Source organism: Papaver somniferum, chromosome 5, assembly GCF_003573695.1.
Source record: "Papaver somniferum cultivar HN1 chromosome 5, ASM357369v1, whole genome shotgun sequence".
NCBI lineage: Eukaryota > Viridiplantae > Streptophyta > Magnoliopsida > Ranunculales > Papaveraceae > Papaver > Papaver somniferum.
The window spans coordinates 38,594,565-38,666,653 of record NC_039362.1 but is presented as its reverse complement, the minus strand read 5'-3'; the positions used below and the strand labels follow the sequence as shown (position 1 = coordinate 38,666,653).

At 36.4% G+C, this 72,089-nt stretch overlaps 2 protein-coding genes and 3 long non-coding RNA genes across 17 annotated transcripts in view; 1 reads left to right on the top strand and 4 right to left on the bottom strand.

Moving 5' to 3' along the window:
• Positions 1-2,896, bottom strand: part of LOC113281414 — a 4,591-nt gene extending 1,695 nt beyond the window's left edge. The window contains exons 1-6 of one of the 4 annotated variants that reach the window (XR_003326136.1): positions 2,850-2,896; positions 2,561-2,742; positions 2,386-2,456; positions 1,977-2,048; positions 815-1,760; positions 257-583 (exon numbers count right to left, since the gene is read on the bottom strand). This is a non-coding gene — a long non-coding RNA (uncharacterized LOC113281414). Of the gene's footprint in view, positions 584-814; positions 1,761-1,976; positions 2,049-2,385; positions 2,457-2,560; positions 2,743-2,849 lie in introns of all 4 variants that reach the window. The other 3 variants (XR_003326137.1, XR_003326134.1, XR_003326135.1) reach the window with 3 other exon arrangements.
• An 11,332-nt stretch (positions 2,897-14,228) lies between these two features.
• Positions 14,229-15,259, bottom strand: LOC113277375. The gene is made up of 3 exons (XR_003324882.1): positions 15,047-15,259; positions 14,439-14,536; positions 14,229-14,322 (listed from the first exon to the last, which is right to left on the bottom strand). It is a non-coding gene; the product is annotated as an uncharacterized LOC113277375 (long non-coding RNA).
• Positions 15,260-30,146: 14,887 nt separating this feature from the next.
• Positions 30,147-39,421, bottom strand: LOC113281412. Of its 10 annotated transcripts, none has more exons than XR_003326130.1 (10): positions 39,166-39,421; positions 38,072-39,042; positions 37,252-37,326; positions 36,843-36,898; positions 34,738-36,732; positions 34,109-34,623; positions 33,948-34,000; positions 33,788-33,842; positions 32,087-33,437; positions 30,147-31,216 (listed from the first exon to the last, which is right to left on the bottom strand). It is a non-coding gene; the product is annotated as an uncharacterized LOC113281412 (long non-coding RNA). The 10 variants fall into 10 exon arrangements; XR_003326131.1 differs by having other exon boundaries at positions 32,850-33,437; positions 39,166-39,420; XR_003326128.1 differs by lacking the exon at positions 32,087-33,437 and adding an exon at positions 31,546-31,729 and having other exon boundaries at positions 39,166-39,419.
• A 562-nt stretch (positions 39,422-39,983) lies between these two features.
• On the bottom strand, positions 39,984-40,547 carry LOC113278960 (auxin-responsive protein SAUR36-like). Its single transcript, XM_026527679.1, has one exon. The coding sequence runs from the start codon at positions 40,545-40,547 to the stop codon at positions 39,984-39,986; it is 564 nt and encodes a 187-aa protein (XP_026383464.1).
• A 15,648-nt stretch (positions 40,548-56,195) lies between these two features.
• On the top strand, positions 56,196-56,945 carry LOC113278959. The gene has a single exon (XM_026527678.1). It carries the CDS (start codon positions 56,196-56,198, stop codon positions 56,943-56,945), a length of 750 nt encoding a protein of 249 aa, XP_026383463.1.
• The last annotated feature ends 15,144 nt before the right edge of the window (positions 56,946-72,089 follow it).

Below are 72,089 nucleotides of genomic sequence, written 5' to 3'. Positions count from 1 at the left end.
CATGTATTTAAATACCCAAAAATCCTCTTTTCAAACAACCCAGGAAACCATATTAACAGCTCAGCAGTCAGCATGGAATCTGAATTCTGAAAAACTCAGCAACTGCGAAGTCCTATATCTAAGAACATGTATCTTTATTAGAAATGGTGAAGTTTATGAGTAAACCTATTTAATCAATTTTACTTTTGTCTTAAGCAAAGAACAGGAATGTTAAACTACGTGGGAAATAAATGGGAACCTTTTAGGCAGTACGAACCTTCAGGATCATTATTGCTCATCTTCTCTATGCATCACATTATTCATCTACTCCACGCCTTGCATAACTGGGAACTACCAATAAAGCTAATCAGGTGTTTAGTGAGAGACAGTTAAACTTTATTACTGTGGTGAAAATACTGAGCAGGCAATGTAAAATTAACACCCAAGTAAATCATGTCAAAAGGAAAAACTATTTAGGAGTAAAAAAGGCAACCATGACAAAAGACTCAAACATTAACTTGAAGGGCAATGGGATGGCGTGCCAATCTATGTCCCCCCTGGTCTCAGAAGTATGGATCTTGAAATGACTCGCTTTGCTTCTGTCCTACGACATAATTAATGAGAGAAATTATACGAAAGAACTATTATCACACGCCTAAGAATACCTAAACTTGTTCTAGACAAAAACCTAAAGACACTTAAATTCGTTCTAGACATATATTCAATTTGTTATGCAAAATGATTTGACATAGCAGCACAGTAAAACACACCTAATACTTTCAAAATTTACACAATGAACAGTTCAGAAATCAAACAAAAAGAAGTGGACCAATACCTGGAATATATTCCATTGTCCCCAGTAATTCTCATTCGTTTTATGTTCAGACACGCTAACCCAGTTGACAAAAGCAACCTCTCAGTTCTGATATCTCCAAGGCCATCTTTTTTGTAGGTTCATCAAGAAGAACTTGTAAAAAATTCTTATCACTATCTACTTTGAAGAAGAATTTCAGTTACATGCAGAACTCACAGATTTGAAGAAGACGGAGACGTCAAGTGAATTCTTGAAGATGGTCACAGCTTCGAAACAGAAGTCATTTTAAATGAGAAATGTTAACCCGTTAATGTATTACTTGGATCAACCACGACCTGAGAATTCTCAAAGGCAGAAGGCATTGCAGATGAGTTAAGAGGAGTGAGAGTGGAAGCTGTGGAGCTATAACTGTTCTAGGCTGAAGATGAAAGATCATTAACACCAAAGCATATAGGAAAGAATGGCTTTGCTTGAGTGAAAACAGAGCAGAGTTTACCTTTTTTGAAAACTGAGAATAAATTCATTCACTCCTAGGTTTCTCAAAAGTGATTTTTTTCTTCTGTTTTTGAGCCTTTGATCCTAGTGACTGGAGTCGTTAAGGCATGGGATTGGAGAGTAGTTTTAGTTAGGTTATCGACGACGCAATTGCCCAAAATCCATAAAGGTGTGAAATTTCAAGGTAATTTTGATATATGCTAGCCTAAACTCTCAACCAAAACCAATACTATTATAAAAGTTTTTTGAGTACATAAAATCAATGGGATTTAATGGATTCAGTAAAGTTATTAAATCTTAACCTATGGCATTTATTCAAACACCTTATCAGCATATAATATAAGCTATACAAATTTCATAACATAATTAACAACAAAAATTAGACTTACCCATAGGTGCCTCCTCCAATCTGCCAGAATTTCTCGAAACAATCTACACTTCAAGAACCCCCACTCAAATCTCCAAGCATCACCTTTACACCAAAAAGCTTGATGTGAATCATGTGATTCATAAAGAAAAGTGTGATATTTTATATGTGATATCCACTAAGAATCTGCTCTGTGCCACTCAACAGCGTGTCAACAACAACAACATAATGCAGTGACTTAGAGAGTATGTAAATGACCAATTTTTCAATATTTGTCGAATTCATGCTTACCGAAGAAGGTTGACACTTTAAGAGTCTTACCAATGTCAGAGAGGGATGATTTTGGGTACAACAACTACTGCGTCATAAATAGCTGGAACAAAGCTGCATATTCTGAGTATAGATGCAATAGAGCACTGTCAATAAAGTATTAAGATATACAGTTTGGGAGAAGATATCTAAACAAATATAAAAGACGTCTTTGTATTACAAAATTCTGTTTCAACATCGATAAAACTAACACGGCGGTTCTAATTCTTGCTTAATGCCAGAAGCATAGTAACTGCAGATTACTCGACTAAGGTTCTCCTAATTTAGTTAACATTAACAATAATGGAGGCGGTGTTCAGTACCAATAGTTAATAGTAGATCACGTTAAGAACAATGGGTAGAATTATGGTTGCCTTAGGAACAACAGAAAGATAAACAAACAAATAATCAAATTGAGTACCTGCAAACCCACTACCCACTTCTGATTTCAACCAATGAACCAAAAGCATTTTCTTCTTTAACTATAAAACCCTACAAAATAACTTTGTTTTAGAAAATCAACGTTTCGTGTTACATTGATAATGGAGCTTTGCTAATGGCATAAAATGAATCTATATTTCTATACATGATGTTACCTCGTTTCGAACTGGTTTGAGAATTGAAATCTTTGTAGGTTTAATCTGAGAACTGTAATTAGAGAATTACACCCATATTTAAAAGTGGTAATCCAAAATGGCAGACAAAGTAACAAATCCAGAGAAGAATGAAATTGCAACATTGATAGGGGTATCAGGTAGTACTAATCTTTTAGTTGCGCCTGCATAACAAAAAAGGGAACAACAAGAACACGATTGTCAAGCGATTTCCCATAAGCACCTATAATATTACAGAACTTACTCCTGAAACATCAGAGGAAGAACTTACTGTTCAATAATGAACCACCTGGTGTACCTCATTAACCACGTGGATCGGTGTGGTTTCTATAACGGTTAAGATACATATATAGGTGTTGTCCGTGGATTTTCAATTAAGGCTAAAATTGTAATAGCCAAAACTATGCGCTAACATCCTGCAAAGGATAAAGCAACTGATAAAGTGGAGAATACTTCTTCACTATAAACTTATAGCATTACCAATTAATGCATGACCAGCCTTGTATTTCTTGTACTGCTCCGTGCGTGATAGACGCATTTATGTGTCTATTTTGTTCTCAATTCTCTGTAATGTTAGTACACGATTTTGTGCTTATTGTGTTATTTTGTGTATTTGTAGGTATTTTTGGGAAATAAAGCTCGATGGACCAAAATGTGGAATTCTACTCGCAAAAAGAAATAAATGAAGTGGGCTAGGCCCAAGAAGAAACATGAAGAATTATTGGGTCAATCATTCGGTTATGGGAGTGTATTAAGCATGGAAGTGTGTCATATCATGTGTAGAAGTGTGGAGACCATGTGCAAGATACTAATAATTAAAGGATATTTGAAGATATGTGGTTTAATGAAGAAAATAAGAAAAATAAAGAAGGAAATCAAGATATTATTCTTTATGGTTGGAATTAATTAAAAATAATATATTTTTCCAAATAAAGAATATTCTGACTGCAATATTTGATACATCGCTCATTTTTATTGGAGGATTTTGCATTGTCCTGACACATGGTGTCACTCCATTAGCCGGAAAATAAAAAATGACATCACTTCATGTAGAAAATTATGGAAGGGTTTCAGAATCCCCACTATAAAAGGAGTCGTATGGAATCATCTCGGGGGGTTCTTGGTGGGGGGAGAGATTGAGAAAAATAGTGAGAGTATTATTTCATATTTCTTATAATCGAGCAATATTAGTGAGTGGGAATCAATAAATTTTGTATCCTTTTCACGTTGAATCAATAAATATGATGCTACCTAATTTTTTTTATAACATTCATTTACAACATGAGGAGCTAAACCTCATCACTGGGATGACGGAGGAAGCCAATTCTCAACACTATGGTAATTTTATTATATTCTTTTTAAGACTTTTTCCTTAATATAATTTGAACTATGATTTTAAATTAATTAGTTGTGATTTAGTTTGATGGGTTACGCTTAGCTTAGGTGTTTTGATAACTCATGCTTACCATTTACAATTAATGTTTTATAAAATCTACCTTGGCAAAGATTTAGAGTCAATGTTATCATTTTTGGAGTTATAATTGTCTAAGAATTAATATTGAACCATAGTATATGAGTTTGGTGGAATCCCGATTCTCAGTAACCTCTCAATATTGTCATCATCCTTTGTTTTATTTGCTATATCAATTTTATATTTCAAGTCTAAAATCAACTTCACAAGTCCGAGAATCAAACCTTTTCTTACCACTGTAAAAACTACATCAGTTTTTGGCGCCGCCGACGCGGACTTGTCTTTAGGCTAGAGTTTTTAGATTTTTTTTTCTTTTTTAGGTTTTTATTTGTTTTATTTTATTTGTTCTTATTTACGTTTTTGGGTTTTTGTCTTTTCCTTACAGAATTTGGAATTGGAGCGAAAGAATATTTTGCCAAAGCTTTTGGTGAATACTTAAAGACTTGGAGTAAAAGGCAAAGCGAAAGGAGCGAAATAAGAAGATTTTTTTATTTAATAAAAAAAAGAGAAAAAAAAAGAGAGACATTTTTATTTTTTTTAGATATTATTATTATTTATTTATTTTTAGACTTTTCTTTTTCTTTTGCACTTTATTTTTTTTGGACTTTGGACTTGGACTCTGGACATTTTTTTTTAAACCCTACGGAAGGGTAGTATAAATATTAAACTGTTTGTAGAGAAGGACGGCGATTGCGATATCTCCTCGGCCCCTCGGGTTTGTACATGACATAGGAGTCGTGGCCCGAGTCGACTTCAACGGTTCATCCCCCGTCTGGAACGGGAGGTTAGTTTGTCGAAACACTCGCGAATCCCCTATCAGCGAGTTATTGTCTTCCTTCGTGTGAATATATGTCGAGGAACTGAATACGGCTGCTTTAATTTCCTAGTAAAGGGAAAGGACTGGCCATACAAGATAAGGGTTCGGATTTCATCACCATTCTCTTCTTGCCCGCCTTAGGAAAACGATACCAAACGCGAACCTAAGCTTAAAATACTGACTAGAACGATACCCATAGGGTAACGAGCTTAATAGGAAAGACGTTCGAAAAATATTGGTTACTCTTTTAAGCATACTTCGAAGTTCATGATGGTTTCTGTGAGTTGAATGCGTGATTGCGCCGCCTTGTAATGCGGTGAGGCCTTGGGTATCAAAGCTCCACGCAGCTTCCCTCGCCTCTATTCAACTTAATTTTACTCGGATTGATTCCAGAGGGGTTTGCTTAAATTGTAACGAATTCCCTTTCGAAGTATTAGAAGTTGGTCTAGAAACAATCTAAGTGGAGCCATCATGCTTTTTGTTTGCTAGAAATCAGTAGGTTTGTTGTGGTGAAGTCAGCCTTGTTTGTGTTTGCATAGAACTTCCCTTCCTTTTAGGACTTTTCTTTTTCTTTTGTTTTTCTAGTGTATGCCAGAGGTTATTAGAGAGCGGGCTTGGAAAAGAAACACTCTAGGTCGTTTGATTAGTGATAAACCTACTAGTTCTTCTTGTGAAGGCGGGGAGCTCGAAGACTCTTCTTTTGAGAACCCCGTTTTTGGAAACTTCAGTTTTGAGAATTTGTCTCTCTGTGAAGAAAGTATCCCCAGTACTTCAGTTGTGCCAGCAATGACAACTTTGAAAGATTACATGTTCCCAATTAGGACCAATCGAGCTTCGTGCATTAAATTGCCAGCCAATACGGATAATTTCGAGATAAAACCTAGTATTCTTCAGATGATCCCTATATTCTTAGGAAAAGATGATGAGAACCCTTATTTTCATATTAGGGACTTTGAGGAAATTTGTTGGACAGTTAGAATAAAAGACCTTACTGATGAAGTTTTGAAACTTAAGATGTTCCCCTTTTCCTTGAGAGATAAAGCCAAGACCTGGTTGAACAACCTACCATCTGAATCCATTGAAACATGGCAGGAATTTATTGCTGCTTTCTATATGAAATTCTACACTAAGCATATGCAGCTGTTAGGCATAAAATTAGTGCTAGTGTGCAACAAGAGGGAGAGACTCTTTATAGGTTTTTAGAGAGATTCAATGATCTCTTATCCCATTGTCCTCGCCATGGATTTGATAAGATGAAAATTGTAGAAATTATTTATGAGGGTTTAGACTATTCGACCAAAGCCATGGTCGAGTTTATGTGCGCTGGTGAGTTCACTAGTAAAAATGATGATGATGCTTTTACCTTCTTAGGAGTTGTCGCTGAAAAATCCCAACAGTGGGAGTCTTGTGTTGAACCCCCTAAAAGACGCTTGGTCAATAGAAGTAGCACCAATGTAGTAGATACAAGCTTCGGGTCAGATGCTAAGTTTGCTGCTTTGTCTAGAAGGTTAGAAGCTTTGGAATTGAATCAGCCTAAACATAGGTCTCTTGTTGAAACTGATGATAGGATTAGAGCCTCTCAAGTCTCTAGTCGTGGAGTAGAACCCAATAACTCGTTTTGGGAAGGTCATGTTAGTGAAGAGTAAGCCCATGCTGTCTATAACAATGCTAGGTTCAAGAACTGTCATAAGTTTGACCCATACTCAGAGACCTACAACCCTAGTTGGAGAAACCATTCTAATTTTTCTTGGTCCAAGGGCCAGAATCAAGGTCAGCCTAGTAATACTCATCCTCCCCCAGGTTTTGGTTATACTCAGAACCCTTCAGGTCAAACCCAGTTTCAGAACACTTCTGAGAAAAAGATCTCTACCTTAGAAGAAACTCTTACTATGTTAGTAAAGAACCATGATATGTTATCAGCTAACCACCTTAGCTTTCAACAAGAAACCATGCAGAACCATAAGGATAATTCCCAGACTCTTGCTAAATTAGAACTTCAAGTCGGCCAAATAGCTAAGTATTTAAGTGAGAGAGAAGAAGGTAAGTTTCCTAGTCAAACTCAAGCCAATCTTATGGGGGTCCATCAAGTATCTTTAGTTGGTGAGGAATCATCAAACCATGTGAACTCGATAAAAATCCTCAGGAGCGGTAAAACAGTATACAATAAGGTAGCCATGCCTAGTGAACATACTGTAGTTCCACCCTCTACTTCCCAAGAGGAACCCATAACTGAGGAAACTGAAACAATTTCTAAGGAGTCCCAAGAAATTCCTGATAGGACTATCTTTGTGCCTAGAGCCCCATATCCTCAGTTGTTAACCCCAACAAAGAAGGAGTCAACTTTCAACGAGATAATGGAAATATTTAAGCAGGTGAACATCAACATTCCTTTATTAGAAGCAATTAGGCAGATGCCTGCTTATGCCAAGTTCCTTAAAGATCTTTGTACAAGAAAGCGTAAGCTTAATGTTCATAAGAAAGCCTTTTTAGCTGGTCAAGTAAGTTCAATTCTTCTAAACCAAACACCCCCTAAGTATAAGGACCCTGGATGCCCTACCATATCTTGTGCAATTGGTAACCACACTGTCGATAAGGCATTACTTGACTTAGGAGCTAGTGTTAACTTACTCCCGTATCATGTATACACCCAGCTAGGTCTTGGTAAGTTGAAACCGACCAAAATGACACTACAATTAGCTGATAGGTCTGTCAAAGTCCCTCGTGGTGTCATAGAGGATGTTCTGATTGAGGTTGATAAGTTTATTTATCCAGTGGATTTTGTTGTTTTAGACACCCAGCCAGTTCAGGACCCAAGTGCTCAAATCCCGGTGATTTTAGGTCGCCCATTTTTAGCCACAGCTAACGCTGTCATCAACTGTAGAACCGGACTTATGAACATATCCTTTGGTAATATGACCACTGAACTAAATGTCTTTAATGTTACTAGACAACCTTCTGAGAATGATGAATTAGAAGAAGTGAATATGATTAGCACTTTAGTTCAGGATTTAGTTCAGGATAATTGGCATGATACTCTATTGGGAGATTCTTTAGATGAATTTGAGGAAACCATTCTCTTAGACCAGATGTGTGATCAATCTTTAGAAGAAGCCCTTGAGTATTTTAAAGACTCTACGGACCCTGAAATTCAGGCAATAGTGTTAGGTCTTTCTGAGAGTAATGATAACCATAAGATTGGGGGTGGAGAATTGGAAGAATCTCTTGAGTATTTTAAGGACTCTGAAGATCCGGAAATTCAAGCAATAGTTAGAGGTTTGTCTGTGAGTAGTGAAAACCCTATGTTTGGGGGTAGTGATGGTTCTTATGATTGTCACGTATCCCTAATTAGAGTCCCTAACTTGGGACTCGAGCTTTGTGCATCTGAGATATCACTTGAGTCTATTTAGACTCCGCAACCCGATCCACCTGATACTGTCCAGGAGGTAACTCAGGTATTAGAGACCCATTTTTCGGATGAATATTTATCAAGATACACATAAGAAGCTCAATTATGCTACCCAGATAAACCCAGTTGTCTTGACAGAAACCTTAGACGAGGATGTGCTCCTTCTTTTCATTTTTCTGAACCAGTGTTGTTGTCTCATATTTGTGTTAGCTCTATTTGGTCTTGTGGACCCACAATTGTTTCGACTATTGGTATACGACTTTGGGAGGTGGCAATACTTTTTGAGGTATTTGATGTCTAGCTAGAGATTTTAAATTTAGCATTTACTGGGAGGCATCCGCGCTCATGCAACACGGTAAAATATTTCCTTAACTCTTTTGCTTCAGGTGGTAACAGTTTCTCCTTGTTCATGTTTTTAATTTTATCTTTAGAACATTTAGGACAATGTTAGATTTAAGTTTGGGGGTATGGGAGAAACTTTTTAGTTGCAGTAAAGAAAAAAAAAAAAACTCCAGAGCCTAGAAATTTATGTTTATTAAGGGTGGCACTAACCAGTCTAAGTGGATGGAAGCATTTTGGTTGTAGGAGTTGAGGAACCAATCTGATTAGATGGAAACATCTAAAGAGTCTATTCATAAATGCACAGAGCTCAGGTGTTAGAATTAAAAAAAAAACATGGTAGTTTCGTCATATCTCGTTGAATCCTAATCCTTATGTTTTTATTTTTTAAGTGGTTTGGTGGGGCACATGATTCAAGTTGTTACTTTTGCTAGGGTGAAATAGGGTGATTGAGATACAAAAAAAAAAAAAAAAAAGACCAGACCATCAGACCAACAGGAATAAATTCAATAAAGTCGACCACTGGTGCCCTTGTATATGCCAGTTGTGTTGACTTAGAGTTAGACTTATCGACCACTAGTCCCCTTGTCTATGCCAGTTGTGTTGATATTAGTCAGACCGTATCTCAGTCCATTAGGATAGGTCCATCTTGGCAGAGGCCTTAAGACAGATATGGGAAACACCGTTCACTTTAAACCATCTTTTTTTTTATCCATCTTCTTAATCTTTCCATGTGATTGGTTGACTCCGGTTATGATGTCCAGAAACTATATGAGTAGAGCTCTGTCACTTTATATGAATTTTAGTATGCTTGAGTGCCAACTCGTGTACAACAATTGGAATTTCGCATCAGGATACTTCCTCCTGTAGTCAGTGATTGTATGCCAACCAAGGAGATTCTTTAGTGCCTTCCAAGGTTCTGCGTAGATAGCTAGGGTCTGGAGTAATGGTTTTGTGGGTACATCTTTGGTAAACCCTCCCGAGATTAACTCGGTTTTATTTATTTATTTTTAGTTTTGCTCGAGGACTAGCAAATAATAAGTTTGGGGGTATTTGATAGACGCATTTATGTGTCTATTTTGTTCTCAATTCCCTGTAATGTTAGTACTCGATTTTGTGCTTATTGTGCTATTTTGTGAATTTGTAGGTATTTTTGGGAAATAAAGCTCGATGGACCAAAATGTGGAATTCTACTCGCAAAAAGAAATAAATGAAGTGGGCTAGGCCCAAGAAGAAACATGAAGAATTATTGGGTCAATCATTTGGTTATGCGAGTGTATTAAGCATGGAAGTGTGTCATATCTTGTGTAGAAGTGTGGAGACCATGTGCAAGATACTAATAATTAAAGGATATTTGAAGATATGTGGTTTAATGAAGAAAATAAGAAAAATAAAGAAGGAAATCAAGATATTATTCTTTATGGTTGGAATTAATTAAAAATAATATATTTTACCAAATAAAGAATATTATGACTGCAATATTTGACACGTGGCTCATTTTTATTGGAGGATTTTGCATTGTCCTGACACATGGCGTCACTCCATTATCCGGAAAATAAAAACTGACATCACTTCATGTAGAAAATTATGGAAGGATTTCAGAATCCCCACTATAAAAGGAGTCGTATGGAATCATCTCGGGAGGTTCTTGGTGGGGGGAGTGATTGAGAAAAATAGTGAGAGTATTATTTCATATTTCTTGTAATCGAGCAATATTAGTGAGTGTGAATCAATAAATTTTGTATCCTTTTCACGTTGAATCAATAAATATGATGCTACCTATTTTTTTTATAACATTCATTTACAACATGAGGAGCTAAACCTCATCACTGGGATGACGGAGGAAGCCAATTCTCAACACTATGGTAATTTTATTATATTCTTTTTAAGACTTTTGCCTTAATATAATTTGAACTATGATTTTAAATTAATTAGTTGTGATTTAGTTTGATGGGTTACGCTTAGCTTAGGTGTTTTGATAACTCATGCTTACCATTTACAATTAATGTTTTATAAAATCTACCTTGGCAAAGATTTAGAGTCAACATTATCATTTTTGGAGTTATAATTGTCTAAGAATTAATATTGAACCATAGTATATGAGTTTGGTGGAATCCCGATTCTCAGTAACCTCTCAATATTGTCATCATCCTTTGTTTTATTTGCTATATCAATTTTATATTTTAAGTCTAAAATCAACTTCACAAGTCCTAGAATCAAACCCTTTTCTTACCACTGTAAAAACTACATCAGTGCGGCATGACGACTGAGTGATCGCTCTCAGCAGAGCAACACGAATCTCCAAGCATTAAATAAGGAGGCATGTACGAAATACCCGTACAGGCTATAACTCTCGGAGTGTTATACTAGCCCGATAGAGCATCTGGACTGTCCGTATCAGTCTCAGAAACGATCACGACCATCCAACTTCACCAGCATGATTGGATGGCTTAGATCGAATCCATAACCCTCAAGCAGGTATTGGAATGTTCAACACCAGACCAGTGCGGACCCGCATGGTCGGCCTCCCCAAAAGGGTAGCATGGCTTGCCAATTCGTCCAGCCAAAGCAGCGTGGACGATAAACCCTAAATTAGGGTTTGCAGCACATTACATGTGTCGCAAATCAGTCTCAACCATCCATCTTCGCAGGCATAGATGGAGGGTGTAGGTGTAGATGTAGATTCAAAGGGCCCAGAGCATGTCAATACAAACACCGTGGGCCCGCCTACATACATGACCGATCGGTCAGGACCAAATATGGATGGTCGTCCCAATTCGTGCTCCCAAACAAGGCATGACGCACGGCTGGCAAAACCCTAATTAGGGATTTCGATCACGAGCGTCCATTTTCACCTGATCGAACGAAGGGTCTAGAAGTCGATTAAGCAGGTCCAGTGAGTATCAACACGATCACCGTGGGCCCACATATCTCCACACCCGATCGGCCAAGGAATATCATGCATGGTCGTCTCGATTTGCACGCCCAAACTAGGCGTGGTCACACCTCCCAATTGCAAACTAATCTCGACCACTCAATTTTGCCGGACAAATTGAGTGGCTCAGTTCACGTTTCTATGGGGTATTAAGGTATGAACGTGTACACCAGCCCGCCGTCTGTATACCAGACTAATCGGCCAAGACCTACCAAGCATGGTCGTCTCGAAACGCGCGCCCGAAGTTGGCATGACGCGCAGCTTTTGCAGCATCGGATTTCTGTCGCAAATTGATCTCAACCACTCAATTTCGCCGGAAAAATTGAGTGGCTTAGATCACACTTTCACGAGACAATGAGGTATGGGCGCCTACACCGGCATGCCGTCTACACGCATGCATGATTGGCCCGACCAAAATTGCGTCCCAAGCTTGGTTTCGACCAAGCTGAAGAGTGATGCTTGCGCACCTCTTCATAAACCCTAATTCCACTAACGGTCGCAGATGAGTGTCTCAAAGATCATCTCGTCCGTTCAACTTCACCTGCTTGGTTATACAACCCTGGTCAGGAGTTAACTGGTCAATGAGGTGTTGTGGTGATTACCATCCGCCACTCTACCACACCAAGTGATCGGTCAAGTCAGGATTTACCTGTACAGCCCCAAACGATCACTTGAAGATGGCTAGACACGCATCTATTTTAAGACGCTTAATCGTGACTAACTCCATTAAACCTTAAAACAACGATGCTTCATACATGATGAATATATTCGATGCATTACATGCATAGAATTCATGTGATATTTTACAAGTATCAAATTCCAAATAACTTAGTTATTTAACCTAATATTACATGTCACCTTCTGTGGGTCCCACGATCCACACACTCGAGACATCAATCATGTCACAAACTAGGGGATACATACTGGGGTATTGGTCTGGCAATTTACAGCGTGCAGCGCACAACGCGCCATCACAAGAACGTGTCAGGAAGTCATGGACGGTTAGTGATGATGGGAGAAGTGGGCAAGACTGATCGTGTAACACTAACACCCGCAACTCCACTACTCCATCACTTATTTTCTTCACTTCCCACGAGATACGTGAGTAAGGCTCAATGACTTGTATAAATAGGTTCTCCTCCCTATTTCGACAACACAAGACAACGGAAGCAAGTGTTGATAAAACCGTATTCAAGCACCGGAACTGATAACTTACATTCTGCAAGCCAGTTCAGCTTTCTGATACAAGTCATACATAGCCAACACCTTCACAATCTCAACACATTCTTCGCTTCCCTCCCTAAGATCAACCCCATCTGCTTCACTTTGTGACCGAAGCAAGTATGGAACGGCCATTTCTTGGTTTAGGCCAGAATTGTACAGATTGATTTCTCGAATCACAAAGCACTCCCGTACAGTGTATTTGTTTAGGGTTTAGATTCATTCCTCATCCACACACCGCAAATTACCAAATTCGGCAGGAATAGTTTTCACCCATAAACAATAGGAGTGCTATATAAAATTAATTAACAACCGTCATAGAAATCAAATCTCTAAAGATTAATGTGGTTCCTCTGAGAGATACTTGCTCCACCTGGATCTAGAAACAACACTAATGTCAACTCATAAATGGTTAGTAATTTAAATCTGGCAAGTAATAAGAACAACACTCAATGTAAGACTAACTGATTAAGAGTATAGATACTGGTTCGTCACTTGATATTTATTGATACGAAGAAAGAGAATATGTTGATCAATTAATTGCATGTCTGAATCAATTTTCACACAATAACAAACTGAAGCTATCGAACTCAAGCTTATGCTAGCAACAAAGAGAAAACCAATGCCATCAGGTGACAGAGTTATCTTATAATTCTAGCCAAAATGATTGACAAACAATAATCCTAGCAAAAATAGAATTATCTAGTTCCTTGCACTTAGTCGAAGCATAGAGTTATCATGTTGTTAGTACGAACCTAAGCAGATTAAACCATAATGAAAGCATAAGGAAAATAGAGAAAGGGGGATAGATTGAAAAATTTTCAACTTAATCATAGAAAGAGGTCATTGCAAATTTTTCTATGCAGTCTTTATATTAAAGATGTGTTGTATATTATGACTGTCTAAAACTTCACGAAAGATCTATTTTAGCCTACAAAGGAACTACTTTACAGGTTTAAAGAGACGCGAACCTTGGATTTGCAAAACTGAATCTTGTCAAATTGTCAGCTCAAGTAAAAAGGCCATCTAAAACATCCATCGCAGCTACCCATCTGGCTATAACATTCACAATTCAGATCAAATAAACGCTAATTCAACGGAAGTGATTCCGCATTTAGCAGAAGTGTCTACCTTTAAATTCAGTATTGAATACACAATGTCAAATCAACTGAAGATGAAAAGAGCAACTGTTACCCACATGAGCATTCCACTCCCACCAAGAAGATAACACAAAACATTATCATCACCTTCCTTTTTGCTTCAAAAAAATAAAATAAAAAGTTACCTTCCTTTTTCGTCATCAACACCACATCCTTGGTTGAGTGGTTCTACATCCCAAAAACATTCTTCGGTGAGTCCTCAAAAAATCTTAGCATTAAGTTTCTTTCCATCCTAATGCAACTAAAATAAGATGCAAAGACGAATTTATATCCAAAATATGAACCTCACATGGGACAAAAATCACCAATGTCTTCTTCTACGCATCATGAAACTCCACTCGATCAAGATAAACTCCAAATCCTCTGATTCTTTAGGATGCTTGAATTTATGTAACCTATGCACACAAAAATTCAAAGTATTTTTTAGTCCTACACATTTAACTATGCACTGCACTACGTCTAAAAATGGCAAAATGTTAAACACTGGGATCGGAAATTAGTAACAGACTACCTTGATAGCTTAGGCCGTTTGATTTAGTTATACTCCATCCATTGTACAATTAGGTGGTAAATTTTTTGTAGTTGTGTGCAGTCGAGTTAGTGACACGCCTACAAAACAAATCAGGCAATGGGTAGTCAGCAGGCAACAACCCTAAATGTATAAGATTTACACGATGATTAGAGGAATTTTCTTTAACAAAACCATAAATGGATAAGAGTTACACTATATTTATAATGGGTAGTCAGCACTGCAGGCAACAATCCTCTGAATTTAAGTCGATTGATCTATTACGGACTTTTCAGTCAATAGATGACATCAATAAGTACAAACAAAGCATATATGGTACTCATCATGTCAAGTCTCTCTTGCAGAAGTAGTAATGCTTCGGAAATTTAAAAAAGTTACTTCATTATATTACATCCTCTTCTTTTGTCTCTAATAGTTGAAGAGCTATGTATGGGAACACCAAAGCCAGCACTTGACATGATTTTACACAATGTTACAAAAGAAAAATTCAACCTAACCGCCCAACAGATCTGAAACACCCATTACCACTCTAAGAAACAAAAATTAAGGATATCAAAACACGTAAATCAACCATAAGAATAGAAAATTACCTAGAAATTAGCTTGCGACACAGAGCCCACCGCAACATCTATCACTGCAAACACTATACAAACATCATCGAAATCAAACTTTATACAATCAATGAATCAATTCACCATCAGAAACCCATACGTCATCGTTCTCATAAGTGAGTTCTGCCAGAGTCATTGTCTATCTCCATTGCTCAATTTAAAAACTTTTCCTTTTCCTCAGAATCGACTCAAAAACCCTAATCAAATCAAAATTAAGCAAAAACCCCAAATTAAAATTTATCCAAAATAACAAATACAATCGGTATATCAAAAACACTAATAAATATAAAACCCAAACTTATCTGAAAAACTAAATACAAAACTGAGACACAAACCACTTCTGGACGTGATATTTCGGTTTGGAATTGAGACAAAAGCTCCAATTTGCTGAAGCATGAAGATGATGAAAGAAGGTTTCAACAGTTTCTTAAAAATTCTTCGACGATTTCTTTGATGTCAGTGGTTGATTGGTCATTACAATCAAATTCAAGGAGCTAGATCAAGCAAGGAGGAACCAAAATCAGATGGATTTTTTTTTAGTTTGTTTTTCTTTTCCGTGCAAAGAAACGGATGTAATGAATATTTTAGGGCTCTAAAGTCTAAAACCCATCGGCCAAAAATAACAGCTAACATTTAGACGTATGAATTTTCTCCCATAGTTTTAAACTAGGGCCTCAACCTCTCGTGCGCCTTAGGCGCGGTGTCTTTAATATCTAGCTGTGTTTTCAACATATCTGAACCCTTTTGGTTGGAATTATTCTAGATAACATTGATCTTTTGGCAGATAGGTTTTATGCGATGTATACTATAATGTAAAGTTTAAATGAATTCCTAGTATGCTAAATTTCATTACATATTTCAATAGAAAAGCACTTACAAATGGACTATAATGCGACTGAATTAACTGTGCTAAAGTGGCAAGTGATAGTGGTCAAAGGGAACACTTATTAACCAAAGACTGTATTCGTTTGGTAATAACTAAGGTCGATTATTCTCAGTTCCGCCAAATGGTTGGTCCGAGGAAGTTCCTTAGCGTTGGTAAATGGGATGCCAGGTTAACAGTCTTTCTCCCATCTTGATAGTCATAACTTAAGTACCCAAAAACTTGTTGATGCTTTATACTCTTTAGTAAACCATCAAAGGGAACTCAGTGTTGCTTTTGTTCTTTTGTTCGACTTGGTGATCCTCGCATAGACAATACCAATTTCACTCACGGTAGTTCTTAACTTTGAAATTTTGCCTACACATTTGTTTTAGCAACAGAGTCATTAAAGTTTTCCCTACACATTTGTTGAATACATAAACGACTTTTCTAAAGATAGGAAGTGGGTAAGAAGCAAAAGAATACACAAACCAGGACTCCCAACCGATCGCCAGCGGATTCAAATACTCTAGCATTTTTAAATGTGCGTACACAATCCAATTGCCAAGTACGTAGTAATATGTGGTTGCAAACACAAAAGAATATGTAATGCAAAAACATTTAATTAAAAACCTTCAAAGCAAAATAGAGAAGGCTTAGTCACTCACGTAATTAAGCATTTCAATTGTTCCTAATAAGATTTTTGAATTATGTAAATAAATTGCTAAATAAATTTGCTCATTCTAAAAATTGTCAAAATTTTGCTCTCTGTCTCTAAAAAGATTATACAACAACAAAAGAATTAAATCGATGTTGTGATCTAGTACGCTCAAGAGTCGAAACTAAAAGACTCAACACTCGAACAATAAATTGCTGAGCTTTGAACTGTCTTGTGCGTTTTTGAAGACCCTTCTTCAATCTTTGTCACCTGGTTAACAATGCAATAGCTTATTTCTTTAAATCTTATGAACAACTAAAAAAAGAAAATTTCAACAATCTAATTTTAAGATGAATCAATCCTTGGAAAAATAATTCGCTACCGCGTGATTATCTATCAAGCATCACCAGTTATAGCATACAACATTTTCTTTCTGACTCCATATCCTTTTCTGCTAGAATTTGGATGTTAAATGTGACTATCAAATGAACCATAATTTGAAAGAAGAGCGGAAAAATACTCGTTACACGCAGAAAAGATGATTGAAGTGAAAATAAATAAACCATCTGCCATTCATGGAAGCCCCCATATAAGGCTTCAAATGCAAAATTTGCAACAGCAAAAAATATTAATTAGTTACTTCATTGTGATGAAACACCAACGGAAGAAAGCAACAAAAAAAAAATTTTAGAAAATCGTCACAATATTATTTGCCTTTTATAACCATCCATGAAACCAAGGATCTTCAACAGCGGTATGCACAGATATGGTATGCAAAGAAAACAGTGATAATATCACTAATCTATAGCAGAGTTGTTTTTTTGGCAATCCACCGTCAGTTATGTTTGGGACAGATCTGGCCGCTCTTTTTTTTAATCAGGGGGGTCTAATCCAAAAGAGATAGATCAGTTAAGGTAACCCTCGATTATATCTTCAGTTTACTTTAAAGAGAGGAAACCAACTCCTAACTTGCGTAACTTACCCAATGATTTCTTATAAATTACAAACACTTCATCTCCTCCATATTCGAATCTCTTCTTTCACATTTTTCCTTTTACTTAGTCAATGTTTTTTATTGTAGTATCGTTGAATCGGCAGTGCATGCTACCCGTGTTTGGAGAAATATCAGAGAACTGGGAAGATTGATGTTTGATTGTTTAAGAGAACTGGGAAGATCGATGTTTGATTGTTTAAACTGTTAGCAAAATTCACTATCTTGGTTGTTTTCCTCGGAAGTTTCATTTTCTTTTTGTGTGTGTGCCGAAAAATTACTTACGTTGAATCTGGATGTTCCTTAATTGTTGCTTGAACTTGACTGCGGAAGTTCAAGTCATTTTAGATTTCATATTTAGGGATTTTCTATTTGTTTGTTTGTTTGATTTTTTGTTGTTGTTGTTCTTTCTCTCATCTTTTAACCATTATATCTTTTTTGTTTCAGGACGCCGATATGGATATAGGTGTCGTGAAATATATTCATTACTACATCTATCAAAGACGTCGACGAACACAAATGTTGTTGAAGAATGTGTCCAACAGCCATGGAAATGAATCTCCCGCGGTGAAGTATATGCATAGGTACATCTACCAATGCCATGAGTCCATGACCAACCACAACTGCTCGACATAGTTACAGTTACACTACAAATGAATACATAGGTACATCTACAAATGAAGTTACACTAAAGTGGAAATGACGTGAGTTACTTAGACTCCTAGGTTGTTTTAACATTTTTTTTTTTTGCTTTGTATCCATTTCGGTGTCGAATTCGTTATTATTTTTTCATATTTAATTTTCTGTTGAACCCATTACCTGTCATTTTCCAATGTCCATAATCACCAACCTAACCCAAAAGGGAAATTCATAATTTGATTAAAACTTTGTAACACTGAACTTTTATGGTTCTTGCACATAGATCAGTAGTTTGACTTTAATCTTTTTAACTGTTGTTGGTCGTACGGAAATTTATGTCCCTATGTTTTCTTCATTTTTGTTTGTTTGTTCAATATCAATGAGGACTTTTTCTATCGCTTTGCATTCTATCATTTTTAATCTGTTTACCGTCATTTATGTTTTTCATTTTTATTTTGATTTTCCTTTTTTCATTTCCCGGCAATTGCTCAATGTGTCCTAAAGTTCACACACAAACAAACCATATTCCATTCGTTTATTGGATTTTATGGGTGGTAGTTAAGTTTACTTATAGAGGTATTCGCATCATCAAGAGTATTTTAATTTGGACGAAGCGAGAGAATATAATGTTATTTATAGTTATCTTATTTCGTTACCAGAATTCATAATCTTTTATTGTGACTTTCCCATTTGTTCTTTCTCAATATAATGTTGTGATAATTCACAAAAGCTTCCACTTTGTGCTTGGAGAGGTTGAACATAATAAACTTTACTAGAAGTTAATAATTAGGATTTTGTATCCTCAACAGTGGGAACCGTTATTAGTCAGTTTCATGGAGATAGAAAACGTGCTCTCTACATATTTTTCTACATAGAAATTTTTTCGGATTTGATTTTCCACATAGAAAACGTGCTCTCTCATTCAACTGTTGAATGACCATATTACAAGGTTGTGGCATCTTTCTCCCTCTCTTATTTATCGGCTACTGGCGTGGGCACATGTTCTCTAGCAAAATCCTCACCCCATTGAGAGAAAGGGAGACGGTTTTTTGGCTGCGAAATTCGTCTTCTGATCGCAAAATTCATCTTGCATCTGAATTTGATGTTATATCGATGTGAATTAATTTTGCCGGTGCAAGTTGGAAGAGTGAAAGTGGTGCACAGTCGATATGAAGTACTTGGAAACAAAAAATTCAAGATGTTCTGAAAATTTATGGTAATATCACTTTTTACTTTTTTAAATTTCACGGTGTTGCACATGTAATTTTTAGTATTATTTAATTCAAAACATAAAAATATTTAAATATTTTAATATTTGGTGAAAATATGGATATGCATAATTAACAATATCACATAACCCGAAAGGAATTGGATATGCCAAAATGACGACAAGTCTTGAAATATAATGCGCCGTAGGCGCACGAGAGGTTGAGCCCAGGCCGAAGGCCTGGGTGATACCCTAGTATAAACTTGTAACGCAGTTAACAGTATACAAACACAGAACAAAAAAAACTAAACATGTAACTTAAGAATTCAAATTGAGAATAACAATATACTCAACACCGAAACCGATAGAGATTTACCTTTTGCAAAGGATGATAGTTATACACTCTCTCTTTCATGCTTATTTGATGCTAAGCTTTCGTCCATTCTCGCGTCTTGAAAATAATCAAACTAAAAAGAAGTACTCGGGCACCAATTCCAGTCGATAAAATGCACAAAGTAGATCAAACTAATAGTGATTGAAAAGGAAAGAACAACAAAAAAAATTAAATAGGGAAACTTAGCGGAACAAATTTGTATAAAAGACACCTTACGTTTTTGGCTGTACAAAACATCGTAACAAAACCCCAAAAATTTTGCTTGCAAGAACAATTTGAAAATCCTCAACTTTGTTTTCTTTCATTTTTCTGAATCCACAGGAACATAATATAATGATATGCAGAGACGAAGATAAGTCGTCGCGGAGTGCAAGAACAATTAGAGAGAGAAAGAGAGAGAGAGAGGGATATTTGTGAAACAGTTCCGATAACCCAAGACCATCAATTTGTGAAAAAGTGATACTAATCTACTACTTGGGAAAAAATAGGTCAGTTTGGGTAGATATGAGAACGACTTTCATGAAAGACACGTAGGGAGAATAAGGAGAAAAAAGTGTAGGTTCTACCACGTATGATTGCCGGTAGTTTTCAACGTTTGTCGAATTTGGGAGACGGAAAGGAGCGATCAAGATTTTCCTAAAAGATACAAAGAACGGTAAATGATTGCCGGTAGGTTATACCCAACTCCAGCGACGTCACCAACTCTACAGAATAAAAAGATGTACAGTTCAAATTTACAGTGAACAACCAAGACTCTAAGAGGAACTGACACGATATTTGGTCGAAACTTGACTCTGCATAACATCGTCAACTTTATTATATCATTTTCTGAATCTATAATAACAAAATATAATGATAGGGAGAGACGAAGATAATACCTGAAAAAATCAGGAGCCGTAATGAAGAACTACAACACAGAGCGAGAGGTAGATTTGTGAAACAGTTTCGATGATCAATGAAAGAGTTATCTACTTGTCGAAAGAATAGGTCAGTTTAGGTAGTTTTAAAAACTACTTGTATGAAAGACACGTAGGGAAAAAGGGAGGAAAGGGTGGAGGCTGCGACACATGAGAGAAATTTGAATCGCCGGCAGTTTGAACTTAAATTGAATACGGATTCCACTCAAAGAGCGATCAAGATTTCTTTTAAAAGGCAAAAGGAACGGTGGATGAACTCACAATTCATCCAGACCCCTAGTTGTGTTTCCACAACCCATCCCGGCCACTCTTTGTCTCCCCCAAAAAGGCAACTGTGTCATAGTTAATTGATAAGCGTGTCCCCCGGTCATTCCCAGCCGTCCGAGTCAAACGAAATCCAGACGATAAGGACCGTGAGATGACCTTTTTCGGCCAATTCTGTCCATTTTTTGACTCTTTGATCAAGGAGTCAATTACCGCGTTTTATTGTAACTATGACTAGGTATCACCGGGGCCTTACGGCCCCGACTCAACCTCTCCTTTCAGTTTCGAATGTACATACTTTATTTCTTCGTAACTACAACTTAGTTAATTATACAATGGATAATTTATATCATTCCAGGGTACTCGTACTTCTATAATATCGTGAAACACCTAATAACATCAATATTAATAGAATCAAAATATATTTAGGCACACAGTTCCAGCAAAAACATATTTCGAAGAAAAAAAATATCACACTTGATTTAGTTTCAAAATCAATTATGGTTAATGAAGAGCGAAATAGAGAAATCAAAAGAATAAATTGATCCATGTCGGCAACCATAAATTAGTTTAGTTTGATTAGTATGTAATGGTGATGAACAAGCAAAAAATAAGGTGACATATTTCTCTAGTAAACATATTTCAACATAACAGAAGTGTTCAAATTGGGTCAACGCCATGAAATATCAAATTGTTTGTGCTTTAGTTCGAAACTACAGTATGGTAGTCTTTTTTAACAAAACATATGTGATTTACTTATCATGTCTTTGTGAGCCTAATTTGGCCAAGTTAATGCGAGACTACATAAAGGAACATTTAGTATAGTCCAGGGACTATAACAACGTAACAATAACGTATCAATATATATAAAACTGAGTTTAGTGAAAAATAATTGGTATATCAGCTTGCTCAACTTGGAATTTAAACAATATTTCAATTTATGACCAACTATCATTGTTTAGAGAGAACAAAATTGGTTAGACCCTCAATGATCTTCGCATATTATAAGACTATCAATGATACGATGTATTTATGAAATACATATGCCTATAGGAAAAAATAATGTAAGATTGTCCCATTAAACACCTAAAATACATCTACATTAAAGGAATAAAAGTAGTTCATGCAATACATGCCAATAGGAAAAAAATGACGGAATATTAATCTGCTTATCACCCAAAAATTGGTATGCATTCTTCAGGGAAGAGATTAGTATAGCATTTCAAACATAAAGAATTATGTCAGTCTTTTAAAGGAAGGGAGCAGACCACAACATAATTAAAAGTGCATATGTAGGCCTTCGTTCGGAACTGGTTTTGAACAATAAATCATATTCCTTCAACAAATTGAGACAGTTGTTAAAGGGCTTGACGAAAACGATAATGACAACAAATAACCAACAAAAAAAACTTTTTGAGTAATATGATTTTATATAAGGCCTTGTTTGGTAAAATCTATGATTATAGATTATAAATAGATAAATGATTTTGGTATAATCATTTTAAAAATAAATTTTTCCAAACGCTTTTTTTTTTTAAATATATAATTGATTATCTTAGAATGGTAATCTCGAAAAGGAGAAGAAAGAACAATGATCTAGGATTTTTTTTAGTCATATGTTGTTTTTTTGCCCCTCTCTTGATAGTTTAGAGAAAATAAGAAAAAAAAAATCAATTTGAGTTTGCTAAAAAAAATAATTGATTATAATAAATATTCAAAACAACTTTTTTCTGTTTATGGAAATAATGAATTTTTTTCAATTATGATTAAAATAATCAATTATTATAATGGTTACCAAACGCATATAAAATCCATTATAATCTGCATAATAGATTATCGGCTGATAATCCATTAAAATAATGGTTACCAAACATCCCCTAAGTTTGCAGAAACTCATTAACAAAACTGCAGACGAAAGTTTAACTCTTATAAAAGAGTAAGTCAATAATCCCAAACAAAAAAAGAATTAAAATCCCTAGATATGTACATATTCATACCTAGTGTAATATGAAAAAACAACAATATATGCTAATAAAACATGACATGAAAACAACCATAAAATTTAAAGTAAAATGTAGCAGGACATTATCTTTTAATCCTATTTGACTTCTGCTAGTCATTTAGCCCGAAACTAAATCTCTATGTCTTTGAATTGTACTTGACTTCCCATATTCTTTCTTCAGTTTTTTACACTATAATACCTTCTTTGCATATTTTAGTTCTTTCTCGATCCCAAATTCTGTCGATGTTTACATTATATTTCTGATGTAGATGTTCTTTGAACGTCAGCATCTTATACTCGTGTTTCTTTTTTATTTTTCGTTCATCTTTGTAACAATATTTCCCAAGTTTTTATATTTTCTCATCAGATCCATGATTTGAGAAATATTATCATGCTCTTTATTCTGTTACTTATTTTTCGAGGAATGAAATCACTTCTTCGTCTATTTATTTTAGTATTTTCTTCTTCAAAACAATATATGTGAAACAAAAATTGTCTATTTTTTTAACACTGCAAATATGTTTTTATATTTCTTTTGCATCCGTCCCCTCATTAGACTCAGAGTCTTCTCTCAAATTTTTACCTAGTAAATAAGCTTCAAGTTTTTTACTCTCACGCGATAATAGATGATTCGTAGAATTTTTTTCCTCCATTGTTATTTTGGTCAGTGTTATCCAATTCTAAAAATTGGTTAATCGTGATGCATGCCATTTTAGTATTTTGAGCAATTTTTGATGTTGTCCAAACTTTGTGAGCTCATGTTTTTGTCTTCTCATTTTGATTTACATATCTATGATCCTATTATAATGATCGTTAATCTAATCTCTTATTAGATTCATAAAACTCAATCAGATAATACTGCGAAAACGTGGCCTCGTACCTATACCGTTATCTATGTACATATTGTCCCAACTCATATTTGTCATTGGAATCCACCGATTTTATATTTAGGAAATAAGGGTGTCGTGTGTAGGTTTTCTTTTGATGTGTCTTACCTAACATTGATTGTTTAATAATGATTTGTTCTTCATCTATTGAACTATTTTGATCCGAAGTTTGATCTTTCTTGCAGCGGAGAAAACGATTTTCTCTTTCTACATCCATCAATTGTTGTAATACGAAAAATCTGTCATTTTCCGAGCTGATGTATCAATAAATATTGTAATTTTGTTGGTTTACATAGCCTATTTTTTATGCTGGCCTGTGATTTATTTGCTTGATTATATACGAAATTCTAACTGATTTTGGAATCGTTTCATTTTAGTAATTGTGTAGATTGTTTGACACATTTTTGTGATTTTCTCAGGTATTTTGGAAGTAGTGTGTCTGGTTGGTCTTTAACCTTAATATTTTAGCAACCAACTCATAAAACCCGTTAGTATATTTGTATTATGTATGTGCATTATTTTGAACTTTTCACCACAGTAAAACAGTTTTGTCGTCGGAAGTACTAACCCTGTAACATGATTTTAGTCATCGAGATTTAACAAATTTTATAAAGCCACATGGTGAACAGTTATTCATTGAAACCAGATATTGTGTTTATTTTGGAACAAAAAAACTATTGATTAATCTAGTTGTGTTGGTTGTGAATTAGCTCCTTACCTTTAGCCTGTAATTCTTGTGACTCGGTATTTTAAGTGCCAAAACTTAAAATAATAATAAAAAATAGTATTACAAATATGTGATAGGTACTGACACTTCAACCATCTATTCTCTATTCCATTGTTGATTCTCCACATGTACATGTTTGAATTTAAGTTAATGCACCTATCCTCTATTGCAACGATAGATATCCAAGCATCTTGGGAAACTACACTCGTTTATTGTAAACATTGATTTTCCACCTCAGTAAGTCCGATTTGTTGTTGGAAGTACCGGCCATGTAGGAAGTACTGACCATGTTACTTGTCATTCAGAGATGTATATGTTGCTACATCCCAAACTTGACTATCCTACCTTATATTAAAATGTGATAAGTGTTGGATGGTGATCACACCCGAACCCACGTAACATAGTTGTTAAGAAAAAAAACTCTAGCATACTATGGTCAAAGGTTTCATCGAACTCTTGACACTTTGTTAAACAATAGATAATGGTGCTAAGCAAAATTGTCAAGGAATTGATTGGCACAACAATCTGTAAAAAGCATCACCCCAGAAACGAAAAAGGTTACTTGATTTTCCATAAGCATCGTCAATATAATATTGCACTTCGGGTTTCCAGGGAAGAACACCAATAATTTTTTAACTAACTAAGACAAACAAAAGATTCATCTGAACATCTGATCAGTATCACACGCCAGCAGATTTCAGAATTCACCTATGATATAGAACGGTTAATGTTATCCATGTAAAATTATTAATATTTTATAATTATTGAAACAACGGTCTGTATATATACGAATTTGTTTAACCAAGGTTTAATTATTTACTTGAAATAAACAAAAGAATAATTAATCGCAGTATTTTTAATAAATTTTTTTGAGGAAATTTTTTTGTTAGAATTTGAAAGCAATAATTGTAAATTTTGAAAAAGGAATCAGAAATTTATTCCGAAGAGAAAAATAGTTCTATTTGAATACGAATTTAATCACCAAAACAATAATAAGGTAAATAATACAAAAGCTATTAAGGAATGGTCAAGCATTTGACGATTCCTTCTGATACATCCAAAATCTTGGCGAATGATACCATAATGTGGCAATATAAACTTGAGTTATAACACAACTTGTCAAGAATACAAATGACAAAAATTGCAAAATAACTTATATCATTAAAATTTTCTCTGAAAAATGAATGGAAATGTCTTCGACCCTTCTATGAATTTTCCAATCTTCTCTCTTTGGGCATTCAGCTATTCTTGCATAGTTGTGCTTTTTCTTGAGTCGGATTTTTCTATACGGGTTATGTATTTCCAATTTGGTCGTTGTATTTTTATTTTAACTTATTCAGATTGTCATGCAATGATACCATGTATTTGTAAATTTCCTGTTTGGACCCACATCCTGGGGAAAAACGATGCATGATTGTTGTTCACAACCATTTTCTATGACCCGTTGTCCTGAAAATGCAATCATCTTCCTTTTGATTTTCTTGAGGGTTCAATCATGGTTTTCTTACTTATCTTCAATGAACTCTTCATTCTTCGGATAAGCCTCAAGCATTTTACTATCATGTAATAGTAAAATTCCAATGTTGCAATAGCATTTATCGTCATACTAAACCTAATCAAGATCATGCAACATGAAAAACTGGAATAAAGTAATATCATTCTCATTTTTTTCTTTATTGTATTTGTTTCAATTTTTTTTGTCCTCTATGATATTTTCATCAGTTCCAAATTATGACTCTTCCTTCTGTTCAGAGTCATACTTTTTCAATAAACTCTCAAATATATCCTTAAAAATAATTAAACTTATCCATCTAAGTAGGAAACAATACGATTGATATCTTTATTTATTTTTTCTTCATACTCCCTCTGTTTCTGAAAGACTGTCCTCTATTCCATTTTGGTCTGTTTCAAAATTGTGTCCAGCTTCTGTTTATGGACGTATTTTTTCAATGATCTCTCCAATATACCCTTAAACCTTTTATATTTATAAAAGAAAAAATTAATGGGACCCAATCTAAAAATATATATAATTAAGGAAACACATTAATTCTACGTTCCTTTTAAAAGACAATATATATGGTTCCAAATTAAATTCCTTATAAAGTTTATCCTCCATAAGTATACAATCTTTTTATCTCTATATTATTTTCATCTCTTTTCTTTTTTTTGCAAAAATGGGATCTGTTTTAATTTTATTTTTTTTATTTCCTATTTACAATTCCATATCAATTTTTGGAAGTTTTTATTATTAACATTTTAATTGAACTAAATTAGGCAAGTACTTGAGGGTAGACATGTAAACTACAATGGTCTTCTTAATATCTTGACAAAGTCAAACCGGACTATCTTTGTGAAACGGAGGGAGTATCTTTTAAGTCATTAAGATTATGTATTTAAGTAGGAAACAATATGATTAATATCTTTATTTTTTATCTTCATATCTTTTAAGAAACAATTATGGTATATTTGTACAGGTAATTAAATACTCCCTTCTTTCAAAAAGATTGTCCTCTATTCCATTTGCGTCAGTTTCAAAATTATGTCTAGCTTCTATTTATAGTCATATATCTCCAATGAACTCTCTAATATACCTTTAAATATTTTATGTTCATACATTTATTTTTAAAGGAGCCCAATCTAAAACATTAAAGAAATTTATATAATTAAGGAAACAAATATATCCTTCATTCCTTTTAAGAGAGTATATATTTGGATCCAAAAATTAAATTTCTAATAATGTTGATACTCCATAAATTCGATATCTTTTAATTTTCCTTTTAATTGCTAGCATTTTTATTAAAATAAAACAGGTAAGTAACTAAGGTTAGGTAAGTAAAATACAATGGTCTCCTTAATATTTTGACAAAGTCAAAACTGATAGTCTTTTTGAAATGGAGGGAATGCAATCTTCCATTAACAAAATTACCAAAAATATTAATTTCTTGTCACTTTCGTCCACACCCGTCTAACAATAACATCGGGAAAATAAAAAAAATAACAAATCTTTTCTTTTTTACTTGCAACCCACTTATTTAATGATCTCGTCAGAAATCATGTAAAGACAACTTGATCTTGATTTTTTCGTTCGTTGCTTATCTTTCCAAAGCATTCACAAACAAATTTTCAAGAAAATATATGCGTGTTGTATTGTCACTACATGATTGAGAAAGTTTTCCTAGTCTTCCAAATCCAGTTTATATACCGATAGTTTGGCATCCCCTAACTGGGTTAGTATTTTCTTGGTCTCCTTTAACTTTGTTGGTCTTTTTTTGGCCTTATTTAATTCGACTCTCTTTGTTATCCTATTAAGTTCGTATTCCTAATTTTTTATATTTCTCTTCCCTTTTTCACTATCTGTTGTAAGCTCAGAATCTAAATCAGTTTTCCATGTTGTATATTATGGTATTTAAACCTAAACCGCCTGGTTCAATATATAAAGTTTTAAAGAGATGATAATAAAACGTATGATTTCCCAAATTTTCTTTATGTTTCCCACGTCAAGAAATTTGTTATTTATTAGTAGGCTCAAGTAGAAATGCAAAACTAAACCCTAGTGTTACGTTTCTCTTTCATTACCATTGTCTCCTAAATTTTAATACATTATCCGAAGTATCACCTTATTTTCTTAGAACTTCATATACGTTAAGTATTACTTACTTACTCATGGACCGACTACTTAAATTTATACATTACGTCTTGTTTGTTTTTTACCAGACTAATTAAATTCACAAACGCTGACCTAAATTTATATTGATCGGGTTAGCCTTCTTTCAAAGGTTTATTCTTTGATGTTTATATACTATTGGTTTTACTTAACCTTAAATCACAGTGTTATTTCTATATAAAATGTTAAACTGTAAACCAAACCTTAACTTTTGTTTTCTGAGTTCTTTATAAAAAGCATTAATTCTTAATATGATTTCATATAAATTTAGTTTATAGAAACTCAATTTATTATATACGATTTATCTAAATTTAGCATTAAATACATGAGTTTTACATGTAATTAGTCACACTTAATATTTAATGCACTGTACAAAATTTACAGGACCGCCTAAGAACAAAAATGTGAGCATTTAAGGCAAACCACGTTTCTGAAATTCAATCGTGAACGTGTCTGCAACCACTTTACCAAGCACATTCCCTTTGTTGAGTTTTTTCATCAATTTATCCCTATCCAACTCGAAGACATAGGCTATGAAAGCAAGACGATCAGAAATATATTGATGTGGTAAAAGCTCATATATTTTTAATTTTTTTCCAACTCAGAGTCGCAACCATTTATAGGACCATATCTAAGTGATGATTTGAACATGTAACTGAAATTAAATCTTGATAGATCTTGAACATATACCTATGATCACAAATGACAGTAGATAAAAAATTACAGGCCCCACCTCTATCGTTAAGATTCAACCTTGAAGCTACTAAACCCTTTGTGTGCTTGTAAGTCCAAGCATTATGGTGAGGCGTTTCGCTTGGCCATAACTTAAATATATCCAAGCGAAATGATAGACATAGCACCTCAATATGGGAAATTGACATCGCTTAGCTTATTGAGAGGGAAACTCAGTTTTTTTTCCAAACTGTAAATAGGGAAACGGAGTTTCCATGTACTGTTTTTCATTTCGGATATATAGGAAAATCTGGAAAACCCCTAAAATTTAGGTATGTCAAATAAAATAATTGGATATGGAACCATATGGAAACTGAGTTTTCGTAAAGTAAAGTTCTACTCAAAAACTAACTTTCGTGGCTCATCGCTTAACTTAAGGGTGGAACAGATCTGATTCACTCATTAGAGGAACAAAATCGCCACATTAAAGCCAAGCGAAGGGACATAGTATGGACTTCTCTACAATTAAGTTATAATGAAGCGAAAACATCAACCATAGTCCTTGGCCTAACAACTTGCTCGTGGGTTATCCTGAATTCTTGAGGTAATATAGGATTTGTTCATTTGATACCAAGCATCCACCAAGTACTCTTAAAAGGGTCTTTTTTTAATCCCAGGGTAGTAAAACACTCGACAAACCTACATGTCCTTGGCTCAACCGCTCCTTTTAGTCTTAAGTACTCATACTTTATTCTTTGTAACAATACATTAAAAAAAAAAAAAAACTGTAACCTAGTTAAATGTACCCAAATACTTTTCAAAACTACAACTTAGTCAACTATACAATTCCTAAATAAGCTTGGGAAACCTAAAATAGAAGATCCTAATCTTACAGAAACAAAAACCTATAATCGAATCAATATTAAACAACGTCAGAAATCAAGATTAGAATGAAATGAACGAAGCTGTAGCTTGAATTTCAAATTATCTTAGAGAAATAGAAGAAACGAATTGAGGAATTTTGATTCTCTCGGTGCTCCTGTAATTCAATCTATCTTCTCTAACAGAAACGAAAAAAAAAATCTCAGAACTGAAGACGCTATAAAAGGAAAAAGGCTAGATTAGGAAATTAAAAAAAAAAAAAAAAAAAACTGAATTTTGAAAAATTCGGGTGACGAAGAAATTTATTCTCCGATTTTGAGTGCACGCGTGACATTTTCCATGCATGAGTTTGACAGTGAAGAAAACTATAAAAACAGGTCTGGTGGTAGTTCTCACTAAGTTAATCGGACTCCGGCCGCTGAATCTTAACATCAGACAGTGGATTTCAGAATACTATCAGAAGGGTGAGTTGCATCTAAATTTAGGTTCCTAGTTAGTCCAATTGATTTTCGAAATCCAATTTCCCATTGTATAAGATACAACACATGTTTTTCTATGGGTTTTGTTTTTATAAATTGACTTTTGGAACTCCATCCATGTCAGTCACCTTTAAGTATGGGCGGAGGTGTAATGAGAAGAAAAATTTGACGACATCAAACCGTCTTTGGCATTCCAGAAATACTGGTGCTCGTGCAGGTTCAGTTACTGAACAATGCCTATATGTTCTTTCACACAACGAATAAAATTTTAGAAAACATTAGCAATTTAAATTTAAGCCCCACAATGTTCAATCAAACTCCCCAATACCTTCTTAATACCTTGAAACTTTATCTTCATTTCACATGGAAAAATCTTACTTTTGTTGAAAATTCATGGAGATGATAGCAGAAAAATCTTATTTTTGTATCGAAATCTTGTGATTTTCGTAACTAAATGAATGAAACCAACAACCTGTAAATAACCTTGCATTATGTATCCAGGGATATATAATATAACATTAATATACTATGCCATCTGTAGGAGTCGAACCCACAATTACATGGCTGTCTGATAATCATGTGCTCTACCTGTTGAGATAAGACAGCAGTTTGATTTCATACTTAGTGGTACATACCACTATGCCATCATGAATATATTTCATGCCGCAACTGTTATATTTTGTATCAAAAGAGGAGTTCAGGTGCGCAGCTTGTGCAAATGCACAATAGTTTCGGCTATTTTGGTTAAAGGTGTAAACATCTGTGGTAGTTTTTTCCTGAGAGCTATCAAAGCAAGCACTATTCCAAACCCGCAAAATGACATTAGCAGGAAATACCTGGAAAATGTAATGTTACTCACCTGGAGCATGCAAGCTAGCCCAGGAGCTCACCTCGGTTAATCAACCTACATACCACCAACACTAACTGCATTAGTCAATTCGTAAGCTAATCAATCCACAACTAAAATTTAAACTTTATAATATTACTCGGGAGATTTTTTATATTTAGTAACCTAAATATAGATTACTCAAAAGCGAGATTTTTTATTTTATATAAGAGATTATAAGCTCAATTGACAATTCATTATAACCAAAATTAGTAACAATCGTCTTAAAAATTGCAGGCGCATTGCGAACTCAGTTCAATGCTCCTGGAGTAAGGCTTGAGGTCACAGTACAGGGTATATCAAAATTATCTTCTTGCAAGAGGTTAATGATTGTGAATCAGTCAAACCTTTTACAAACTTCTAAAAGCTCCAATGCAACTTGATACTACTATTATCTCTTCTTTTTTTTCTGTTGCTGCAACTGGTGATCTTGGTTAATTTTCATACTTACATTAACCCCTTGGAAAACAGTCAAACTGTTACCATGCAAAGGGTAATAAACTTGGCAACCACACCTAAGAAATAAAAGACCTGGAAAACAAAGCCAATGAAAATGTCTTGCAGCTCAGAAACGGTAACAGTCTTGCAAACTACAGATGTCTTCCAAAGGGTAAGAAATAAAAGACCAGGAAACAAAGCCAATTGCAGCTCAGAAACGGTAAGAATATCAACCTCTATCATTCCATGGAGGTACGAACACATATAACATATTGCTGCAAGAGGAATTTTTTTTTAGACCAAATAACATATAATTCTAAACGAACTTCCCATCAAAAATTATAAAGCCATCATATAGTCCATTTCTTTTGTTATGAACTTTTGGAGTTCCAAAAGATGCCAATTTAGATTGATAATCTGCATTAAGCAAGATATTTGTGGACTTAGTACCTTGAGAATCATTGTTTGATTAGTTCAACAATCCAAACAGGGGAAGCAATTTTCTTCAATTTCCACAATCTTTTTGTACTCGTTTTCTAGCAAAGGCTGTCAGTTAGACGAAATTTCTGATATGCAAATTTACATCCTTGATTTTCAGCCAACCTAAACTATTTATGCCAAAAAAGTTATCATAAATATTAAAAAGTGGAATTCAAATACACTGGAAGCACGTATCAACTTCGTTACTATTTTGTGTCAAAACTAAAAAACAAACAAAAGAACTTCATTACTATTTGCTATGAATGGACTGTATTGGTTTTGAAATGGAATACCTCTTGCAGCAACGCCTACCTGAACTTTTGGGCTCCTAGCAGCCATGGTAACAAAGTTGCTAAGCTTAATTTCTCATTTAAAATAACCAAGAAATTCAGGCATCGTATAATGGTTTGAAGGCTTAGAAAAATCATGGCTTTGTAGGCATATTCTTAGATGTTTCTAACAGTGACGCAGATATATATGTAGTTAGAAAAACAATCAAATCATGAAAAAGTAAATTGATCAATTTGCAAAATATATCAATTATGAGCAGATTCTGCGGATGGTGTAAACAAAGAAAATGAGCCTCATAGCACACTTTTCACACTAAAAGAAGAAATGTAGAAGATTTGGCTGAAGTATCCCGGAGTGCTTACTTCCAAGCATTGAGGAATACTAATTCTGCCGTTAAAGGTTCCCAAGTTATAACTAATTGGTTAAGTTGATACCAATATACCTGTAGCATGTCAATAATTTAACTCCCTGCACATCTTGGCATGAATGCAACCATATATGCTTTTCCAGAATTTGAAGCTATGAAGATGCTATTAACTTGTAGAAGACAGTGATTATTGGATCCACCAAATAGTAATGCCATCTGTAGGAGTCGAACCCACAACTACATGGTTGAGAACCATGGCTCTTCCATTTGAACTAAGACAGCAGATACCTTTCCCCATTTAAGTGGGATTTAATATGATGAGTAATATAAAGCAGTTTGAGCATGTGGTCGGTCGTAAACATTAAATATCTTTAGATCCTATTTCAGACTTGTTGATGGCCATTTGTACACCTAATAGAGACTAAATGTATAGTCATTTTTCAGGGACAACTATACATACCCATGTGTAAGCAACAACTAAGCTAAGAGTTTCGGCACTTCGCTCTGATGGTTTCATTGAATACATCCAATTAAGGAAAACATTTCGTTCACAAATTTAGTTTTTGTTTTACTTAATTACTTATTAAACAGCCAAATGCAGATCGAAAGAGTGAAAGTGATAGCAGTGCAGTGAGTTTTCTGCTCTCCTTTCTTGAATTTAGCCTGTGATTTAGATTAAAACATAAAAAAGAAATTAAAACGAACCAATTTAAGACCATAATTATTATTTTTAAAGAATCCTCCAAACTAAGCAGCCTTACCTTCCCAAAAAGACTCATTAACTCAGCTAGGAATTAGAAGCAGTAGCAAAGATTATTTTTTTTAGCAATAACACACCCTGATTCGGTGATACCTTAATATAAAATTGCATGGATCCAAACAACAACCAATAGTCAAAAGAATGAAACATTGCCAACTGTTGAATTCTTATCACCAAAAAGGATGTATACAAATATGGATAATTGCTCTAGTAGAGAAAGATTTAAATTGGGAGCACTAAAGTCAGCACTTACATGATTAACTTGACAAAAGAACTATTCAACCTAACGATCTTCAGAACCAACAAATCTGAAACACCCATTACCAGTATAAGAAACACAAAAACTTAAAGTATATCGAAACACAAAAATCAACCCTAAGAGTAAAAAATCTTCCATCTGCAAGCAAACGTACCTCTTTAGTAGATCCAACTGAGAGTATAAGACTGTACACGTAGTTCCTGACACCTAGAATAATAAAAATAAATAAAATAAATCAATAAGAAACAATGACAGAAGAAATTACCAATTCAGAAAATCACGAAAAGCGTGGTCGTTATAGAAAGTATGTCTCACCCACAATATCAGAAGAGAGAACTTACTCGAGCATCTCTGCTAAACTCATAGCTTCATCAATTCCAGGAATGGTATTTTCAAACTCACATAAAAGCTATTTGTTCCTCCACATATATCAAATCATCATTTTCTACATTAGGATCAACTTCCTAAAACGGACACATCAGCCTTATCACCTTAATTTAGTTTCACAAAATATACTTATAATAATGCCCTAAAAATTGTCACTTCAAGCTTAACAACTCTGGCACATATATACAATGCCTCAAAACACTGAAGATTGGGTTCTTCAAGTGTCTTGTAGAAGAAAGAGACCGAAATTGGATACCTTTGCATCTCTGTTGAGTTAAAATCTTGGTATGACTATGCTATGTATAGGAAAATCTTGGGTACAAATATGTCGGTGACGTGAATACATGAACTGACGTGTTCATATTCAAGCAGAATAAATTTGTCAATTCGTGCACATATCTGAGTTGCATGACACCCACTTGAGCAAAGTTTGACGTTGTGACCTGCATACAGACCACACAGTTTTATGAAATAGTAAGATCCCCCCATACATGTATAGAATCTAGAGAGACAACACAAATTATCATTAGGAAAGAGAGGGGAAAAAGTATATTTACTTCATTCCGCAAGAATGATAAGGTTCTTTCTTATTGTTCAAAGAAAAAATCTCATTAGAACAGGGTCTCCATTATAGAAGCTTGTTCTGTTTGTTGTCCCATTGCTCTCTCTCCATATCTGTTGTCTACATTCTGAAAGGCATTTCTTTGTATTGTACATTGGAACTAATGGGTTCTTCTTTACCTGTCATTTATTGAAACTTTGAGGTTTGGATTTCACCTGCAAGACATCTGAATTACATTAGCCCCGTGAAAATCAGAATCAGTAAAAATCACCCTCCACCAGTTAGCAACGTATCTTCCATTTCTTTTATGCAATTCAGGTAAGGGAGGGAGTATTGTTTTATCATTTCATCTCACGATAAAACCAATTTAGATTAATAATAAAAAATAGAAATATCAAAATACGGATACCCTACATTCTATTAAAGTTTGCATTGCAAAACTGATTACTACAGTAAGCATATAGAAGAAGCTATTTGTAAGAATATAGTAAGACTTGCAATAGGATCATAAACATATCTACAGTAATAACAAAAGACAACCCTAAATGATCATACAAAATAAGCTACAAATATCACTACAGTATCTTCACAGCCTCGGTTGTTGGGCATCAAGATCTATTGATTAAATTCTTCCCTGAAACACAAAACTGCGTTGTATGAGTATTGCAGAACTTCATATATGAGAGTAAAAATGAGTAAAGAAAGGTAGTATATAAACAGCTGAAAAAGCAACCCAAAATTAGATAAATCAATAGTTTAAAAAAGAATCTTAACCCAAAATATTATAGATGCGTTAGTTAATATCAATTGGAAATCAGTATGAACCCAGGCACAAATACCACTAGCTCATAAATGTCCACACATTGTGCTTGAGTTTCTCCACACTCTCAGTCGTATCCAAATAATTTAAATTAACCATGCCATCAACTTGCTAGTGTGCACTGCAATAATCCACCACCGGTGGGCTTCGAGACATATCGACTGAATTAAGTTTAGATTAACCAATAAATTTTAATAAGTGCTCGATATAAACCCGAGTGAATCTAAATCAACCATTCAAACATTGAGTGAAAGTCTAGCCTAATCCAAACTGTGAATAAAGAGGGTAGCCTGTCTACCCTGACTCACAAACACATGAACAACAACCCAAGTGAGTGAATCAATCACATAAACAATCCATATGTATAAAATGATGCAACATTAGACAAAAAACATACATCGCCGCAACAACGTACGATGCAGAAATCAGAATGAGTCCCAATCTATGAATTGATATTGATTTTATGAAAGAAGTGATCAGAAATATGTAAATTACTATGAGTTTGTGACTCTAATGAGATCTATATATATAGAGATCCTACGTACCTGCTCTAGCCATTGTGTCGTTGATCTCTCAAAGTGGTCCAAGCTCATCCAAATATCCGCAAAATAATAAGCAGAAACCAATCAAAGTTAATTTACAGTTTTCTGGAAAAATAAAATTGCAGAAGAAGTTGAATGAGCCTACCAAAGAAGTTATATTGAACAACAAAGAACAATAAGATTTTACCTGTGGTGTCATGCAAAACGTTAACTTTCTATGAATTTTCACAACTGAGTGAGCAACACAAAAACCCTTACTACTTCCAATCTGTCAGTCCATGAAATCTCAACGAAAACAATCAAATTGGTTCATGTTGTTTAGGTTTGTATGCATTTCGTATTTGGCCAGGAAAGAGACGAAAAAAGAACGAAGAAGAATAATTATTAGATGGGAAATCCGAAGGAATGATAAAAGTTATTAGAAGTACAGAAAATCGCTTTTACCATAACCATACCCTTTCTACCAGATGTTAATAAGCTTGCTCCGTCATCCACCTGTCGTCTTCTAGAAGTAGTAGGAGCTAATGGTTTTTCATTCTGAAGTGCATGCAACTGATCTATAACACCCCACTTAACGCATTGTTCCTGTTCGTTACCCCGTTACTCGTCATTGAGTAGGAAAACTAATCTGTAATAAATAACAATGGAAAATGGGAAACAAATGAAGAAACCCAGCAATGCCCAGAAAAAAATGCAGAAAGGGTTGTGTTGGATGTGAACTGGGTTATGCTCTACTACCTTGATAGCAATTATTGCTTGCTCGTTCTGCGGATAATAATTAATGCTCCGTCATCCTACATTAGGAAACAGGTAATATTTTTTTTATTGGAATTCATATCATAGTAATGAAAATCTTAGTTCAGAACCTTGTAATAGCTTATATACTGATTAACTATTTTAGTTTACACAAACTGTGGTTTTGGTCAGTAGGTTCTTTAGTGTTATATGTAATTTTCTACTCCCTAAAATCTCAAAGATATGTTTTTGTGAAGCACATTAAGCTTCTAAGAGAACTACAATAATGGGGAAGCTAGAAAATCCATCAAGAGTAATGGCTTCATCAACAATAAGTCCATTGCATATGATAAATAGGTAACATTGCCGAGCAAAATAAAATAAATAAATAGGTAACATTTTTGAAACTCACCATCACTTGGTTCAAACTATGCCTTTTCAAGCTATCCACCACAGCAGCATCCACATCATTTTATGCCATGTATACCTAATAAATCAATGAATGATTATTCTTTAGATTACAACTTCATCAAATGTAAAGCAGGACAGGGGGTACACATTAGCAATAGCAAACATATGAGCATTTTATACGAACCTCAAGCTTACAGTATCTATTATAATCTGATTGAAAGAATCAAGGCAGTCAATTATAATCAACTGACACATCTGCTCTTCCAAATAATTCAACTTACCGTACAAACTGTCTATTAGTTAGACTTCCAATTAACTCAGCTTACCGTACAAACTGTCTATTAGTTAGACTGAAAGTCTTATATAATATTCGGAACATCCAAAAAAGTTGCTTCATTAAATTACGTATGCCTCTGGAACATAAGCATAACAAATTAAGATAACTATAATTTTCAAAAGAGTCAAAACTACATGTAATTAATTTCTATTATCAAATCCGCGTGTAATTGAAACCTCAATTATCAAACCACGTTTGATTGTACGAATACGCATTTTTCTGAAAACCCTATATCTCCGGTGAAAAGAAAACAAACAAAATAAACAGTATTGCTGGAGCATTGAATCTTAATCTAAAAACATGGAGGAAATTTTCTCAAAATCAGTACCTACCTTGTTTTGCATCTAAAGAAGCCAATCCTGGACATCATCTAGAGCCTAGACAAACATGAATAAGCCACATTCTACATACTTATTGTGTTGTCAAACCTGTCTAAAGTTCTCTAACTATCTCCAACATAGTAAGTATTGAAGTTTTGGTTTACCTCTTTGGTTGTTGTAAGCTCTATGTCCAAGGCGTCCAAGACTGCAATACCAGACCACCATCAAACCCTTGTCTGCAGTTTCACCATAGCTTCAACACCACCTCAGCTTCACACATCACTAATCCACTATCTTCAGCTCAATAGTTGCTTCTTGCACCACCAGGACTGCCAACACCAGAACCAACTTTAACTCACCATTTGCAGCTGTACTGTAACCTGCAATTTCACCTCCATCTAAATTCAAAAACTCCACCAGAAACAAACCCGCATGCGATCATTTCAACCTCCACCGTAAACAACCATCAGTTGTGCTGCATCTTTCCTAGCCTGCAATAGTCACCAGCGACACACTCTTCCTCTGTCAAATCCGTTAACATAGCACCATCCATGATCTGCAATGTCAGCTCAATCATCGAATTCTTCGCAGCACACTTTCTCAAGCTACTGCATCATTTCATAGCACCAACATCTGACCTGCTCATTTCAACTCCAGTCATTCCCTTCTTATCTGCATACACACTCCCATCAGCTCATTCATACCTGCCCTACAAAGCAGCTCCTGCTATTCCATTGCTTGAGCTTCAGTCACCACAGTGACTGCAACTCTTCGTCCCTGTAGCTCATTCACTATCCAACCAAACACACTCAGCAACAACACCATATTCCGCTTGCAACTGCAATTCCATTTCAGATCCACCCATTTTATCAGCTTCAATGAACCCAAATCTCAAATCCCAGTTTCTTCCGACTTTCTGTTCTTCTACTTCCATCATCTTGAGCTTCAACAGCGACTGTAGTTCATGAATTCACCAAACTCTCTATCTCCTCTCAGTGCTAAAACTCAGTCCAAGACAAACCCAAATTCACCATCTCAACCACTCATTATTTCAACCATCTCAGACTGACTTCTAGCAAAATCATTTCAATCAGTTAAGGAGAATAGGTAGACGAAGAGGCAGCTCTAATCAAACCTACAAAACCCAAAATTCAAAACTTGAGGTAATCAACACCAAATCAATAGAAGCCAAATAACTAATACAATTGGTTAATCAAAAACACCAACCAAACCCAAACTTAACCGAAAAAACAAATACCTGAGGTCAGTATAAAAGCAAAAGCAACAATTTTAGGGTTAACAGAGATTGAATTTCTTGTTATAAAATTTTCAGCTTCTCTTTAGATTAATACACAGAGAATAAGGTTACCTAAAAATCAAATACCAGATGGATTCTTACTGTGTAGCATGAATAATACGAATCTTTACTGTGTTTAGGTAAAGGTGGCTCATACGAATCTTTTTTTTATTACAGAGATGATTAAAATTGGTCAACACAGATGTTTAGGTAGCATTGTGTGGCCTATTGGTATAGGTGGCTCATTCGGAGCTCAAATAATGGACTTATTAATCATATCCCTAATCTTGCTCCATTTCTTTTTGTGAAAAGGATGTATCCCTCCATTTCTTTAATCTTTCTCTTGAACTAAGTACCTTGGATTCTTTATGAACCATTAAATTAGATTCGAATTTAGATAAAATTGTATGTTATGAATAAGTCAAAACTGCCAAAATAAAAATATCATTCTAACATTGTCAACAGTTTTCTCCTTCAATTAGAAAAAAGAAAACATATGGGCAGTGTGGCAAAATACGAATCTTTACTGTGTAGCATGAATAATACTACTCCTAAGAATCAAATACCAGATGGATTCTTACTGTGTAGCATGAATAATACGAATCTCTACTGTGTAGCATGAATAATCTTTACTGGTTCAAGCAAGCAAATCAACCACATATGTGAAGAAGAACTGAGCTAACAATATACATAACATGATAACAACGAAAACGTGATTTACTAATCATTATGTAACATATCTTCTTAATTATGGTTCTCCAATTGATGATTTATCATTATCAATATTCTATTGCCACCATTCGAGACGGACTAAGTAGTTTATATGTGCTACACCCTTTGGCAAAGTTACAACCTTGCTGGATTTGATCGTCGTCTCCTTCCGCTTCCATCTCTGATAAGACTCGATAAAAGAAATCAACGTTGCATGGTAGAGTTAAAGGCCCTTCACAATGATACCCGTATTCCAATTCTGCTTCCTCAAGTAGCATCTTAAAGAGTGGATGATTAGCATATTGAGTTTTAATCACAAACCGTTGCCTCTGTTGACCGACGTAAACGGAAAAACAACCCCCTGGTGTTACACGGCGTGTAACAGTTTTGATTTTGTCGTCATCAACTGAGCCATCCCTCCCTTGCCATGAAATTTTATGCTTCTTTTCTGCTGGTAATTGGAACCTAGGCCAAGACCCGCTCTTTGGTAGTGGAATTTCATTGCATGACTTGCTCTTCGGCGAAGGAATCCCCAACGGAGATAACGAGCTTTTCGTATTTCCTAATGATCTGCATCGTTCCCATGTCTTGATGATCAAACCCTTTCTTTCTTTCTTCTTGTCAAAATCCATTGTCGTAATTCCCACAACCACAAAGACTCTCACTAAATCCGAGAATCTAAATGAATACCCACAGTATTTTCCCACACTCCACTAAAACCGTGGCTGAAACCTTGTTTCAGTGAAATGTTTTGTGCAACAAGATTACAGAGAGGATGAGTTTGTGATTCTTTTGGACTCTATGAAAAGCTAATAGAATCAAAATTGAAGACAATTCAGATTTTGTTACTGGAAGTCCACAACAATCATAACAAGATTGAATTTTTTGAAGTGAAAACCCGAAAAGGAAACAGTATACTCGAAGGAAAGTGTTAAAAATGAACTTAAGTTGGTAACTTTAGACTAACCTCTATCATAAACCAAATTAAACATAACTTGCATTCTTGGTCTCATTGGATTACTCATAGCTATGTATTGAATAAACCTAAATTTTTATTAACCTTAAAATGGTGGAGACAAACAGAGGCAACCAAAAAAAAAACAGTTAGATTCAAGCAAATACAACATTTAGAGAATTTTCTTTTTTGGTGCTAGCTAAGAACAGAGAGATACTAAAACAAAGGACGGAACATGAAGAAGAAAAAGAGGATGAAAAAGAAGGAGAAACAAGAAAAATTAGAAAATCTCAAAGGATATTGCTGTTTTTTGACTTCATTCTCTCTCTAGGAAATGAAATTTCTTTGCATTGATTGAGGAACTTTACACACGCATATATACAGACCATTAAACAATATATTAGTACACTATTTCTATTATAATTATTTTATTTTGATAAGAAAATTGTACTGTATATAAATTGTCATTGTTTGTTTGTCAACTCAAAGAGAATTACTTATAAAACGCATGATTTACAAGGGATACCAATATTAACGTGGTGATATAATTTTAGTGATCTGATTTACGTTATGCTAGTACTTCTTTGTCCTATATATAAATGATATCTCCCCGTTAATAATCGCATCCTCGTTATAAATCGTGATAAAATTAACTACAAATTCATCATTAGCTATCAAAAAAAAAACAACAACTACTACAAATTCATTAGTTAACACCGGAGAGAAGAATAGTATGTTAAGACAATTTTATCTTGAGCACTACGACCAACATATCTTAAGACAAAACTTGGAAAACATAATCCATCTACCACTATTTCACCAGTCGACCCAACACAACTGTGAGAGAGTTGATATATGTAGAATTTGCTGATATCATGAATTTTAAGCAAACGATTAATCAAGGCAGATATTATACTATATCAGTATTAAGTCTGTATATTTTTTATTTGATTATAAGTTTATAGCTGATCGTGGCAAGGTATTCACAGGTTAAACAACTTGTCCAATTTGTGATTAGCAATAAAAAATGTTTTGTTAATGTCATTTTGGTTTCTTGCAATGACATGTTCAGGATTTGTAATTAGCACTATGTTGCTGAAACATGGCAGTTATCTTAGTTTTGGAATGAGTTTGTACAGGTGGTTTCCAGATTGTGAAGGTGGGTATATGAGAGCATCTCCAAAAACATGAGCAAAAAAAAAAAAAAAACTACTTAGAAGTCTTTTTTTTTTTGGACAATCAACATATTTCAATTCATTCAAATTAAAATAGTGGTTACATGTTCGCTTACAAAAATAACAAAAACATCAAAATAAAAGATAATCAAAACCCTAATACAAATAAGAAAACCAATTACAAGTAGATCGCGAAGAAAAATAGCGATAAACCGCAAAGATATCCAAAAGAATTTTATGTATAAGGGAGAGATGATGGTATATCCGGAAAATTTCGACCATTTAATCTGATTGTATTCTTCTTCTATAAGAGATGGAATTGTATTCTTCTAAAACAAAAGAGTACTTAGCCCATAAAATTGCCGATCCACACGAACACGGATGCGCGATGTCGTGATAAATCGTCGATGTTTTTGAATCGAGAATAGCAAGCCACGAACCTGCCATGAAATTTTGAAGAACTCGCCCCACAACGACGAAGAAAAATCGCCCCAAAACGACGAAGAAATATGTCAAAAGACACCAAAAATGATGTAAAAACATCTTATTCAATTACCTACTACCAAAAACTATAAAACAAAAGAATCCTTGCTCAGATCTGGTCAAAAAGGACCAGATCTGAGCAAGACGGCTAAAGGTTTTTTTTTTTTTTTTTTTTATAAAGGGAAGATGAAGAGAAAGAAGAGAGAGAAAAAGTACTACTACGTAAAAGTCTTATTATGAGTTTCTCCAATGGAATGTGTGTAAATCTTAATCCATGTAAGATACACAATAATATTTATAGAAAAATTATCTTCAACCCATTAACTAAAAGATAATGTGGAAAAACAAAAAGTTAGGCATCCTCTAAGTGAACCTCGAGTTTTAGACTTTCACTTAGAGGATGTCTTCACACTTTGTAACTAAAAATCAATGAAAAATAACGATAGGAATGTTTTTAACCAATTATATATCTACAAATAAGTAAAAAAAATATATGAAACTTTATGGGTTGGAGAAAAAAATTATTTTTTCCTTAATATTTAGGATTGTATACCTAGAGGATGTCTTTAAAATGATGCCACAAATGAAACACATACATTTACCATTGGAGAAGCTTTTAGACCTTTATTTACAAGAGTTTTACACATGTAGTAAATATGGGACCAAAGATCTGATAAACTATCCCCAATAATATAGGATTTAACCCTTCGAACTTAATTTTCTTTTGTTAAAATAATTATAAGGGCGAAAGATAGAGAGCGAGTCATGATGTGACAACGAATCCATATGTGATTTTTTCAAATCTAGAATTTTGAAACTATTCTCTTGGAATCGTCATCTTCTCCTTCTGTAATTGATAGTTCGGCTCAAATTTCTTTGTTTGTTGCTGAATCAAACTTGGATGCAATTGCTTTCCCTTCTTTAGCTGAATCTAATGGTTCTAAGGAAGATAGTTTTCTAAACTGTGAAAACAGTGAAAATTTTCAAAAGGGTTGTCATGTGTTGTTAATGATTTGATGCATAACAAGTTAAAGATTTTTTTACAAGGGAAAGGGGTTAGGGGGGCATCGATTCAAGTGGAGTTGTTAGGTCTTCTTCAACTTCAAATGGGGATTTTTAAAACCCTAAATCTAAAAATTGGATAATCTTGTTCCTTTCTGCAAAGCCAATCACCCTTCAAACTCCAATGAAGTTCAATCCATCTATTGAGCTAACTGGTAAGAGGGTGGTGGATATGCAATTGTTGATATCTCTGCAAGAATTAAACATTGTGAACATTATGTAGTTGATTTTTGCATGGAAGAATACTATCCTTTCCAGCAGTCAAGGAAGTTGTAAGAAACCACCGGAAACTTAAGAATGAAGTCAAATTACATGGTGATTGTGCATTCAAATTTGAATTTAAGGAAGACGAAGATTGTAGAAGAGTGTTATAATTAGGCTTCTTTACATCTCAAATTGTCTCTTCACTTTGAAACCTTGGTCAATTTGATAGAGTCTTCAATTGCTACCATTAAGACTTTATCCATTTGGGTGATGATATGTAATTTTTCTCTGCACATGTGGGATAATGATGGTTTAAGCTTTATCTCTAGTTTCATAAGTAAACCTTTACTTGCTAATGACTGCATTCTAAAGTTGACAAGATTATCATATGCTAGGGTTTGTATTGAAGTAGATGTTAATTTCAATTACCCTAAGATTACCCCTTAGTGATTGATGGGAAAACTACTTTGGAAATGTCTGTTAAATATCAAGAAAAACCCCTTAAGTGCGAGTTTGTGAAGAATACACGAGGGCGGAGTACATCCCCAATAAGAAATAGAAAGAAAATTTTACAAATTTGGCTAAGGAATCTGTAGCTGTATTTCCTGTCCTAAGAACAAAAGAAAAACCCCAAAAAAATTGGCAAGATGTAGCTACTTTAGTTGCTTCTTCCAAAAGAGTTTTGTTGCGTCAAGAGATCTCGGAAGATTTTTCATTGAGATAGTTTAAAAGCTTTCACATCGTCTTCAATGCTGAATTGCATTATGCTTTTTTCCCTTTTCCTAGTATGTTGCCTGAAGAATACTTACAGCTTCTGCCACTTGAGGATCTGAACTTGTTATGGGTCCTACTTTTCCTCCTTTAAAACTACATGCATCATCTTTTAGAATTAGTTCAAAAATAGATGATAGATATTCTAAATTCCATGATGCATCCACATTTATTTTAAAAATATCTATTGCTGGTGTTGTCCAAGGGATATTATATTTATTTATTGATATACTAGTATTCTTCTTATGAGATGTTTGTTTGAGAACATTGTTGTATATGTCTCTGTGTTTCAAGATACAGTTGGGAAGGCGATTTTGATATCCCTTGAAAAACTCTATTACATATTTCTTTCCGTATAAACGACATTTTTGTTAACAACTCTATAATCTGAGATGTTGTAAGAATAATCAAATTGTAATCTTATATAGTTAGGTCCTAATTCTCAAACTGCTTTAGCATAAGAACAATAAATTAACAGATGTTCGGTAGTTTCAATTTCCTCCCAACACATAGTAAAAGTTTTACTTTCCTATATAATTTTGAGTTTGTTGATAAGGTACTCTGTAAGCATTTCCATAAGAACAGTTTAATTCTTTGAGATATACCCAATTTTCATAAAGATTTCCAAAAAGATTTAGGAAGAGATAAGCTTACTATGTTTGTGCCTACTTCATTTAGTTTATTATACGTTGATTTAACTGAGTAGACTCCTGATTTAGTCAAAGTCCATCTAAGTTTATCTTTTTTTTTTTTGTTGAAGATTTGATTTATCTAGAAAAAAAATAAATACTACAGATTCTTGATGCTACATCTGCTGGAAAAACAACATAAATAAGAGAAGAATTCAACATTTTAGTGATATGATCTATTAAACCTGCGACAAGTGTTAAATAATTGTTAGAAGAATTACGATAAGAAGATAGTTTACCATTGATGCCTGGTAACCAGTTGTCATCCCATAGATTAATACTAATTAAAGCCATCCCAATTTCGTAAATATTGTACTGGTGAATTAGTTCTAGTCATTTACACACAAGCATTTCCATATCCAAAATCATTCATCAGGAGGTTTTGCCCTCGAGGGAGATTTTTTTTTCTAAAGTACTTAGAACATAAAGTTTTTGCCCAAAGAGACTCTGGTTTTTGAATCAGTCTCCAAGCTACTTTAGCTAACATTGCTAGATCAAAACAAGACCTAAAAAGGGATTTTGTAGTGATGTGTTCTGTTAAAAGAAAATCATAATTTTTATGTTCCTGTAGTGTTTTAGAGCATCTCTAATGGTGTTTGGGTATATATCCTATGTGGAAACCTAAAAGGTCGGTATTTAGTTAACACTATATATATGTAAAATCATATTTTGATAAACATCTCCGGTGGTAGTTGTATCCATATTCTCTATATAATAACAGAATTTTTTAAAGCGTTCTCATTCACCGGAACTCCACGTTAATTTTCGCTTCTGATTGATTCTGGCCCCACCAGGTTTTTCATTTGTAAAGTTATTTGATTTGAGCCAATAAAATTCAAGAAAAATATTTTTTTATTCCAATAATAAAATAGCTAAATCTTAAATATTCTTCTAACTTAAAATAGCTAGATCTCATAACATGTCAAAAATAACAAGATCGATGTATACATAAACTCACGTTTAAATATTTCTTGCCATAAATAAATTCAAGTAAAATGCATCACGATTTTATCTCTCCTGATAATCATAACAAATCACATAATCATGACAAATCATAAAACTAAAATAAAATTGTCCAACGTCCAATTAAAGTTATTTATAATCAAGCAAATCCTCACCTTATGACTACAATTTTGAACGCGCAAAAATTCAAAATAACAGATACATTTTAGAGTAACAATTGAAATATTGAATGAAAATACCTGGAATTCGACATTGGTTAGAGTATGCTTCTTCATTCTTTGAAGAATTAGTTGTGAGAAAGTTTAGACATCAGAAACAACAAAAACAAAAAAAAAAGTCATGGGGAGAACCACAAAAAGAAAACAGAAAAAATGGTAGTGAGAACAACGAAACAATAGAAAGAAATAATGATTTTTACTTAATTTTGCATTCCAAAAATAAAATAATCAAAAAAATATATTATTGGACGCAAATATTTCGCATTTAATGTGCCTATCAACGGAATATATTTGAAATCTAAAATTATATAAAAACTATGTAAAAAATATATTCGAAATCTAAAATTATAGAAAATTTTGAAAATTTTGAGATATTAATTAATACTATTTCCAAAATATCGGCTTTTTTGTGTTGGAATTCCAGATTTATGGACCCGCTTTATATAAAGCGCTTCAGACTCACGAATCCCTCTCTATGTTGCATTTTCTTTCGCTAGGGTTTATTTATTTTTCCTGCGGTTTTGCTGTCTAATTCTTTTTCGTTTTTTTTTTTGCACGGGGCAGTGAGAGCTCATGAGTATTGAAACGGTTATTCTGGAGCTTTGTGGTTATAGTAATGAATAGGCAAGGTATATAATCGTGAAATCTTATTGTTTTTTTTTTTTGGTTTTATTGATTTTTTTTTCTTGATTTAGTTTTGAATTTTACTTGATTTTTTTTTGGAGATGCTGATGATACCTCACGAGCTCTGGAAAGTTTGGGTTAAATAATTATTTATTTGTGCAATTTCTGATGATACCTCACGAGCTCTGCAGAACTTTTGTGTCCAGAATTTCTCTTGCCAACTTAACTCAACACGGAGTTTTGCTGAATTAGGATCTTGGTTATTGATTAAGGTATACATAAGTTTGATTGTCTTTATGTTTCAGGTTGACACATGCATACCTAATGATACCATTCGGAATATGATCGATGTAAGCCCACGATTTTCCTATCAGTTTGTAAACTAGCAGATATGTAATGGACGTCTGATACATATTTCCAAGTGATGGCACAGGTAACCATTTTCAATGTTCAATTGGTAGCCTTATGTATATACATTTCCTCTATGGAGTTGTAGTTTACATGCATGGTGTATCTTTAGGTGCTGGTAATGATTTAATTTGAATTTATTAATTTGGCTATGATGTTTCTGTAGTTGGGTGACTTGGCATGCTTATGTTGTTTTTGTTCCAGTGTAACCATGAATCGTTGATACCTATTGAAAAATCATAACCGACACCAGGATGTCCTATTAAGTGTATTTAAGTACGATTTAAAAAAAAAACTTTTATTATGCGATTGTAGTCGAAAATTCCAGAAAGACGTTTCGTTTGTTATTTGTTACATATGTTTGAGGATGTACATATTTTTTGGGGGTTTTATTGATGCCTAATTGAACAAAGACATTGAAGCTGCTTTATATCCAGATAAGAGTTAATGTTTTTTACTAATATTTAGTAAAATGTAAATGCACAATTCTTTGTTTCCATGAGATTGCTTCACATAAAGTTCCACATAAGATTGCACAGAGAAAGTCTAACTGATAGTTTATGGGAATATCAAATGAAGAAGTTGACAAAAGTATATGTATCCCCTCACTTAAAACAAGAAGGTATTTGATTTTGAAATCCAAATGAGTATCACACTCCTCGGTTTCTTTATCTCATAACCCTGTTACTTAGATAATCAGAGATTAAATATTTTGAGAATTTTAAGAAATGGAAACTGCACAAGCGCAGCTGGAAGCTGTTGAGACAAGAGTAAGACTCATGTAATCTTATGCTTCAAGGTTGAGGCACCACAAAAGTTTTAACACACCAATATTAAATGTATCTAAGTTTTTGCACAAATTTAACCTTAGCTCATTGTACGATAGAATTAGGTAACACTTTGATCTTGCTACCGAATAGGGAACGCCTGAAACTCAGTTCACTGTTCACTGAGAAAGGTCCGGAATCTGTAAGTTACATTCTTACAGAGGTTGGCGATAGAATACAATCATATAGTGTTATCATCATTGTACAAGAGATGTCTCCAAATTTCTCAAAGACCCAGCTTTTCAAAGAAATATTCGAGGAGACATGTTTTGATCGCAGATCAACCACTTTACCACCAATAGACATCATTCACAAGGTGCCTGAGATTTTCGTTTCAACTAAATTTCGGCTACAATTTTCTATTAGGTTCTACAAATGAAACATTGGAAGCCGAACTCAACGGTTGAACTTATTCGATGTGTTTGAAACCAAATTATATCAAGGTAATTCTTTTCTGAAGTACAGTCATTTTTTTTGGGTGGTACATTCCGGACTTTCACCTTTTATTTTGAGTAGGTGCTTACAATCTCTTAAACACAGGTTAGCCTATCAAATGGAAGTGTTTAAAATACGAAAAAACTAAGTAATCATAAATGCTTCAAAGGGGTGAGATGATATCCAATTTCTTTTTTTTTTTTTGGAGCAGTAGATGGGAAAATAATGTGCATATACATAGGTTAATAACCTCTTGAGAAGCAAACTAGGCATGATTGACCTGTTTACTACTGCGGACATATGCCTTCCGAACAGCATGTGCATATACATATATTAATGATACAATCATATAGTTATTAGCTCAGTACTCAATACATGTCTAAAGCTAGAGGTGTAAAACGTGCCGGCCCAGCACGGCCCGACACATGAAGTCGCGTGCTTCACGTGTCATGTGTCGTGCTGGGCTGTACCAACGATTTAAACGTGTTGTGCCGTGCTGTGCTTTACTAGTCAAAAGCTAGGCACAACACATCCCATGGGCACAACACGTAAGGTGTTGTGCCATGTTGTGTCGTGCTGACACATGTGCTATAAACAATTTGAGATCACTTAATGGTATACATATAATTTGAAATTATTTCAGAATTTATTTCATGTAAAATTAACAAGTTTATTCAATAAAAAGAAATATCGAACCAAATATAAAATTGGATCATTGTCATGTGAATTAATGTTCTAGTCAAGTATATATAGGTAACGACATTATAACAACGATGTTGATATATATGTTCCAAATATTTAGGCATTATATGTGTTGTTATAAAAATAAACTAGCATAAAATGTCAAAAGCTATCTAGAATAGTGACTTTTTTGTGAAATATACACAAAATGTGATGTATTATACCTTGTTATATTATGTATTTGTGCACGCTATGACGTGCTTTGTTAACGTGTTGTGCTGGGATGGACCACGTACTTATCCGTGTCGCGTGCTGTGCTGTGCTATTGTGCTGATTAGACTAACCCAACACAACCCACGAAACTAACGTGTTGTGCCGTGCTGGGCTGGACTGGGCTCCGATTTTAGCGTATTGTGCTCGTGCTGGCACAACCCAATTTACACCTCTTACACTTTAACGTTTTAGAAATTGTTGTCAAATTTTGGATACAAGTAACAGTTGAGTGAACAAATATGAGATCTGAAATAATACTTCAATTTTTCATTCTATTTATCATGCTCATGCGATCCTGGGAACATTTAGGCGGATGCTCTGTGTGCTCGATGGACAATTGTCTTATCCCGATAAGTATCTGTTTCCAATGTGCCACGAGATGGAGTAATTAAAAACTACTGAACTTCTCTTTTCGCTGGGGATATGCATGAGAAAAGGGGAAAAAAGTTGCTCTTAGAGCATCTCCAATGATAGGGGTGGAGGTCTTAAAAAGACATGACACCTAGGATTTAACACCTTTCTTGCCAAGAATTTATCTCCAATGCCAAGGTCAAGGTAAAGGTAAATGCATGACATGGATGCCATCTCATAGGAAAGGGTAAAGGAGAAAGTCATATCTTTACATTCTCCATGACCCAAAGTCTTTTGATAAATCATCAATTCTTTATTAAAAAGTTAATTTTTCTCTAAGTTTTAGGGGAATAATACCTTGACATTGGAGACTGAATTATAGATTGAAAATATAACTTTCATTTTTTTTTGCCACATAGTAATGACCTACGACAAAAAGGTATTAATAGGACCTCCACCTAATATTACCTTCACCCCTAACATTGGAGATGCTCTTACTCGGTATGATGAAGTTGTGACATCGTGGTCAACCTATGGCCTCGATACTCATCATATTCTTCGATTTTGGAAAATGTAAGTACAACTAACAAATTCATATCCTTAACCCAGAAACAGACCCGTGAGTAGCACGGGTGAAAAATTAGTTTATTTTACGGAAAATGGGTCATTTGTCCAAAAAAATTTAAAACATGGTTCAAATGGAAGAGTAAAAATTAGTATGGGTGAAATGGACAAAAAAAATAGCAAGGATGAAACTGGATTCATCGCGGCTTAAACTTAAAAAATAGCAAGGATGAAACTGGATGCATCCTGATATAAATTAAAAATAAGAAAAAATATTTGAAAATTGGTAGGATGAAACTGGTTACATCCTGGCTATTTTTATATTTTTGTCCATTTAAACAGTATCAAAATGTACAAGTCTTTTTCACCCAGAAATTCTTGATTTTGGTCTTTTTAACCAATTTTGTGTTTATTTTAGTACAATTGTCATTTAGTTATAGGTTATTTAATCTAAAAGGTGGGCCAAAGTAAATTTAAAACAGAAAAATTGATGATATGGGTATGATGGGAGTATCTAAACTTAGATATTCTCATCCAAACTTAAACTGCCAACTCACACCAATTTTTGATTATCCAATTACTATTGGAGAGAATTTTTTATGTTAGAGTATCTAAAATTCTACGTGACACCAGTTTTTTTAGAGACCTGATTTCCATTGGAGATGCTCTTAGGGAAGTTAGATTTTGTGGTTGATGGTAATGAATCTCTCGGATATGCTTAAGAACCCAAACACCCAAATTTATCATGGGGCTACATAAAGGAAAGTGTTTATCATGGGGCAGAAAGATCCGTTCATAGAGTACACAAATGAAGGGGTATCCTTAGTGCTTCTAATGGTACATAGAGGAACAACCTAGAATTTTGGTGATTTTATATCTTGAAACTTAGGATGATCGACTTCGCGACAGTTGACAAAATAGAAAATGACGGTGGCAATTATTGTGGTGTGTTAGCCAATCAGTAATCACCAACTACAAATTGCTGATTTAATCAATAAATTTATTGACTGTTTAAAATGAAAATAATAGTAATTTATTTGAGTATAGTCCTTCAGTCCTCAACTCGTTGACGACCCAAAACACAAAAAGTTCATTGCTTTATTTGGACAAATGTGCGTCAGAAAGGTTGTCTGAAATGTTCTCTCCAAAGAGGCATTATGTTCGGAATCTATGGAAAATTACTACTGAACACAAACCCCTAGCAAAGTAACAATGTGAGAGCGGTAACGATTTACCCAATTAAGTGGAAGACCTACCAGAAAGAACTATCTTTAAATCATGTTTTGGTAGATCGCATAGCCTCAAGGGAAAACCTTTCCGGAAAGAACCTACCCAAGGCTTGCATTACTCTCATTCGGTACGATTAAATATAATGTAAGATTAAGATAAAGTCAACTGAAGTTTAAGATGCATACATATAAAAAATCCGAAGTATGCAAGTGACTTATCTTCACCAGAATGAATCTAAAAAAACAGGAGTAGTATTTTAGTAGCTACCCACTCCTAACAAAAATTAATATCTTCCAATGGAGTCGTTGTAACCCGTAAGGTTGTAACGTAGTCCGAGTTTGACATTTCGTGTACCCACGTCTTTAAACATAAAATTGGTCAATTAATCCAATAACGATAATTTCTGGGTGAAAAAGACATGTAAAATTTGATACTGTTCAAATTGACGAGAATGTAAAAATAACCAGGATGTAAATAGTTTAATCCTACCCATTTTCAAATACTTTTTCTTATTTTTAATTTATATCTGGATGCATCCAGTTTCATCCTCGCTCTTTTTAAAATTTAAGACAGGATGAATCGAGTTTCATTCTTGCTATTTTTTTGGTGTCCATTTCACCATACTAATTTTTACTCATCCATTAGAACCATGTTTTAAAAATATTTGGTCAAATGGCTCATTTTCCATTAAAAGTATAGCATGGATCAATAAGAATTACTTACTGAAATTAGAACGACTTCAATATTGTTACAGGACTACATACAAGCCGTATCAAACTTAACAACCTTCTATCTTTTGTTGACAAAAATGGCAAGCTCACCCTTTTCACGATTAGTATAGGAGGAGCCAATCAAATTTTATGGGGTTCCCAAACAGGTATAAAACAAAATAATCTTTACAATCATTAACTCTCATGAAATTTGGTAATTTTGGTCTTTTTTTTCTTCTAATTGGACCGAGATTTATTATATTAAAAAAAATATACAAAAGGTTAAGAAGAAGCAAAAAAAAAACTAATATAACGTCCCAAGTTTCGACAAAATGAGCAAAATTTAAATGGGAAAACTCTAAAGCCGGGACAATTTTATGGTCCAAATTTGGGTCAATGAATTCAGACTTTTGATCACTCTCCTCTTCACCTGCTACCAATCCTAATGTTAGAATTATTCCCTTCTCCACCGTTGAGATTGCACCGCATCTTGCCCCAAATCTGGACCATCTTTTGCTGTCCCAGCGTAGGAGGATCGATTTGGATGTATCATATTGCTCATTTTTCTTCTCCTTGCTATTCCTTATAATATTTTCTTGAGCGGTCACGTCAGTCCCAGCATCATTCAATTCAACCCAAGCAGTTCACCAATCTTTTGACTTCTTTTTTTTTTTCCGGAAAAAAGGTTAAACCTCGGTAGATATATTGACAAAGCCGATTTAGGAAATCAGATACCTTACAACAATTTTTCAAGATCATAAAGTAGTCATACAATTTATATTGTCTCCACCAATTCTTGCCTATCAGTTCTATTCCTCCATAACTAAGAACAAATTCAGAAGACCTTCTTCTCTCTCGCAAAGGAGAGGAACAAACAACTAGGGCCAAACTAGTTTTGAAAACAAATCTAGTTTGTGTTAATGCACAAAGCAAAGACTGGATCAGATCCAACCCATTTTCTTCACATGTAAATCCCATAAACTGGATTTTTTAAAATTTTGATTGCCTAGTGCAATCAGGGTAACAAAGACCCAACTAACAGTAGCCAGTAATAATAACCAAGTGACAGTAGCTAAGTAACAGTAACAGTGGTAGTCTGAATAGGTCTTTAAGTGTCTGGATCGGAAAAAATCGGGCTGACTCGATTTTGGAACAGTTGAAGTAGTTGTAGATGAACTTGATGATATGTTATGTGGTGAATGCTATGTGGGAATTAGGAGGTAAAATGGAAAATGATCACATAGTTGCCGATGAGAATATTCTGTGTATGCACATAATCCATCTCTCGACACGTGTCCAAAGATCTACACGTGGAAGGCATGCAGACCACTATTCCAAGGGGCACTGAAACTACGAACCACCGAGAAGTAGGGAAAGATGCCCTAAACGTTACTTTACCTAATCTCGAGGATAACTCAAAGATCGACGGTAGGGGTTAAAAATACTGACATGAGTGTGTTGGGACCTGCAGACAGCTAACTGTCGCACGCAGACGACCCAACCACCCACATTAAATTCCCTAACCATAAGGCACGTGTCAATATATCCAAGGAAGAGAAGGCATCGATCCAGCGGTATCAACAACAGCCGCTGGGGGCATCGGTTCGGAACGAAGACACCAGCGGGATTGGCACAGAGAATAAGAAGATAAGATTTCAACGGTCTCTGACAAGACACCCTGCATGTTTTTCCTATAAATACCCTCCTCCTCTGAGAGAGAAGGGGGGAACCAATCTGGAAGAGGGAAGAGAGAACTAGGAGAGAGAAATAGGAAGAGTAAGTATGATTTCCATTTCCTCCATTATCGTATTTCACTTAAAGTCATTCGACTTCATATATAACCCTTCAATACATAGTAAAACTCAACACCCCGTGGATGTAGGCCTTAGCGTTGAACCACGTAAATCTCTGTGTTATTTACATTTCAGCATTGTATTTACATTTTATTACTTATATCTGGATCGGTCACACTTCGTAATCTTGAGGGATGATTGATCTAACTTAATCTCGACTAGACAATGACGAGTCCGAAGACTCTGAGTCGATGAGTCATCGTGTTTATGCTATTTATAACCGTCATATTGTATATAACGTCTTTCATTTATGGATGCGAACATTGTTTGTGGACCTGTGGATGCCTTCGTGATTTATGTGTCCACAATCTGGCGCTAGAAACGGAGAACTGTCCCGATAAAAGATTTATCTTTCTTGTGATTTTTGAGCCTTTGATACTATTCCCCGTGAAATAGTATCTCAGACGGTTTATTCTAACTTCGTTATGGCCGCCTTTAAAGGCCTTGGCAATTCTATAAGAGTTTTACGTTGATTCTTCTACAAGAATTTTACACTGATTTTTCCATAAGAGTTTTTACGGTGGTTCTTCTACAAACTTCGTTTACGGACTTGTAAAAACAGCAGATCTGTTTCCTAGGATTTGTCTTCTCTGTTTTGAGGTAACAGATCTGCCATCTGTCCTTTTAAAATACCAAATCTGTCGACTTTGAGTGTTGAAACCGCAAATATGGTAGCTTTGATGTTTAAAACAAACAGATCTGCCAACCATTATCGTTTAAAACCGCAGATCTGTCGTATTAGGATGTTAAAACACATTTAAAACTCCCTCATGTTATTCTTAGAGCTTCACTATGGATCGAAGGAATCAAGAAAATCCAATACCTCTGAAGAGGGGAGTAATAGATGGAATATCTTTTTCGCACCTTCGGTGTCGTGATCGCCCGCACTTAAGTTTAACTATGCTAACAAAACCGTTGCGATCCCTTTTTCCCTCGACTGCTTATCGTCTTTTGCAGGAATCTGACATGGAAAAAGTCAAAGAGGTAGGAAAAGGAAAGGCCCCATGAAACGCTGAGGACCACACCAGTTGTGACCCGCAGTAAGCAGAAGGGTGAGAAGGCAAATACCGCGACCCAGAAGGTGGACACAGCTGAGATCACCTCACCAATGAACGCCATCACGATAGCATCGGCAGCGGTCAAAGCCCTTGCGGCACAGGATGATAAGACCAATCTAGCAATGGGATCACACGTTCATGAGCAACGTGAAGGGTTCGCAGAATCAACAATGCACCAGGCAGCCTTCGGAATGCCGTAGACAAATGATCAAAACCAGACCATTCCAACCACTCAGTCATTGCTAACGATGAATCAACCCATCGTAACACAAGGAGAGCCACCGATGAGGGATACCGATCCCCCTTCCCCAAAAATCCATACAATCGACGAAGGTCGGACCATGGCGGTTGGAGGGCAGGGACAGGTCGGGACACCAAACCAAGGATCGAATCATTCCTCCCAATTGATGGCAGATCTCGAAGAACTAAAGAAGAATCAGAGAACATACGCAGAAGCAGTGGCAATACTGGCTAGAGAAAACCAGGATCTCAAAAATAAGATAGCGAACCAACATGACGAAGCTAATTCAAAAGCACCAGAGCCAAATCACGATCGAAGTATGGTCGTAACAAACGAAGCCAATCCCGAGCCCTTGAACTAAGGACACATCAGGGGAAACCGATCGTCAGACCAAGAATATGATCCTGAAGACTCGGATTACTTCGATAGTAATGATCGAAGACCAGGGCAATCCGCAGTAATAGCCGTCCATCACTGTGCGATAGAAGATCTTCGCACTGAAATAATGGCAGAGATCAAGCAGCTGAAGGCCAAGCAAGGAGGTGGAAGATTAGAGGAAGTCATGATAGAAGCTAATACTACTCCTCTAGTCCCAAGATTATCCAAAGCTGAAATCCCTAAGAAATGTCCGATCCCAGCATTTGAATGCTACGATGGATCCAGCGATCCCGCGGCCCATCTTCGGTATTACAATCGTATGTTGGCTCGATGGGATCAGGACGACGTGGTCCTCTATAGATATTTCCCTTCGATCTTGAAGGGATCGGCTCTGTCCTGGTTTGATAACCTACCTCCCAACTCCATCGGATCGAATGAGCAACTCACCGAAAAGTTTTTAAGAACTTACGTGTATAACAAGGTCGTCCACGTTGGGATGGACAAGTTATTCTCATTAGACATCAGATACAAGGAGACGACCAGGGAATACACGGATAGATGGCATAAGATATGCCAGGCTGTAGGGAATGTGTACCCAGTGGTCAGCATTAACTTCTACAAGTGGGGTTTAGACAGGATGAGCCTGTTGTTTGTCGAGATTCATGGGAGTGTACCCACGACGGAAGGGGATCTTCGAGTAATCATCGAAAAACACGCCAGGTTGGAAGAAATCCAACGAGAAAATCTGAGGGTCCATGCTCAAAGATCTCATCGAACTCACTTCACAGAGCAGGCCAGTGGATCGAAAAGAAGTTCGATTGAACGCCCATACGAAACGATGATCGAAGGTTCGAAGATCGAGTCTACACGAAGCTAAACACAAGTTACGCTCGAATCTTAAAAGAAATTAAGGGTCGAGAAAACTTGGAATGGCCATGGTCAAAAGGAAAGCAACCCCCAAGATCCGAAAAATCGAAGGAATACTGCGACTACCAATGTTTCAATGGGCACCCAACCGAGAAGTGCAAGAACTTGAAGATAATGGTCCAAAAGCTTATCGACAACGGAGAACTGAAGCAATACATAAGGAAGGAAGAAGCAGATGACAGGTCGAAACGAAGCAAACAAGTTCAACTGCCTGAAGGAAATCGAACGCTAAACACCATTTCGTGTTCGGAAGCCGCTGGACCTTCGTTAACAACGCAGATTGGAAAATGGCTGAGAAACCAATTCAAGGACTACTGCGAGTTGTACAAGATCGATGGGGTAGAGATAAACGATCACGAGCAATGGATGGATGCACCGATCACTTTCGAGGCAGATGATATGGAGGAAGACATGGAGGATCACAATGATCCTTTGATCCTCACACTGCCTATAGCAGGGTGCAACATCAAGAATATCCTCATTGACGGAGGAAGTTCAGTCAACGTCTTGTTTTATGATACGTTCAAACGAATGGAGCTAAACGACGAGTAGCTGATATCTTCGTACCACACCATTTATGGATTCAACGGGGATCCTACGAAACCATTGGGGGACATTTTTCTACAAACAAATGCAGGACCGATGAAGATAGACACCCGTTTCAGCGTGGTAGATGTTCCTTCCCGATACAATACTATCATCGGACGAAGATGGGTACACAAGCTCAAGGGGATAGCATCAACTTATCACCAGTGTCTTCGATTCCCATCACCCGAAGGGATAATGGAGATCAAGGGTGACCAGGTCACTGCTCGGGAATGCCAAGCTATGCAAAACCAGCTCAATAACGAGCTATATGAGCAATGGAAATCCCGCAGAAGCCGGAACAAGGAAGCTGCCAAAGAAAAGGCCATTGATTTGTACCTCGAAGGAATCGCAGGAAAAAGCCTGACGAAGGGGGGCGACGTTCAATGCGCTGAGGCAAGTACCTCAGGGGCCAAGACGACAGAGGAGCCTACCAAATAACAATTAAAGAACGTCCCTCTCCTAGGGGAACCGAAGCCTACATTTACATCTTTGGAACCCGCTAAGGAAATCAACATAGGGCCAGAGAAAGATCCGAAAATGATCAAGATAGGAACTTTAATGAGCAAGGAAAGAGAGCTAGCCCTAACCCAACTACTCATATAGTACGCGGATGTCTTCGCGTGGAAATTAGGAGACATGCCGGGAATAGATCCGAAGATAATTCAACATGAGCTCCGTATAAAACCAGGCAAAACTCCTTTCAGACAGAAGGTACGCAAGATAGCTTCAGAGTATCATCAGCCCATTGAGAAAGAACTCAGCAAGTTTCTAAAAGCAGGATTCATCAAGGAGGTGAAATACCCCACGTGGATTTCGAACATGGTCATCGTGCCAAAGAAAAACGGAGGGGTGAGAATTTGCATCGACTTCACCAACCTCAACAAGGCCTGCCCTAAGGACAATTATCCACTCCCTAGCATCGACCAACTGGTCGAAGCTGTGGAAGGATACGAAGAACTATCCTTCATGGAAGGTTACTCAGGATACAACCAGGTTTTCCTGGCGGAAGAAGACCAACAACACACAACATTCTACACCCCTCACGGCCTCGATTGTTACACAAGAATGCCCTTCGGACTGAGAAATGCGGGGGCGACATATCAAAGGATGGTCGACGCTATATTCAAACCGTGGATAGGGAATACGCTGGAGGTCTACGTAGATGATATGCTGGTCAAAATTAAGTTGCGCGCATACCATCACCAGGATTTGAGAGATATCTTTGAGGCTATGAGGAAGCACAACATGAAAGTAAACCCGTAGAAGTGTACGTTTGGTGTTACTTCAGGGAAATTCCTTGGATACCTAGTAACTAAAAGGGGCATTGAATTCGATCCTGCCAAAATCCAAGCCATCGTATAAATGCCGTCCCCGAAGAACTTGAAAGAAGTCCAAAAACTCAATGGATCCCTAGCAGCGCTAGGGAGGTTTATCTCAAGATTTTCAGATAGATGCAAACCCTTTTTCAGCATCCTCAAGAAGGGATACAAATTCGAGTGGACCCCTGAATGTGAGATAGCTTTCCAACAAATTAAGGAGTACTTGGCAACAATCCCCATTCTCCAGAAGATGGATCCTGACGAAGTATTGGCTCTTTATATATCTACAACCGATGATGCGGTCAGCGCAGTGCTGGTTAAAACCAATACGAAGATTGAGCAGCCAATTTACTATGTCAGCAAGACACTTAACCTGGCGGAACAGAATTACACGAAGATCGAGCAGCTCATTTTGGCACTAGTATGGGCAACTCAGAAGTTGAGAACATATTTCTTGACTCATTACATTCGTGTCCCCTGAAAAGCACCGTCAGAGGCTATTCTCAAAAGCACCGGGAAAGTTGGGAGGATAGCAAAATGGAACACACATGTCGACCAATTCAACATAATCCATGAGATTCAACATTCCCAGAAATCTCAAGTTTTGGCAGATTTCCTAGCGGACTTACCTCTGGACAATGACGAGGAAGTCCAAGGCATGCCAGAAACCGAAGATGGAAAGGACCCTGTCGATATTCTGGAACCTACAAACCAAAAGAAATGGGAACTCTTCGTAGACGTGTCCAGAAATCGGGAAGGTGCTGACATAGGCATCGTAATCACCACCCCCACCGGAGAAAGGATCGTCCATGCGCTGAGACTAGAGTTCAAGGGGCATACCAACAACATCGTCGAATACGAGGCTGTGGTACATGCTCTTCGTTTAGTAATAAAAATGGGCTTAACTGAGGTACGCTTTACAAGTGACTCACAGCTGGTCATACGAAAAATCGGGCTAGAATACAATGTCTACGACGAAACCCTTTCAAAGTATATGGCGTTAGTCCAGACACTGGCATCCCAGATACCGAACATCAATTTTCGGCACCTATGCAGAAAGGAACTCAGGCATGCCGATGCCTTGGCATACATTTCATCTATGTTAAAAGATGAGAGCGTGAAAGCTATCAAAGTATCCAGGGTGTACGAACCTTCCATCATCCCTCAGCAATCCCCCGCCACACACCGCAAGGACAACGTTGGGGAGGAAATTGCTGAGGATGATGCATGAGAGGATATTGCCAACGATTTCATGGAAGATGACATCGTAACGAAAGCAAATGAGGATGAGGATTTTACCAAGGAAAAAGATTGGAGATATGAGATTCATCTTTACCTTCAAGAAGGTACTTTACCTGCAGACCTGAAACTAGCCAGGAAGATACAATCCAAGGCAGGGAGATATGACCTCCGCGACATGATCTTATATAAAAAATCTTTCCTCGGACCATTACTACGATGCGTGTCAAGACAAGAGGGGCACCTCATTATAAAAGAAATACATTATGGCGATGCAGGGAATCATAGCGGAATGAGATCGTTATCGGACAAGGAAAAAATGTAGGGGTATTACTGGACGCATATGATAAGAGATGCATCTAGGATTTCCAGAAGATGTGATGAATGTCAACGGTTTTCCAGAAGGATCCATGCTCCCGCAACAAAGTTAAATTTTATAGATATCCCCTGACCCTTCTCCAAATGGGGAATAGACATTGTCGAACCCCTGATCGAAGGGTCAGGGAAAATACGATTCTTAATCGTATCCACGGACTACTTCAGCAAGTGGGTGGAGGCAAAGGCTCTGGCTAGAATCTTTGACTCAGACGTATTCACTTTCATCTTCCAAAATATCATATGCAGGTTCGGTATCCCAGCAGAAATCGTATCCGACAATGGCAAGCAATTACAAGGAAAAAACATAGACATGCTCTTCGATACTTTCAAAATTAGGAAGAACAAGTCAACACCAATCTATTCCTAGAGCAACGCACAGGCCGAATCCACAAATAAAACTATCACCCTCATCCTCAAGAAGCAATTGGACGAACACAAAAAACGCTGGTGCGAACAACTACACAACGTCTTATGGGCATACCGAACCACGCGTCGGTCCGCCACCGGTGAATCTCCATTCCTCCTTACCTACGGGGCCGAAGTGGTCATGCCAACGGAAATCCTTATGCCAACAACGAAGACCGAGGCATGGGAAAAGAACCTCACCACGGACATGATGTTGGAAAGGCTAGATGACTTGGAGGAAAGAAGGGAAGCAGCGTTACAAAAGATGGAAAACTACCAGCAAAAGTTAGCAAGGGAGTACAATAAAAAGGTTAAGCTTAGAAATTTTGTAGAAGGGAAGTATGTGCTGAGAACTATACCCCAATACCAGCGAGAAAAGAAGTGGGGTAAACTAGCACCAACATGGGGAGGACCATTTGTTATACACGACATCGCAGGAAACGGGGCATACTACCTGCGTAACCTCAAAGGAGAAATCCCCAGACACCCTTGGAATGCTAAATATCTCAAACCATACTACCCATAATGCAGCGCAGCCTTGCACCTGCGTGAAGAGTACCGAAAGAAGAAAGCAGCGTACTCGCTCGACATGTTTCTATCTCTGGACGAGGAGTAGCATCCCTCAATATATCAATCAAAACGATCCAACTTTTTGAAAAATCTATCCATTGGGGTAAATATTCACTTACAATCTCTCAGGACCCCCCTATAAGTGTTCATAAGTGTAAAACCATGGGGGAGACATCCAGCAGAAAGAGATACCCAACCAACTCTAAGGTAGCGGTTCAGCGGAATGGGTGTTTGTAAATATTTCAATAACTCACCACATATCCGGGAACGATGCCTCGACCCCCACCGTCTGGGAATCCTCTGGCCCAGGATTAGCCAGCGGGGTATAGGTCACAAGATGATCACGAAGGTGCACACCTTTGGAATCGCAACCAAACACTTTTATCATGTGAAATCTTACTAAGCATCTAATATATTAACTGACCAAATGTTGCAGGTAGGAAGAAAATTGTAAATATACCAAAAAGCGTTGATCTATTTCATGAAAGTTGATTACAAGATCGAGCAAAACACAAGAAAATAATATTATATCCAAAAAATGGCCCGAAGCCAAATAATCAACAAAGATCAACTTCCCAAATAAAGAAACCTATTTTCCCCTAGATGACTCAGCATGATCGGTGGGATTCTTCTTCTGAGACGAAGGAACGCTCCCACCCGAAGAAGGACCAGAGGAGAAAGTCATAGGTTCGGGCATGGAGCGACGGGGATAGTTCTTAACAATATTATGATCCCTTAAGAGGCCTTGCTCGACCCGTGTCAAGACCTTGTTGACCTCCTCGGCCAACTGACAGCGAGCCTTGTGACCGATAACAGTAGACCGAAGCTCAGATTGGGACAATAAAGCAGTCGACCGAGCCACTTCCTTAGCTGCCTCCGTCCCCGCTTCGTCACGAGAATCAGCTAAACCTTTGTAATACGATGTCTGACTTTCCTGCTGCACTAGGGAAGATTGAGCCTCTTTAAGCTTTGCATTTGTAGCAAGAAGTTGTCCCTCGAGCTCTACACAAGGAATAAACACAGCTTGTAAGGAATTATAGATACGAATTTACACACCAAAAAATAAACATATACCTCCGACTCTAGCCGAAACTGCCTCTAAATCATAAACAACAGCGTCGCGGCCTTCATCGAGAAAATCGAACTCATTGGATATTTTCTTATAATCCAACTGAAGATTTGAGGGAGCATATTGACTCTCATCTAACTTTACCTGCTTCATAGACTCCTGGTGACGAAGGTGGTTAACTTCATCATTCATTTTCTCTATCCCTTTATTAATCCTATACATGTTCATCTCGAGATTCCTCTCAGACTCTACCATACGGGCAACGTCAGCACGAGAAGCAGTCAAAGCATTGCTCAGAGCATGGGCTTCGGCCCTAGCATTGTCTCTCTCTCGAACGAGCTGCTGCATATAATTAGTAACCTCAGGACCATGAGAAGAACGAGCTCGATGTATCTCCCTCTCTAACTGCTCTACCCTAGCCGCCAAGCTAGAGGAATGTTCAGTGGCCCCACGAAGACTATTCTGCATATCAATAAACTGGGCTTTCCTGGCCCTTAACCCAGATAGAAACTTGTTATGCTCTTCGGCCCTAGCATTCCACCTGGTGGCTTTACTCTTGATCTTCTCCACTAACCCCTTCATATGAGAGGCAAGCCGGACCCTCTCATTCCGAAGCCACATCAACTCTTCGGCGTCACCCGCTGGAGATAGGGTGGGACTCAGACAGAACACCAAGAAGACTAAGGAAGAAGACGAAGGTAAGATAACGAAGAGAACACGAACCTTTAACTGACGAAGAGCCCTTGAGAGCTTCCTCCAACTCGCTGCGAACAAGAGCCAAGTCCGTTCGAAGCTGCTCTTTCATAACACCCATTTGCTCTTTCCCTTTCAATCTGTCCTTCAAATCCTGAATCTCTTTATCCTTAGCAGAGATGAGAGACTCAACGGTGCTCAACTCCTCTTCCCGGTGACGAAGCTTGGCTTCAAGCTTAAGGGCTTTGGCCCCAAGCTTAAGGGCTTTGGCCCTGAAAAACTGGTACAGAGTATGGTTGCAATGCTCACTCCTCATTATCTGATGGAGCAAAGTAGATGTCAGATTTTACGCTCACGAAAGAGTGATCAATCAGAGATCTAAAGAACATACCTCGAGCACCCGCTGTTGAGGAAAACCATATTGATATCCATCAACAACAGCCATCATCTCAGCAACCGATGAAGGAGGATCAACCAGGAGTATCGAACAAGAACCCCTTAAATCTTTGTCCCACATTTCTGCAACTTTCCCTTCGGGAGTCATCTGGATCATCTGACGAGTAAAGGCATCAGATTTTTTCTCACCAGGAACCAGCGGTGCAGGGTGGGGCACGAACATCAGCTTGCTCTTTATCATCCAATCAAGGATTACATCGTCACCTTCAGGCATCTGCAACTGAGGAAATTCCTCTGAGGATGAATTGATGATAGTAACTTCGACGACAATTCCATTTCCTGTATCAGGATTACCCTCCACTACAGAAGTTTTTTGAACCTCCTTCTCCTGGCCAGCAAGAGCTTCTGCATCTTCACCAACAGAACGGTTCTCCTCCCCAACAGTCTTGTCACCCGTACCGATGGGGTCAACACCCATCCCATTTCCAAGAACATCCCAATCATCGTTGGGAGAAAGAAGAGAGAAATCCTTTGACAAATCCATGGCAGCACCCATATCAAGCAACCCACCCAAAGAGTAAATCTTTCCAAAATAAAACTCTTGGGGTAGATACAGGCATCGAAGACTGAGGACCCGCTCCATCATTCCCGTGACTAAGAGTGGGGGGAGGACCAAGGCCTCCACCAGCGGAAACTTCTTGTTGCACACCTCCCCCAACGGCATCTTCATGTTCCTTAGTAGAATCATCAGGAATAACGTCTTTCTCAGCAGAACCATCACCATCATGCCTGGACTCTTCGTGCTCATGAGGGGAAGTACCGGTACGTTCTTCATCATAGGACAAGTCATCCTCAATAAAGTCTTCGTTCACTGGACTATTCACCTCATCAGGCATTTCCGGCTCTTCAGCAGCAGCAGTAGAGGATTGAACGGGGCCAAGCTTTTTCTTCTTCGTTACCTAAAAACCAATATGTAGTGAGTCTGATGAGTTTTTCTCCTCATTTTGACTAAAATGTCAAAATCAAAAGAAAGGGGAAAATACACGGACTAACAATAAACCATACCTGGACGGTAGCGGAACTCTTCCGAGGAAGATCAGAACTCTCCTCCTCATCCATATCGACAACATCGCAGGCATATTCAAAGTTCATCCCCTCAAAGTTTAATCGCCACGGACAGAAATCACCATAGCGAGAGGGAGGGGTTTCACGAGCCTTGCTACCAGCAACGGGACGCCAATCACGTGGACCAGGTATCCAACCGTAAGCCCAAGGACCAATAACCTCGATAACGGTAGCATGCCACTCATAATCATGATCACGTTGAATCCTCTCACGATTAAGAAAAAGCCTCCGCTAGCTTGACTTTTCGGTACCAGGAACGTATTTCAGATTGGTACCACACGCTTCGCTTAAAATACGAACACCACAACTAGGTGTCGTAATAGTACGAAGACCAACACTCCAAGGATTGCGGTTCCTCCCATTAACATAATCTCCGAAGCAGCTATTAAAGTTCTCAGGAGTATACCATCCCCGCTCAGCTGGGTAGGAACATAGCAGGCCATCATTGTTTGCCCCTTGCTACGGAGATAACATTCCTTGAGTGCATGAAGATAATTCTAGGTCAGCTGCACCACGGAACAACGGTGTGTAGAAGAAGTAGAACCCTCACGATTAGCCAAGACGTCGTAATAGAAAGAATCGCCAGATTTATACAAAGGAAACATCAACCCGGCCTCGAAGGCCCCCACCGTAGTAAGCAGATGATACTCATCGTACTTATAGCTTGATATCATCTCAAAGGTAAGATCATCATCAGGAGCATAAAATCTAACATCAAAGTGTTCGAGTTCGTGTTTCGCTTTAAAAGCCTCGAGATCTATGTGCTTTAAAGTTACCTTCTTTCTGGCAACGGAGAAGCTCCGTATCAAGGGAAGGGCCTCGGAATCTTCATCTTGATCTGGAGAAGACCCCTTCGGGGGACTTAAGTCTAAAGCTTTTCTCTTAGATGTAGGATTCCTGGATGAACCAATCTTTGAAGCGCCGCCTTTAATGATCTTCCCTCTCATCGGAACGGCCGGAGAGGGGGGGGGGGAGGCATCTTGTCAGGAACAACTGAGCGAAGAGGTTGGATATTCAGTGGCGGCTCAGTGAGACGATGAGAAGTAGGTGGTACCGCTGCTGACCAGCCCGTTGGGTAGCCGCGTATGACTAACAACGTACCTTGACCCTTGAGGGCCCCTCACTTGATCCCCCTTCTTAACAGAAGGAGTTCTAGAACTTGGGGCAGAAGAGGTCTTCGGGGCACGAAGATCTGGGTAAGAAGACCTAGCTGGACCTCCTTCGGACGGAGATATACCTGGGTCCCTAGGAGGAGTCTCACGAGGGCTCGGTGGCGGAGTCTAGTACGGAGCTCGGTGATGATCAGCCATATCTACACGTAGAAGGCATGAAAACAACACGAAGAGTCAACAAAAGAAACTATAAGGATCAAAAAGTGCAATTTTTCAAGTTTTGTGAACTCATCATGAACATCAGTTGAAAACCCTAAAAGAGAGAATCTAACGGAGAACCTTAGGTAGGTTGCAAACGAAAGAAGTGAATCCACAGAGCAAGAAGTTTATAGGTTTAGTGATGAATAAAGGGGGCAAGTATATATACTTTCGTATAATTGTTCTTCATCACTAAACCAATAATACAACAACAGAAAAGCAAAACAAACGCAACTGAAAGAATAGACAAAACCCTGTACCTGCGATTCAAGATTACAGAGGCGAGTAAGGAAGGTAGCGACAAGCGGACAAAACTTTGAAAAATCCTAGGATATCCTGCTCCTTGCAGCACCAGCAGTAAAGAACTAAAGAACAAAAGAAAGGAATGGAAAAAGAGGATGAAGAGTGAGAGAGTTGAAGACTGACAGAAGAAAGAGAGAGCCAATGTGGATTTATGTCAAAATTAACTCCCTCTCCCACTATTTAGAGCACCAGGAATATTGAGACCAACCCTCGAATCGAGAAGAAGTTATTGCAAGGGCGTAGGGAACGTGCCCTAAAATCCAGGGGAAGTTATTGAAGAGAGATGGGAGGACTATGACGACATTTATCTTCTAACCTTGACTAAACCCCACATTAGAAGAAAAGGGGAAAATTGTATGCACATAATCCATCTCTCGACACGTGTCCAAAGATCTACACGTGGAAGGCATGCGGACCACTATTCCAAGGAGCACTGAAACTACGAACCACCGATAAGTAGGGAAAGATTCCCTAAACGTTACTTTAACCAATCTCGAGGATAACTCAAAGATCGACGGTAGGGGTTAAAAATACTGACATGAGTGTGATGGGACCTGCAGACAGCTGACTGTCGCACGCAGACGACCCAACCGCCCACATTAAATGCCCTAACCATAGGGCACGTGTCAAGATATCTAAGGAAGAGAAGGCATCGATCCAGCGGTATCAACAACAGTCGCTGGGGGCATCGGTTCGGAACGAAGACACCAGCGGGATTGGCACAAAGAATAAGAAGATAAGATTTTAACGGTCTCTGACAAGAGACCCCTCATATTTTTCCTATAAATACCCTCCTCCTCTGAGAGAGAAGGGGGGAACCAATCTGGAAGAGGGAAGAGAGAACTAGGAGAGAGAAATAGGAAGATTAAGTATGATTTCCATTTCCTCCATTATCGTATTTCACTTAAAGTCATTCGACTTCATATGTAACCCTTCAATACATAGAGAAACTCAACACCCCGTGGATGTAGGCCTTAGCGCTGAACCACGTAAATCTCTGTGTTATTTACATTTCAGCATCATATTTACATTTTATTACTTATATCTGGATCGGTCACACTTCGTAACCCTGAGGGATGATTGATTTAATTTAATCTCGACTAGACAATGACGAGTCCGAAGACTCTGAGTCGATGAGCCATCGTCTTTATGCTATTTATAACCGTCATATTTAATATAACGTCTTTCATTTATGGATGCGAACATTGTTTGTGGACATGTGGATGCCTTCGTGATTTATGTGTCCACATTCTGATCTCCATCGCATTGGATATGCATTGTAGTATGGGAAAGCAGGGCTTATAGGCTTTTGGACCCTCACGTCACTGCGCGCCATATTTGTATGTTTGGGGCTCTGCCGATCAGTTACTGCTAGAAAATGCATGAGAAAGTGAGCGTCACTTTCATTTATAGTTACAAAAGTAAACAATAACATGCAATTGGCTAAAGTATGAAAGATACATGTTACATGTATACTGTATTGGAAAATTTCGTAGAACTAATTAACTTGGCCATAACATAGAGATAGAGCGCACGTCTTATTCTTACTTCTTCTATTATATCTTGAGTTTCATCTGTCGACTAGTAATTGCATGCATAATTAAGTAATGAAGAGAATAAACCTAAAGTTGATGATATTTCTCTGACTTCATTGCTTCATTACTGATAAGTTTAAATATTAGCCAAATATTATTTTATAAAAGGAAAAAAAACAGTTTAGTCCAAAATCGCATGAAAAAATACGGATTAGTCCATTTCGAGTTAATTAGGTATAATTTAGTGCAAAAAAATATGGAAAATATGGAAAATACACATATAAACGACTCATGATGATGTCAACAGTTTTAAATAATATAAAAAAATACAGAAAATGGACTATATAGCCAAAATTGCAAGTTTTCTGGGCCAAAAAGACAGTTAAGATTCAGCCTGGGTCAAATAGACATAAGAATCTTTTTAATTGAAACTGACCCAATTACCCATACCTTTCTTCTTCCTCTCTGGATATATCGATCTCCCTTTCAAAATCTCCACTATTTCCATTCTTTCTTCTTCTACTCTTGATCTTCTATTTCTCCACCACCACCGTTTCAGTCATGGCTGCTGTTACTTCCGTGAGATCGAGAATTGAGAGATTTGATGGGAAGAGAAGATGGTGGTCGACGTGATGGGTATGATGGCTAAGATTTCACTTTCACCACCACAAATATCAACATCAACATATTTCAATCTGATTCCACCCGTTAAAAACATCTCGTGCCCTGATTTCATCTTTAATTTCATAAAGAGAAGAATTGAATTAGTTTTTGAATCATCAACATCTTTAAAATCACAGAACATGTAAGTTTCTTAACCCTAGTTTTCTTTTTGATTAAATTTTATGAACGACATAAATTGACCTGTGTAAAATAGTTTAAAATCGATTGAATTTGGTTTGGTTTCACATGATTCTAGTTGTTGATCTACCTGTGCAACCATTGGTTTGCTAATTGAATTATTAATTAGTTGATTTTGTTTTTGGATTGAGTTGAATATTTGGTTGCACGGATGATTAAACTGGGATGAAACCAGTTCCATCATGTAGATTGAGTGTAATTTGGTTTAATCCACGTTTATATAGGATGATACTGATTTCATTCATGTTTAAGTTTGGGATGCATTTGGTTTTAACCATTTTTAAACCAGAATGAAACTGATTTCATTCTGTTTTGGATTGGGATGAAACTGGTTTCATCCTGTATTAGATTGATTCGAATTTGATTTCGCTCATGTTTAAACTATGATGAAATCAGTTTTCATCCTGTTTTATATTGATTTGAATATGGTTATCCAGCTGCACTTTTGCATTGTCATCTATAAAAAAAAATATACATTCATTTTGACGAATGTTTGACTAGTAATTAAATGTACATATAATCGATCCCATGTCTGGCATTTAGTATATATATGCATTGAATTTTTTTTTTCCAGAACGTTGCAGTAGTAGGCCTAACACACATGCACCAAGCTATGCAATCAAAATGACTATGAATTTGCAGTGGCTAAATAAAGCAAAATATTCTATTTTATTTATCTCTTGTCGTGGTTGTCATATGTTTAAAAATAGGTTGATAATGATTCCGTTATGTTATAAATTGTATTGAATTTTCCTTAGCCTATGGTTGGACTAAGATGAAACTGGTTTCACCCATGTTTAAACTAGGGTTGTCATATGTTTAAAAATAGGTTGATAATGATTCCGTTATGTTATAAATTGTATTGAATTTTCCTTAGCCTATGGTTGGACTAAGATGAAACTGGTTTCACCCATGTTTAAACTAGGATGAAACTGGTTTTCATCTTATTGTAGATTAGGTTGAATTTGGTTTCTCTCATGCTTAAACTAGATGAAACTAGTTTTCATCCAGTTTTGGATTAGGTTGGATTTCGTTTCACACATGTTTAAACTAGGATGAAACCTGGTTTCGTCATATTTTATCATAGTTTTAGCAATACGATCACATTTTTTGCAAACTGAATTTAAATCCAGCACCATATTGCCATGTTTTCTACCTTTAATTTAGTAATTTAGCAGTAGTACTCTCTTTTTCACACATATTTTTTTTTCTTTCAGATTTGGTATTGTTGGTGCCGCTCAAATACTCAAAGATTTTGGGATATTGATGTTAGATTAAATTTGGGCGTGGGACAAATTTGTTTGCTATAAAAAACTTAGTTTAAAGGGTCAAGGGGTATTTTAGGTGATTGATATTTTTTTGTTTTTATTTTCCTGGGTCAAATATCCATTTTGGCTAAATGAACAGTATTTTTCTAATTTTTGGCTATATAAACAATATCTAAAGCTAAGAATCTATTTCACCCATGAATTTTCTGTTTTGGTCTTTTTGACCAATTTTGTGAAACAAATATTAGAAACAATTTATCTTTCGGACTGTTTGTTCAAAATTCGCAAACTTTATAAATTCGGAGAGCTCTTTCTGAGAGATACAAAAAGAGTACCCAAATGACTATAAAATTCTCATTTAAAAAAAAACGTAGTTTACATTGGTGTACAAACATTTACACATCTACAAAAATACAGAAAATCCAAAGACAAGACCAGGTGCACCAGTTTGTACACCACATACAACTTGAATCATCCCTCTATAACGTAATCCATATGAAACTCGAATGGAGTTGAACCATCAACCTCCGCAGAACTTGTGATAGGCTTGGGAGCTCTACCATTTTGAGCTTATGAGTGACATAAATCATTGCAATGCAAGTAACTTACTAAGTGTCATCTCTTGATCTTCTTTAGTTTCCTCGGAGATATCGGTGTCTTCTAATGATATACCACCAGAGATATCGGTGTCTTCCAATGATATACCACCAGAGGGAATAAACTGATGGTCGTTCATTGCGAGTGCTTACTCTAGCAATGCAGTGTGATCATCCTGTTACCATATTCATAAGAAAAAGAAAAAAATCTTAGATAATTATGAACATACTGTCATAGTAAATTAAGCAGAGAATCTGCAGGAAACAGTTGTGCAAATTTTCTAGGATCAAGAATAATCTAGAGGTATCTGTGTGTTCTACATCAAATTTTTTATGACAAGACAAAAAAGATTGTCTAAAATGATATGCATATACAACAGTGGATCCTAGAGAGTGCATGGAGAAAATGCAGTTAAATCACTGCCGGATATAACAAGACGCACCGCAAGAACGACTTCACGAAACTAATAAAGTACTGGTACAAAAGCATATGGAGATTAAAAGGGTGCAAAGTGAAAATTACCTCGAAAATTTTACACAATTTAAGGAATTCGTGGTGTTTTCTAAAATTTTGAAGAAGCTAAACTGTAAGATAATCCACCAAGACATGGTAGTTTCAACTATAATCACGGAGATGTGGACCTCAAGGATTTAATAATACCCTCATTTTTGAATATCATGTAATTCACATTCACAGTAGGAAAATGAGATGATACAAAAATTAAAAGCATGAAACTTACCATCAAATCGCCTGTATTAGCTCCTTTTTCCTCAAGGACATAATGCCAGCATTTTCAGTCAGTTGTATCATGTGAACTTGACCCCTGTCCACCTTCTTTTTCTTCTGTAGCCCTGGCAGCAGCATCCTGTCTTGCCCTCTCTTCCTCCATTGAAGCTCTAAGAGCAAGAGCAAGGCGTACAAGCATATACACCTGGTATAACAAGCACAAAAAAAAAGTGGACTTTTATATGCACCCATATAACTGGTGTACAAGAAAATACAACGATTAAATCTTACGTACTTTTAAGAATATATGCCTACCAATACTTTTGTTAAATGATCTTTTCTGTTGTATATCTGACCGAGATTCGAGAGGTTATTGGAAATTTGGGTTGCATCCGTTTGATGGAATTTCATGTGGTCAAATAGAAGCAACAATCTCTACGTTGTTATAATGGAAAGATGCTTGAATTGGTGCTTGCTGGAGAAGTATTGATACAATTGACAGTATTGGAGCAATCAGACAACCCGAACATTTCTGTCGTAACCAACATTCAGTGAATCATAACATCACTGACTCGACATCCAAAAAAAAACGAAAAATATTGTTCACTAAAACTTGATTAAGAGTTCTAAAATTGGCTACTGTGTACACATG

Bases quoted from the DNA above. Each gene is read 5' to 3' on its own strand.
- LOC113278960 (XM_026527679.1), bottom strand. From the start codon at position 40,547: ATGGATTTTGACAAGAAGAAAGAAAGAAAGGGTTTGATCATCAAGACA.
- LOC113278959 (XM_026527678.1), top strand. From the start codon at position 56,196: ATGGCAGAGATCAAGCAGCTGAAGGCCAAGCAAGGAGGTGGAAGATTA.